Source organism: Oncorhynchus mykiss, chromosome 6 (genome assembly GCF_057628025.1).
Source record: "Oncorhynchus mykiss isolate SJ-2025 chromosome 6, ASM5762802v1, whole genome shotgun sequence".
Taxonomy (NCBI): Eukaryota; Metazoa; Chordata; class Actinopteri; order Salmoniformes; family Salmonidae; genus Oncorhynchus; species Oncorhynchus mykiss.
This window is the reverse complement of record NC_143027.1, coordinates 69,008,407-69,080,495: the sequence shown is the minus strand read 5'-3', so window position 1 is coordinate 69,080,495 and position 72,089 is coordinate 69,008,407. Positions and strand designations below refer to the sequence as shown.

At 42.9% G+C, this 72,089-nt stretch overlaps 1 protein-coding gene and 2 long non-coding RNA genes across 4 annotated transcripts; 1 reads left to right on the top strand and 2 right to left on the bottom strand.

Annotated features, from left to right (window-relative positions):
- Positions 1-1,621: 1,621 nt before the first annotated feature.
- On the top strand, positions 1,622-18,535 carry LOC110526462 (uncharacterized). 2 transcript variants are annotated; one of them, XR_016496962.1, is made up of 4 exons: positions 1,622-2,106; positions 6,028-6,116; positions 7,469-7,810; positions 16,481-18,535. It is a non-coding gene; the product is annotated as an uncharacterized LOC110526462 (long non-coding RNA). The 2 variants fall into 2 exon arrangements; XR_016496961.1 differs by lacking the exon at positions 1,622-2,106 and adding an exon at positions 4,025-4,140.
- On the bottom strand, positions 5,947-9,908 carry LOC118964925 (uncharacterized). Its single transcript, XR_005052224.2, has 2 exons — positions 9,612-9,908; positions 5,947-6,448 (listed from the first exon to the last, which is right to left on the bottom strand). It is a non-coding gene; the product is annotated as an uncharacterized LOC118964925 (long non-coding RNA).
- A 44,013-nt stretch (positions 18,536-62,548) lies between the features above and the next one.
- On the bottom strand, positions 62,549-68,796 carry rhcg (Rhesus blood group, C glycoprotein). Its single transcript, NM_001124523.1, is given in 11 exon segments — positions 62,549-63,621; positions 63,850-63,935; positions 64,186-64,259; positions 64,378-64,502; positions 64,820-64,956; positions 65,207-65,344; positions 65,625-65,791; positions 65,978-66,125; positions 66,318-66,468; positions 67,586-67,778; positions 68,536-68,796. Coding segments are annotated over 11 exon segments (1,485 nt in total). The 5' UTR covers positions 68,762-68,796; the 3' UTR covers positions 62,549-63,581.
- Positions 68,797-72,089: the final 3,293 nt, after the last annotated feature.

Genomic DNA, 72,089 nt, shown 5'->3' with positions numbered 1-72,089 from the left:
AGCCTGGGGAAAATTGTATACCCACAAACATAGTCCAAATAGCTTTTTGAGTTACTTTAAAATGTATTTGTTGGTTGTGATATTGCAAACTTAATCGAAACTTCAATCGGTTTGATAGTTTAGAGAAATTAGATCACGACATTTCATGAAGCATAAAAAATCGTTTACCTTCCATAAAGTATTTGTATTTTCTCTATTCTCATTGCCTATTGGCTACATACACTGCTGGACTGGATCTATTCTCATTGCCTATTGGATTAAAGTAGCCTACATACACTGCTGGACTGGATCTATTCTCATTGCCTATTGGATTAAAGTAGCCTACATACACTGCTGGACTGGATCTATTGTCATTGCCTATTGGATTAAAGTAGCCTACATACACTGCTGGACTGGATCTTTGTGGTGTAGAATATCTGCTTTCAAACATGAAACATGGAGAGTGCCAAGCACTGAAGGTAAAAAGGGGGATTAGCGAGAAGAAAATGCTCATGCTAAAAGTGTAAACTGCAGGTCTAAATAACTCAGCTGATAAATGAAGATATAGCAAGCTGCATTGATTACGTCTCATCACATAGCACGCACTAACCCATAGCCCACCTGGACAGTTTGCTAAAACGGTGGGAGAAAAAAAATGCCATAATAAAAAACTAGGATAATATAGCCAAATAAATATGATAAAGACATAGAAATTACATTAACAGACGTATTGTTAATGTATTATGAAAAGCTACACAGCATCTTTACTGAGCACATCTACCACAGAGCACATCTTAGACTGAGCACCAATAGTATCAAAGTACAGAACTACAAGGCAAAATCCAGTTTCAATAGATTCCCTCTCTCTCTCCTTCGGTGATAGGCCTATTCTAGCACCATATTTCATCCGAATTAGCTTAATTTAAATCTGCCACACCAAAACCCGAAGGTGGATTGTGCAATACTAGGCCTAGCTCAGTATGTCGTCATCCAATAACATTCATATAGAGTTAATGGGGGGAAATGCATCTAATAAACACATGTAATACTGTTGTAATAACATTGTCATAATGCTTGCTTCTATAAGGTGTTTTTAAGGGCTAAATGGTTTGGGTAAGAGGTGTTTAGCAATTTCTGTTACCTAATTTTGCATAAAGCACACACACACACACACACACACACACACACACACACACACACACACACACACACAGAGAGAGAGGTATAAACCTGCGTAAAAGTCACCAAACGTACTTAAAGCCCATGCAAACAAATTGTAGCCTACCCGTTGCCCTAAATTTGGGGTAATCTTTCGATATTTTTCTTATATAGTGTAATAACCAGGCGGTAATATTATCTCAAGTAGCCTATAGCCTAAAAATGAATAGAAAAAGCGCTTACTCACATAATGGCATACGCGCAAAGCATGCTTAACTCACACGTGCATACTCACTCTTGTACCAGACACACACCCGCTCGCGCGCGCGCGCGCGCACACACACACACACACTCACTCACACACACACACACACACACGTCCCCTCTAGCCTGTCTGTGATTGGTCACTCGGCCGTTTGCTGCTGGAGTGACGTCACTGCAGAAGAGAACTGTCAGAGGAAGAAGCATTTAGAGAAAAAACTCTATGCTCTCAGGGTAGTGAGAGCAACGGCGGCACGGAGGAGCGCTACAATGGATAAACTAACGGGCCACGGGAGGACCGCGCTTTGATTTATAATCCGTAGAGAGATACCATCTCTTATGCCATTCACGAGAGACAAGTGAAATAATGGTTAAGGGATCTCACAACCTCGGAAATAAACCACCAATTCGACATGGATCGTTCCAAAACAGAGGTTTGAGCATCGACAGCGCCTTTTAGAAACCGTATGCCTCCGCCTGCTTCGAACGGCGAATTTGGGATGAGAAGCATTTATCGTTTTCTGTACAGACACATGTCCTCTCTTCATAGGTAAATAATCTGATTTCATTTCCTCGGTAAAACCTATTCTATATGCTAGCCATATGCTTCTCATCCTTTACCGGAACCCTTACTGTTGACTTCCACGCGGATACGCAGCCCTCCATTGGATGGCAAAAGAACCAGGACAAATTTCCTCGCATTGAAAAGTAAGGATTCCTTATTCAATAGACGTCGATGTGAGTTTATTTCAGGCTTAATAACATACCGCTAGCTGCAGACACTCATCTTTGTTAATCATATCGCAGCCATCAATTCTGACCATCTATTATATATATATACAGTGTTAAGGAGTTTGAATTGATCTAGTCTACATAAAGTTGTGTAATTATGGGACAAATTCACCTGCGTTTGATCTGATCAACTGTAGCCCAGGCCTATATAGTCGAAAGAGCGGATAGATCTACATCGCCCTGTATAGCCTCTATGACATGTATAGGCCTATTTGTGAAATAAACGCAGTTCTTTTGGTCGTGCAGATACTGCTAGGGGTTTAATTTATATGGTATATTGGTTATATTATTTTCTACATTCATTTAGTAAGATAGTCGGTGTGATGAAATTGAGCAGTTTCAAATGTAGCCTATAGCCCGGTAACCTAACTGCTTTGTAGGAATATCCTCATCCATACATTAGGATGTGTAATGTCACCCACACCTTTTCACATACAAAGAAATGTACATAGAATATGCAATTATTTTGGCTATTCTCTAAAATAGCAATACAGTGGTATACATTTCTGTAAATCTTTTCATTGTTACATTATATTAATAACAAATAACATTGCGTTGTGTTAAATTATTGATGTGTTAAATCATAATGATTTGGAAATGGCTTACAAGCACACTATTATTCGTGACTTTTTCAATTAAAAGCTATGACGTCAGACGCACTGATAAAGGGAGACGTGGGTTCATCACGAGGTTAGTCTGTCTTTAAACATGTGCAGAAGGCTCATTATAGATAGACTAGCTACAATACTAAAGCCGGTAAAATAATGATGGTCTACAGGCCTACACGCTTTCATCTTGATGACATGATTTAGCTAGTTTTTTTTGCACTCTCTTGTGAGAAATTAATGAATTAGTGAATGAAGAGCCTACATGTGTGTTATTGTGGGTGTCCTCTATGATCTTTTGAAATAGATACATTTTTCCAGGAGGGGAAAGAAACTAAAATATATCCAGATATAAATAGCCTATAGACTAAGGATTCCAATAATAATATGACATTAATAATAATACAAATAATTTCATTATAGTGATCACATAGTGCCATGCAGTCCTTACCATAATAGACACAGGCTATTTTTCTGGAAAAGTCACTAAGCCTATAATATACTGCCTGCAAATACGATGTCAATCGATGCAATTAAATCGCCTGTGATATGTTTTTACATTAATTGATCCTCATTATTGTCACAAGATATGTAGTGGGAGTGGAATGTTAAGTGGTGAAGATGGTGATGTTGTATGGGAGCAGAGCTATAGGTCTGTAAATAGAACATTTCAATGTTAGCCAAGTCCTCCACTGGTTGAGAGTCTATTGATCGATTTACTCTAAAGTGATTTAGGATTTAATATGACGATGATTTAAGTTATGCAGAATAGAAGGATCTTTCACAAAAGGCGGGAAGCTGGTTGCACGTCCAGGCCAGGCTTGTAGCCCTGTAGGCCTATATGCTAGCGATGTCATCATGCATGGGTCTATATCAGCGAGAGTAGTTAGAGATGGAGACAGATTAAAACCTTTCACAGAGTCTTATTCATCGACCCCATGGCCTGCACATCAACTAATAATAGGATATATTTCTATTGATGTCTATTGATGTAGGCCTATTTGTTATTATTATTATCTTATTTTGGGAAGGGGGCAGATTTATGGATACAAATTGGTAGTAGCAATATCAATATTAGGCTAGTTATTGCATTAACAAAATGTTTATTTTTCATGTTAGGTGGAACCCATACGATACTCTGGCAGTATGTACGAGGAGGAGTCGGTTGCTATCTTTGGTTATCTAGCTGTATGAGTGTTACTCGGCCGTCATAAAGCTAGCTAACCGAATGTAGGAATGTCCTCCAAACCTGCGACTCGGACAGGAATAAATGGTGTCTAGGAGTAAAGACACAAAATAACATAATTGATATGCAATTACAGGCCAATACCTCATTGCCTTTCCGGTAAGTTATAACAATTTTCCCTAATCATTTATTATAAACATCTGTTGAAACACTTCTGAATTCCTCAAAACCTGATACAACCCGAAATGAATGCTTTTTCTTATTTCATTTAGAGAATATATTCTCTAAATATAAGTAGGGTAATCTTTATAGCATGCCTTTAAATGATAAATCAACATTTTCCACAATGGATTCAAAATCATGTTGTGAATTGAAGTGTATATTTGTCCCACTTTTGTTTAGTATGCTTAGAGCAAGAATACTCTTTATACATTTATTTATTCCATCACGCAAGGCATCTAGAGTGATTTTGCCGAAAACATATTCTAAAAGGAAAAATACTTAATAAAAAGCCTTTATTCCGGTCAGAGGAATAGATAACTTTATCCAGTCATATGAGTGAACTGTAACAATTGATATTCGGGCATGAATATGAATAAAGCTTTGTCGCATCAAAGTATCCGTAGTTGACCAGTATTCCTTATAGTTCTCACTGCATAAATCAGGTTTACGCACACGCAAACACATATTGAATTAAGGTTTAATCAGATGGATTAAGATTTGTGACTCATATTGATATCATTCTTGTCTCAGGTGGAAACGTTTTGATTTCCCAGAATATGGCCGATATTAGCCTTTATGACGTATTTAGGCATACTATAGGCCAACGCCTATAAAAAAGACGGTCCTGATTAAGATGAGCTATGTCAGTCGATATTTCAGTCGATATTAAGTCAAGCGATCCATGTCATTACATAAACGCATACTTTCAGTTGTGTTCTCACATAGAGTTGTGTTGTCTAGAAAGGAAGAACACTTAAGATATTCATGGTTTTTCTAGATTTAAATGCATTATACCTCCCATGTGAGTCTCACAATACCTTTACGCATTGTGCGCACACCTAATCGGCACAAATTATTCAAGTGTCTCAATTTGGACTTTCTGCCTGGCCCTTCACGGTGCTATAGCTATCCCTCAAAAGGCAACTTCTATAGCTTCTCTTGGAGAACCAAATCCGGGGATGCATTTTCATTCAACCAACAACTCCTCTCAGAGCCTACAGTGGCGCTCAATGGCTGGAGCGCGCTCCTGGCTAATTGGTTTGATTCAGTAAAGGAGGCTGGCTATACGCTGGATTTGTGAAACGTCCGAGCGAGCTTTTCCCACGACTGGCCGGATCTCTCCATTCTAGTGTGTCACCAGACAATTTAGAATTTCCACTGGTCAACCCAGTGACATAGGGCCTACCAGTCGCTACTCTGATAATATCGTCCTTAACCAAAACCGCGTCCTCTTGATGTCTATTGTGAGCTTTACATTATCCAAGTGTAGGCCGATATCCTCCTCAGGTCTTTTAATACTGAGAGTAGGCTAGTTGTTGACTACTACTATTAACTCACTTGATTTGAACATTTCGTATTCTGATCAATCTCAATTTATGCTTAAAATATCCATCTATTATTATTTATTGTTACTTCACCTTTATTCACTAACTGCATTCTGATTGTACCTCTACTATCCTCAAAACAAAAGCCTTGTGTCGACCTCCTCCAACCTGCCTATCTGAATCTCCTCATCAATAACTGTAATGCAGGCTCTGATCCATACAAGTCCCAACAAAGAAGAATGGAGACATTATCTAATTCAACCACACCTATCTCACCACTCTATTCTTCTCTAGGCCTAATCCATATAAACGTGTCCTTTGCCTGTTGTAGAAGAACCCTTGGCATGACTATTCTATTACCCGACAATGATCAAATTAATTGTTGCTGAATGTTAGTGATGAGAATTCAAGCATATTGTTTTAATGGATACGTTTAGTTTTATTTTTTTTGAACTATTGCATTAGATTGTATTTGTAAATGTCTTTGTTATTGTCAAAGGTTGATCCAGTGCCCTTGTCACTGCAGTGGCTGCCTGAGATACACCCACAAACTCTGCAGTATGAACAGCACAAACTGTCTACTAAATGGTAAGTAAGGTATACAGTACATGTGCATATTATATGGTAGAGTAACAGCTAATGGCAGATATAGAGAGGCATGATGAGAGGAGAGAATATGAGAGAGAGGTTGAAAACAGAACATGAACATGAACCAATCGGGGTGTGAATGACAGGTGCTAGGATGCAGCTCCGTGCCTCTTGGCTTCAGGTTTCTCTATGCCTCCATGGGAGCCTTGGTGGAGATGAAGATGTGTAAAAGCTCCAGTATGTTTCTGGTTTGTGCTGGTGGCAGCATGACCCAGATCTGAGCTGGCTCCCTGTAGTCGTCAGGTTCTGACTCTGCTGCCTTCAGCTTTGTACTACAGAAAGGAGGAAAGAGCAGAGGAGGAGTAAAGGAGGAAAAACGCTGAAACTTCAGCATCTGCTTCAGCCACTTCTTTCCTCTGAATCCATTCTGTTTACAAAGAGGCTGTCTGCCTGTTTCATCTCATCTGGGTTTTGTTTTCCGACCCGCCACCCACCCACCACCCACGTTCCTCACTGATCTTCAAAAATGCATTCTCCCTGAAGATGGAGGAACTATAGTCTCCATCTCCCACTCCCTCTCTCATTCTCTGCTTTTATAGGCTAATAATAGAATAACCTCCTTTATGGACTCTAAATTCATTTGACCTGACACAGTAGCAAGCAGATTGCTATTCTGAGTACATTTTACAGCCTGAAACTATATTTCCTCCTTTTATTCATGAAGGCATAGATTAGAACGCTAAAATAGAAATTAGTATTATGAGTTTCTTTTACATCAATTTAATCATTAATCTTTTTGTGAAATAAATAACTAATGATGAACAAGTACACTCTTTACATTAGACCATCTGCTAAACGGAACAACGCACCACAACAAAGAATTTTGTGCTGGCAAGATGTAGGGTGGCTGGCGGGTAATGTTTTTTTCTCCCCGGCATCTAACCACTCTCTGACGAGCTGGCAACCCCTTTAATTAATTAACGATGTTGAGAGCGGCTCGTTCTCTATTGTCTCTAATGCACTGACCCCCTCCCACGGTCTGAAACGACAGCAGGCTCACATACACACTAAAGCAACATTGCAGCCACTATGGGTAGCACAAAGCCAGTACAATATATGCCATACAGTCTACTGTACACCATTGCTTGTGTCAAATAACCAGACAGTTTTAATTCTGCACAAGATTACTATCAAAAGCTTCACCCAGAGTCTAGTACCTTGTAGTGGTGTGACTGTCGGATACAAAGGAATTACAGTTATTCTGTCCTTTTATTTCCCTAAAGACAGATTATGTGGTAGTTGCCATGGCAGTGGTAAAAGGGGGTCTGTTTTGTGCTTTATTTCCTCCACAGTGACTGCCAGCCATTCACACCATGTCTGGATTGAGCAAGGGGAAAGTGGCACAGTCGTCACAAAAAAACAGAAAGCAGGAGGGGAAGAAAAAGGCCAACCCCCTTGTCCCTCTTCCCTTAAATCTCCATCACCGGAAGCCTTTGGTGCCATCTGTGACCCTGGAGAAAAGGACGGGCGAGATGCCTCCACCCTGTGCCAACGGGGACAAAGGAGCTGCCAGTTAGAGCGGCCCCCCTCGCAGGCAGCCAGAGGACTCTGTGTGACTGACTGGGGCTGAGCTACGGAAGCCATCTTGATGGAGAGTCTTGCTGCTGCTCCTAAAATGGCTGTGTTGGCATGAGGTAGGGCTGGCAGGACCATTATTTCTATCAGGCTTTTATCCATCACTCCCCTCATCAGTAGGCTAGCCTCTGTCAGCTCTCTTATCTTACCCTCTCCAGTCTGAACTGGCTAACGAGTGTGGCAGGGTTTAGGAGATATTAGATAAATTAACGCTTGTAGGCTAGAGAAAAAGCAGCCCCATCCATTACTGTTTAGATGTTAACGAGGCATTGCATTAACAAACTGACAATAGCCTTGTATGATTTTTTGATTGTAATGTGCATTCATCACACATTGCGACAGACAATCAGTTTTTTTAAACAATACACCACATTAAATACACGTATTTCTATATGAATAAATATTAATCTCTTAACTAATCCTAATTTTGAACATGTATCTTTCTCTCACACACACGCACATTCACACGGCACACACACACAATCCTTGCACTCTCAGGTTACATAAATCTGGTCATGTGAGATGATGATGATGCCCTTGTGGCCTTCAGCCACAGAGCAGAACTAGCACACTCTTTAGTCATGACACCTTCAATCAGTCTCAAACCTACAATCAACCCTCACGTCTCAAACCGCTGTTTGTCTCATACATACAACGTACATATGTGTCTCACATCTAAACCCACTGTTTTCTAATACTTAGCCTACAACTTCTCTCACTCATGATACGTCTATCGTGTATGCATTCATGCCTCATACTATAATGTGTCTCCTACCTACATACATCTTCTATGTTTCACAACTATTGTCCATAATATGCACATTCATATGCACCCTGCCACATGTCTTAGAGCTACATTTATTCCTGTATATACTGTCATTTCAAAGATGTGGATATTGCTTACGTTGCACATGGAATTACAAAATACAAGGCCTTTTTCATTTTCCATCATTGTACCTCATTGTTTACTTCCACTCTTGGTCACTTTGGCTATTTGATATTAAGCTATAAACTATTCAAAAAGGACAAATGTGCACAGGGGGTGACTCATTTAGCCCAAATTAGTTTCAGTCATTTCAGATGTTGTCTTTATGTATAACAGAGATTAACTACAATTGATATATCCTTATTATCAGCACTTTTTATTTTCATCTGTCATGAAAAATGTGCATATTCACAAAATAAGACAACAGCAACTATGGTTGTATCTGTGTGTTTATCATAGAGAGGGAAACACGATTTACAGTACTGTAGGCTAGGCCTATGTGTCAGTCATGTTGGATGGTGTACTGTACAACATGTTCTGTTTATATTATCATCTGGGTTATGGTGAAGAGTATAATTGGAGTATGATTTTTCATAGCTTTAAATTATCAGTCAATGTAACATGGCAAATGTATTTCTACAGAAAATATTTATATACATTATAGATGTTTCTATAATAGTTTGAGAGGACATAGGTATTGAAGTTGACCTTTTAGGCTCCTTGATTTGAACTAAAAATATGTCTCTTGGTCACAGTACAGGATGAAATGATTATAATGATCAGAGCAGGTCATTGCTTTCACTGCACATACTGCTGTTGCTATGCAATTTAGAAATTACACGTTGAGACAATTAGCTGGACAATTATGTTAACAAGCTAGGAATATGAATATGGCATGATAAATGGAAAAAAGGTAGGCTAATGTAGGTTATGTGGTTGATATAACGTTAGTATAAAACGGAATTTCACAGTCTAATATTACAGAGACTGCATGGCAATATCAAATGTATTTAATCTCACAATGTACTGAAAATATTTTATATCGAAAATAAATAATCATATTATCCTGAACAAGAAATTATTCGCATACTCACTGAAGGTAGGACCTTGTCTGCCTATTTAGAAACCGATGTCCAACACAAACCGGATGCAAATCACGACCTTGAGATAGGATCATATGTTGCAATAGAAAACCCACAAATAAACGCAAATATGTATAAAACGGCTTTACATACGGCCTACTTCATCCATCACTATTAAAGACCACATATTTGTAAGGAAGAAAACACCAAAATATAGCCTGTTACTGAATCATTGGCTTTACAGAGATGACAAATAAAGGAAACAATGATGCAACTGCAGCCGTTAATGAAGAGCACCAGACAAGCTCTGCATATTAACATAATTGCATAGAAACGAGGAGAGAAAGCAGAGCCGTCTTTAAAGGCACAGCAGCACATTAGAGTCGCGCGCTGCAGCCTTGTATGCACGTGGGGTTTAGCTGCACGAGACATGCGACAGCAAAGTGGAAAATGTGGGATTAATTTTTGCCAAATGTAAAAATATCCAGTTTAACCGAATATCCCCTAAATCCTGAAGTCCCTTTACTGTAACTAATGAAATGTAAAAGCCAGTGTAGATCATCCCTTACAGTAGGGTATCTTTTTATGAAACCTTTATGGCAGCCAAACAAAACCACACCAGATACAAAGAGAGAGTGACTTATAATACATACAGCCTAATGCCTCCTATATTGTAAATATAATGTCAATTGTTAAATTATGATTTCATTTAATTACAAAAAACAGGCCTATAGACACATTCCACCTGACATCATATGGTATATTATGTTTCTATGAGATTTTGATTAAGGGATAATACCCCACTAAATCATGTAGGGAAATAGCATTCATTTGGAGAAACATTTATTTGTATTCCAAAAAATGTATGCTTAATTGTTTGCACAAACAAGAATAAAATCACAATGCTTGTTGAGTGATTATACATCTTACATGAATTGGATGAAAGATCTACGCTAGCCTAGCCTACCCATGCTTGCATATATTCATCATCATGTACAGTACATGGGATGATAAATGAATAACCACAATGTATTTTAGTACTATCAAAGATTACTGTAGCTTTAACATAACAAATAAAAAAAATGTGCCTTTAATATGATGAAGGAAATCCGCTATGCCTTTAATACAACAAAGGGTAACTGTGCCTTTAATGCCCAAGCAAGCTTTAATTAGACTAGCAGTCTCTCCATAGGGGGGAGGGGCCTCCTCATACCTGATTTGCATATTTTCAAGGCCTCCATCTCAGATGTGTCACTGCGTAGAATACAGGGATGGGCAGACATAAAAAAGCTTAATGGATGAAGCAAAGGACTAGCTCTACACACAATGTGTAAATTAAACCTACGATCAATTGTAGGGAATCTTATAATTAATAGCACTTGATGTAAATATGATGATAAGTGTGTGTGTGTGTGTGTGTGTGTGTGTGTGTGTGTGTGTGTGTGTGTGTGTGCGTCCAAGGTAAATGCCTATGACATTGAATATGCTTTGTTAAGTCTATTCCTGTGTTCAAATGCTATCACATCTGCCTTGTATTAATTAATGAATCATTTCCACTATGTGGATTAGGTGCCATAGCAACTATTCTACGCAGAGCACAGATGTGAGTCATTTTGCATTCATGTGAGAGAAAGTTCTTACAGTGATCCTTTTCCACCATATATCTGTCATAACATTCTCATTTACTGTATATTCTACTTTCAACACATGAACGCAGATAAAAAGTCTGTTCCGTTTCAGACTGACTGTGGGACTAAAATAGACGTATTTTGATCCTGATGCTTCATGTCCCATTTACTCAGAGACCGTGGGCTTGTATTTGGATGATTCTTACTACTAATTGGGGGGTGATATAGAGAATGCTCTGTCTATAATCCTCCTGGTTGACAGGTTTAAAGGTTATGAAATCTGTAAACATGACTGATCTCTTTGTTTTCATTGGGTGGATTGATTTCATATGGCCTAGTTCCCAGTTAATGAAGAAGACTATTGCTGTTACAGAGGTCTACGTGCATATCTCCCCATTGTCTTCAACCCTGATTGTTAATGCTGGACACAGTGAATTATTTGGTGGTGATGTGGTGGGAGCCAGTTGTACGGTATGTAATCAGTGGTTTGTCAGTGAATGCAGTAGCATTGCAATCTAATTCAGCACATAGGACAGCATCAGATCAAGACAGATGTTTTTACTGTAATGGCTGGTGATGTTGCATTCTGCATGCACATGTGCCGAGTCGATGCACGTTTTAATTAGACATTGGCTGTGTGAACCAAAACACGTTGATTTGAACAACTAGCTCTCACAGTCTCACGTCAGAATTAGACTTTCATCCATGTTTCTCAAATGTCAAATTTCAAAGTTATTCCAAACGTCAAATTTCAAAGTGTTTAAGCTTAAGTTTAGGCATTAACTCCAAAATCTTAAGGTTAGGCATTAACTCAGAATGGTTAAGGTAAGGTTTAAGGTTTGGGATCGGTTTAAAACAAAAATCTCAAAAACAACTTTCTATCGCTGGATTAGAACATGCAACATTAAGCCCATCCGCCATCCCCTTCCACAACGGCCTAGCAAACCCAAACCTACTTGATGGTAAAAGCACTCAGTGTTGCCCCTGGTGGCCGGTTTCCACATCATCTCCCGATGTCCTCAGACATGGATGTACGTCTAATATTGACTTGTGTCACAGGTGAACTGGCTGGATTTAAATGTGTTCTATAAGAGCATGGGACAATGCTATCTTTCCGCAATGTGACTAATGTCACATTGTAGGGTGCCCATAGACACGGAAGTCTGAAATGCACACGTGAACAGAAAGACACACACACACACACACACACACACACACATACACACACACACACATACAAAATAACCATACAGATTCCTGTTAAATGTTACTTTTAGCCCCTGGCACAAGGGAGAGCAGAGAGCAACAGTGAGCTGGGATCTCTGAGCCCGGGCTGCAGGGCTGCAGGTCGGTGTAATGCACTGTGTACTGCAGCTGTCTGTCTGTAGCTAGTCTGCCTGTTGGTAAACAGTAGATGGATACCACATTATCATTCTGCTCCTGGCTCCCCTCCACAATGACTGCTTTGTGAGGAGAGCTCTTGACGGAGGTCCACCACCCCTCTTTCCCACCATTGTGTGGGTGGGTGCTGCAGGAGACACAGGGGGTAATGGGGTGGGAAAGACGCTCCATACCAGACACTGCCAGATGCCTGCATTAGTGCCAAAACCATGAGAGTGCCCCCTGGAAAAGCAGCCCCTCTCCCCCCGTTTTTCTATGTATTTATGTCGGTGTGTGTTAGTGAATGTGTCTCAGTGTGTGTGTGTGTGTGTGTGTGTGTGTGTGTGTGTGTGTGTGTGTGTGCGTGTGTGTGTGTGCGTGTGTGTGTGTTTGCACAAATTATCAAATTAGTTTAAAGCCTTAAATTAGCTGTTTTTGAAATTATGCTGCGCTCTTAAAATAATAACTTAAAGGATAATCAGATGCATGTGTTAAAAACATAATACATAGTTACCATGTTGGAAAACCTAAACGTATCTTAACTCACTGAGTACGCTGGGGGTTACTGCCCCTCATAAAAGCTTCAACTACCTGGTGTCTAAAACAGCCAGCATATTAATGGTTGTTTATGGGAGAACAATTTTCAATAATTCCCAGACGTAATGTCTTTACAGAATCTTAGGATTTAAAAAAAGCATCATTTGTTAGATTTTCCAATAAGTATGGATTAACAAATTGGCATTGAGTATGTCGTGTTACATTTCAGCTGGGTGGCAGACTGTATTCTTGATTCCACTTCTACCACAGACAGGCTATTAATTAAACGGCAATCACAATATATTACCCTGTAAAAGGAGGCAGGCAGAGGGAAAATGAGAGAGAAAGGAGAAGAAGGAGAGGAGAGAAGTTGTTGTTTTTACCAAGGGGCAGACAACAATATTTCACAGCAAAGCATACAGACAATGAAGAAAGTAGGTGATAATGTATGCAGGAACTAAGAATGTGAGAGGGATAGCACAGAAGAGCTCACTTAAATATCCTGTTTTAAACAGTTGTAATGAGAGAGAAATTATGTTTGAGCGTTAACAGGTTTATCCATTCAGAATGTAAGGTGGTGGGGAGTGTGTGCGTGTTGGGAAAGTGTGTGTGTGCGTGTGCATGTGTGTATTTATGCATAGTATATGTGTGTTTTTATGCACTTATTAACACATCTGTGTGTTTATATGTGTGTGTGGACAGTCAGTGTGTGTGTTGGGGGAGGGACTGTACTGTCTGCCTCTGTGTGTCTGTCTGTGTTTCCATGTGGCAGAGGCTGCAGCTGGCATATTAATAGACAGGGTGAACAGGGGTCTGGGAGCTGTCTGGAACCACCTTGTATTATCCCACTAAGGAGCTCAATCTGAATCAAATGCAAGATACCGATCATACTTGGGTTATGACTATAAAATGAGTTCTTTCTTTTCAGAGTGTTACCTTAGCTCTATTCTGCCATTTCTCATGAGGTCAAGTGGGCTGTTAGAGAATGGGTTAACAATAAGAATAGAATGATGGCTGTGAATGCTTCTGTTACACCTCCACTGAACTGTGGTTCCCACATCCCGCATTGTACTGTGACAGACTGTTGCTGAAGCCTTGTGGATTTTATCAAGATCCCCCTGCTAAACACAACCAATGTATCAAGACATTTTTTCACCATGATCCAGGCAGAATTAACAATTGACTGGTGGGTTCAGACAAACACAATTAAATTGCATAGTAATCTTCCATCACATTCAATGTTATAACCTGTCAATAAAAGGGACTAAATCACACACCCTGCTCTGAGCTTTGTCTAAAGATTGTATGTTTTACGCTCCCTCTCCTCTCCTCTCCCCCTGTGAGGATACCTCAGCTGCGATCTCGTCTTAATCTGGGGATAAATGCGATTATCCCACCAAGAGTTGTTCTCAGCTTTGTAACGGCGACAGGGGACCTTTCACATCTCTTTTCTTCCCACGGCCCAGTAGCCATAAACAGCCTGGACCCCCAGACATGGGCCTGCCTCAGCTTACAGGCATTAGTCTGGAGACAACGTCAATAACAGCCCTAGCTAAAGGCTATGGTGTATTCACCAAATAAGGGCAACCAATTGGTCAACCAAACAAGTTTTAATGACCACTTCAACAGGCATGTTGTATCCATTTATTGTGGAATCATTTAGAAAATGTTAAGGAAATGTATCACTAGATAGTCTGCACCTCCATTGTACTGCTTGTATCTCTATCTTTCCATCACTCACACGACCTGTGAACATTTCAGGCTGTCTGTCAAGTTCAAGTTCACAGCGGTGGGAATGTCTAGACTCTGATTCACATTCAGTACTTCTTCATCTACTTTTGTCAACTCCCCCTCCCATCCTCTCCCCTCATGGTCATGTCCAAGGCAGGCTGGGGGAGCCCAGTGTTCTGTGGTGTTTCCGTGGCGTTGCTATGACAGAGGGGCTGCGGCGTTGTTATGGTAGCAGGCCTGGCGGGCCCAGCTATGTGCTGGTGAAAGGGACAGCCTGTCAGAAAGTGTGTGAGAAGTCCCTTAGGTCCCCCTTACAGCTGGGCAAAGGCACCCTGTCCCCCCACTCTGGTCCCCTCTTGTCCCCCTCCCGTCCCCCTCCTGTCCCCTAGCACACAGCTCAGAGCCTGGGAACACAGAAACACAGAGAACATTTTATATTCATCAGACTCCCCTCTCCCCCTCCCTCCATCACTCACTCCTTACCTCCCTGTCTCCTTCACTCTCCCTCCATCTTTCTCCCATCCTGTCTCTCCTATGCATCCCTCTCTCCCTCCCTCTCTGGGACAGTAGAAGCAGGACCCTCTCATCTGTCTGCCTCTTCCTACCCTACTAACTGGGAGCTCATCCAGTCAGGTTGGAGCTTTCAAATGGACTGGAATGGCGCTAAAGACTTTGAGTGAGAACACTGGGGGCTATGTGTATTTGTACATTTTAAATGAACCTGAGTGTGTGTGTGTGTGTTTTGTTGAGGTCTCATTCAGGACTGAAGACGAGTATTGAGTATAAAAGGCTGATGATTTGCATAAGCTGCATGCTGTCTGAGGGTTTGGCGGGGGGGGGGGGGGGGGGGGGGGGGGGGGGCACAGAGAAAAAAATATATGAGAGAACATAAAAAAGAAAGAGGGTGAGATCCCCGCATTGTGGAGGCAGAGAAAAAAAGAGGGGGCTTGAATAAGGGAGAGGGTGAAAATTGACAGAGAAAGGGTCTGGCCAAGTCCCCCGGTGGGATTAAATTGTCCAGGAACTCTCTCTCTATATATAATTTGGTGAAATTGGTAATGGTGCGGGTAGACTGCCCCGTGTATATTCAAAACTTGATGAGAGGCTGCTAGATTTGTCTTAGTTGTTAAGTTGATGACAGTTAAGGATGAAGCAATAAACACAGTTATCAGAAAACTTTAATATCCCACATGAATTCACAATGATTCTTTGTATTGGTAAAATCTGTCACTTTTCTGCTTCTATCCACTCTGGAATTGCTTTGCACATACTGTAACACAATTGTCCTTATTATTCATAACATTTCTATTGGCGTACTCCAAGTACCGAAACTGGTGTTAATGTGTTTTGAATAACCCAGTAGAAATAGATGGAAGACTGTATTTATTTTTTAACCAATCATTTTCTGACTGACACATTCTCTGCTTCCAAACTAGATTCCATCAAGCGTCAAGCCCAAGATCATTGTCATCACTCCATCTTACTGTGACCTAAAACAATACTAGTCACTGTTTACAGTTAGCCAATCCGCTGTGTTCTGGGTTCCTGTGTTAAGCAATGTGACATGGGTGACTTACATGTTGTTTCTGATCTCTGTGTCTCCAGGTCCTGCAGGTGTTGACAACCTCTAGGGGAAGACTCTTCCATCAGCCCTGAGCCCTGAGCCCTGGGCCTTGAACCCTGAGCCCTGGGCCCTTCCTCATTGGCATCCTCTCCAGTCAAACACTGAGAAATGAGGGCACTGAAGAATCCCCCCTAAAGTTAACAGACAATGCTTGTAGAAATTTACTGTAAGGACAATGTTTGGAGATATTTACTATAGGACAATGTTTGGAGATATTTACTGTAAGGACAATGTATGGAGATATTTACTGTAAGGACAATGTTTGGCGATATTTATTGTAAGGACAATGTTTGGAGATATTTACTGTAGGACAATGTTTGGAGATATTTATTGTAAGGACAATGTTTGGAGATATTTACTGTAAGGACAATGTTTGGAGATATTTACTGTAAGGACAATGTTTGGAGATATTTACTGTAAGGACAATGTATGGAGATATTTACTGTAAGGACAATGTTTGGAGATATTTACTGTAAGGACAATGTTTGGAGATATTTACTGTAAGGACAATGTTTGGAGAAATGTACTGTAAGGACAATGTTTGGAGATATTTACTCTAAGGACAATGTTTGGAGATATTTACTGTAAGGACAATGTTTGGAGATATTTACTGTAAGGACAATGTTTGGAGATATTTACTGTAAGGACAATGTTTGGAGATATTTACTGTAAGGACAATGTTTGGAGATATTTACTCTAAGGACAATGTTTGGAGATATTTACTGTAAGGACAATGTTTGGAGAAATGTACTGTAAGGACAATGTTTGGAGATATTTACTGTAAGGACAATGTTTGGAGAAATGTACTGTAAGGACAATGTTTGGAGATATTTACTGTAAGGACAATGTTTGGAGAAATGTACTGTAAGGACAATGTTTGGAGATATTTACTGTAAGGACAATGTTTGGAGAAATGTACTGTAAGGACAATGTTTGGAGATATTTACTGTAAGGACAATGTTTGGAGAAATGTACTGTAAGGACAATGTTTGGAGATATTTACTCTAAGGACAATGTTTGGAGATATTTACTGTAAGGACAATGTTTGGAGAAATGTACTGTAAGGACAATGTTTGGAGATATTTACTGTAAGGACAATGTATGGAGATATTTACTGTAAGGACAATGTTTGGAGAAATGTACTGTAAGGACAATGTTTGGAGATATTTACTCTAAGGACAATGTATGGAGATATTTACTGTAAGGACAATGTTTGGAGAAATGTACTGTAAGGACAATGGACAACAGAGGACAACAGATTATCTGATGATATATTGCACGGCTGAGAGTGTATAGTTTCAACATAACTTTTAACATTACAGCAGAATGTAAGACAATGTGTGTATGATGTGAAATCAAAAGGGATGAGATCAACATGTGTGTGCGTGTGTGTGAGTGTGCGTGTGTGTGTGTGTGGGGGGGGGGGGGGGGGGGGGGGTTGGTCCCTACTGTACTCTTTAGAGTACTCTGGAGTGTACTGGGCTTCAGAGAAGCACTACAGTGCCCTAATGTGTGGGCTGTTTACAAGAGAAGCTCTCTGGATGTCTATCCTCTGTCATGTGCAATTAGTTACTTTATGAATAGAACTGACTACTCTATGCAAATAAATGTGAATGACTCACCCTCTGGCTGTATTGCAAATGTTGTTTAATGTTTGACTGTCACAGTGAAAAGAAAGACATTGTTTGGTGAAGATTCCATCCATTTACTGTATATCCATCAAATGCTGCATTTTTCCTATTACAAATATTATCTGCATGTGTTCATAGTGATCAGGGAATGTTCTACATGAAATGTGTTAGATACAGTGTTGAAGCAGTCAGATTAATAGCCGTCTCATTGCCTGATTTTTATTATTATCCTTATTCAGAGAGATAGACAGTTTTGAACATACCTGCAATAAAGAAAGGGACACATAGTTGTACACAAACGTCTTACAAAACATGTTGTTGTAATTGAGTTCTGACTTGTCATGACTTCTGTGCTGTTTGAATTGAATGTGTATACAGAATAAATAATACAACAGATGTCTAAAATATTCTAGTGTTTTTTTGATTGGAAATACAGAAATGATTGATATTGAAGTTTATATGTCTGCATTTAAACAGACAGCCCAATTCTGATTTTTTTTTAGACATCGAATCTTTTCACATCAGATCTTTTTCAGAGATTATCTGATTGGCCAAAAGACTAATAAGTGAAAAACAGATCAGAATTGAGCTGCCTGTCTAAATGCAGCCTAGAGACACAGACTCTGAGAACGACAGTATGTTGTTCTTAAAGACAGTATGTGTATCAGCACGTTGGAAGCACACCACAATAGAAAGCTGTTGGTAGATTGGTCTGGATCTTCTATTTACCAGATGAGTGTGAATATTATGCTTTATTTTGAAATGTGAATATAGGCCTTCAACCGTTTGGACATAAACATACCATCCTCATGAAGTCTTCTGAAGTAGCCTAAAATACATTTTAAAAAGTAGCCTACCAAGGATTCTAAGCTCTCAGGTTTGTTGGTCTTTGATCGGTAACTGTTTTCAAATACATTTTTTGTCTATGCATTTTGAGTGACAGGTGACACGTAATTGCTGAGAAACATTGAACATAACCTAAAATTATTCTGCAAAAACTGAGATAAATAAAATCAGGCTAATGGATTGGACGAAATCTAAAGTGCAAAGGCATAATAACATGCAAAGAAAATAGACGTGAATCAAAAAAGAGAGAAACACTGAAAGTGTAGAAGTTGAGCGAGCCGGTTGAGACACAGTGGTGCAGAATACAGACATGCTCCTGCAGAAGTCTCCCTCCTTGAGCTAACTCCCTCTCGCTCAGAAGGCGTTGTTGTTTTGAACATTTAATTGTTAATTGCTCTTTAAATTCTATAGAGTATCGCCAATCATTCGCCATTTGACTTCAGACTGGATAGCACAGACTCGTCGACTCAAAACAAGCAACTCATCGTTCCCCTCAAAGATGCTTCATCGTGAATTGACCGCAGAAAAAAAGAATCTGAAAATCAAATACATTCTACCCAAATTAATAGGCTAGGCCTACATCTGAATTTTAGATTTTTAAAAATCACGAATCATTGCTTTCACAAAGCCTGTGATTAAGGTAAGCAGCGAATTATTTAATTTTGTGTTGTGCTTAACCAGTCTGTAAAGCAATGATATTGATCATGGGTCTGACAACTAATTTACGGCTATGTTGTCTCTGCATTATTAGTCGCGTCCACGTTGGGAATAATTTGCATTGGTCACTGACATTTGGTCATAGATTGGCCCGAAACACACTCCAATCGAACGTTTAGTTGATGCCAAAATACCTCAAGTGATTTCTTATTCTAAATATATCCAATACGGTTATCAAAAGTTATATTTTATTTTCGACCCTTCCAACTGAAGTCGCTTTCGTTTGCCCATAGACGGGCTGGCTACTTAGTATATTTGACTCTCTCACAGATTGTTTTACGACGAGTTTTATGTCATCTCTGACACCTTTTTAATGAAACATCTAGCCTATACAAATGAACGGTATAAGAATATAATATCGATACATCTTTATTAATCGTTTATTAGCTTAGATTTCTAGAGTGCCTACAGTAGAACATCTCAAAATAATACGTACTTGTAACATTTTGCCTCCATATATTAGCGCTTCAGATACCCTATACGTGAACACTACACTAGCTTTACATTCTAGTCAGTTGAGTTTACTTCCTTAAAGGAGGTTTAATTGCAAATACAATAGCCTACAATAAAACGTTTCTGGATTGCTTTACATAAAATAAAATGAGGGTTAGTGTTCAAATAGAATATTGTTTATTGCACGTTCTTTTGTCGGAAAAGCTGCATTACTTTCCGCCAAAATGCAGACATTTTGCTATCCCAAATAGCCACAGCATTCAGAAGAGACTCTGAATGTAATTTGGTGAAATTAAAACACAATGACAGAAATTATCATAAATGTGCACTTTATTGTGTTTTAGTGTCAGGAGGGGATCAAGCAGTAAGCTGAGTGTGAGTCTATATTGCTGACAATCCCATATCCAAGTCCAGTGCCAAACAGGGCTGGATGGATGCGCCAGCCAGAGAGGGTTATGACCTGTCCTTGTAAAGGGACAGCTTGACCCGGGAAAGACCAATAAAGTGACACGTGCTTATCAACATGTCCTGCTCACAACAAACCTGGGGTGTTTTAAGACATAGTAATTTCCTAAACGTATAGATAACAGGCAAGTAAGAAAACAAATAACTATGTTAAAAGGTTTATAAATACAGTAGTTGATGAAGTGTTTACATAGTTTATAGACAATTAACTAGTTTGTAGATAGTTTATAAAATTAACATTGTTATTCCTTATACTTCTCTATTTATTCCCATACAATTTATCCAGTGAATCTATAACTAGCCATCTATTATAAACAATTTAACCTTTCATAATATGTATTTTTATGAAAATAGTTTTTTAAATTCTACATTTCATTCTATGATACCGGACAGTTCATGGGGCACTAATGGGCAATGTTATGTTGAAATGCAGGTACTTAAAAAAATGGCTGCACTTCATATTCAGAAATGATGTCAAATATAGCTTTCATCAATGCAATATAACAATACAGTGTATAGAAAATATGAGTTTTGATGATGGGGTGAAGGGTTTCGATGCTTGGAATGTGATTCAGAGAGGGACCTGTTAGAATCCTAGATGTCAGTGCTATTAAGTGTCTCCCCAGGGCCCTCTAGAGCAGCTAGGGGTCAGAGGGGATGACCGCAGTTTAAGTGGCTTGTCCGTCTATTCCCCAATGGCCAATGGAATGAACTCCATTGACAGGAGCTGACATGAATTTCTTTCACAGTGACACTGAAAGTGTGATCATTTGATTACAGACACTGAAACATGCTTATAATCATATCCCCTACTAGGTAATAAAGGATTACATATATGTGTTTTAATTACAGTATATTCAAAACCGTACTCTGTAACCTTGACCTTGCAGTTTTTCAATGCACAATAGACTTAAAATTCCAATAATATACCTAATTTCCCTTGCATTTTAAGGGTTTTTAACTATCAAAAGTAACAATGTATCCCTGACTAAAAGTCAGTAACAATGTATCCCATCTCTTACAGAATCCCCACTACTCTTGCTTGGGGTAAAACGTTTATGATAATGTCAATACATTCTGTATGTGTGCAGTGTAAACTGAAGCCACTCCCACGATGCTCCCAGCCTAGCCTAAACTAGACTAGTTGTGTGAATGTGAAAAATACTTGAGAAACAGCCCAGGCTCCCAGACGAGCTGACTAGACCGTGTCTCAGCCACAGGAACTTGACTGCAGGTGTTCTGTCACATGGCACTCCAAGATCATTTGTATTCATTCGTTTATTCTTCTCAGATTTTCTGCTTGTCATAAGGAGATAGATAGGGCCTATTGTAGCGGGAGGCATTGAGGGTCCTCATACTTACCATCACTGAGAAATTAATCTTCAGGCTTGCCGTAGGAGAACAAAACAACCTTTTATGTGCCGTGTAACAATATGTAAATGAATGAAATACTCGTCATCATAATTTAATCTATTTACATTGCTACACTCTAAGAGGCGTTCTTGGATGGAGGAACAACTAAACCATCCTGGGGAGTAGGGAGGTGACTAAACATGGCATCTATAGTCTAACAGCTCAAACTCTATCATTCCTAAAACGGTTTATGGGACTGTAAAATAGACATATTTTCTGTGGCTATCATTATGAGATGTGGAGGGAAAAACATCTAGCCAACTTCAGAATGGACTGTAAGCAGTCATTGTCAACAGAACACAGCATCTCACTGTATGTAGCCATAAACTCAATAGAACCAAGAACCTCCTGTACAAGACTAGCACTCAGAAACGCCTGAGCCCCCGTGCACTGATATCAAAACACAATCGTGTACCTCTCTTAACTGCAAGTGGGGAAAGAGGAGAGCAGAGAAAACGGCCAGTCTTTCATTGACATCATTATGGCCGTCTCCTGAATGGAGAGCAGGCAGAGCGCAATTAGCTATAGACCAGCTCCCCCTGCAACGGAGGGCCGTGGATTATTGCCCAATCATTTATATCTTCCAAGCCAGTGAGCATTACGGCCTGTATTCTGTGTTAGCATAAGAATAGAAACAGGTCCTGTGAACTTCACCGACCTATTGACCCTGCTCCCCAGACATGAATAGCACCACTTTCAGGCTCCCCAGCCTCTCAAACAGGCTTGAACCATGCCTAAAGTCCTAATCATGGTAATTTAATATATCTTAAGCCCCTGGCTGCTTTAGTGGAGCTCCTCTATAGTTTGTTTTAGGCATTCACTCCTTCTCACCTCATCATTACCACTCCTTATTTGGCAAATTTAAAGGGGTGCTATGACACTACAAGTCCCTTTTCATCACCTAAATAAGCTGTGCTGCCATATAATTAGAACGGTTTTCTCAACTATTCAGTCTTTTCAGATCAAGACAACAAAAAGAGGAAACCTCACTGAGGCAAGATACTGTACTCTGGCATGAAGAACCATGCCAGAGAATGACCCTGTCTTGGATATAATTCTACACTATTTACATATGTTGCAAATTGTGGCCCACCATAACCACTGGCACACACACACTCATGCGTATATCTCTCTGAAAATACACGCATACACATGCACACACACACACCTCATTGAGTTGTGCACTGAGGATGCATGATAATACGATGCGGGAGGAAGAGGAAGAGGAGGAAGGGCAGGGTAATTTAACGCTGGGGATAGGCCTAATAGACAGTAGATGAAGATGCATTTAAATATATTTCTCAATGATGATCCTCCTCGTTGTCAGTATTATTGGTCACTAAACCTGCTGAACAGTCCCAAACTGTACAAACGTAATTGTATAACTGAGAGATTGTATAACTAGACTTTTACACATAGGATTATTTTATATCAGTGTTCATGTAAATGCGAATGAAAAGATGACAAAATGCCTGAAAATCTCAAAGCACAATGACCAACTGGGGAGTGACTTAGCGATGCACGTCTCTCCCTCCCTCCCTCCTCCGCTCTTGTGTGTGTGTGTGTGTGTGTGTGAATGTGTATGTGTATGTGCGCGCGCGCGTGCGTGCGTGAGAGAGAGAGAGACATTTTTAACAATTTCATCCATATTTTTATTCACTCTTTATATTACAATCCTATTCGGTAGGAACAATATATCTGTGTCAACATAAAAGCACAAACAACATCTTTACGACAAAGTATCTACGCAAGCATCCTTAACACACATGCGCATTTCAGTGGAGAGGTGCAAAAGCGACCTCCTCAGGAGAGAGAATGCATTTCTACAGACTGCAGCAGTTTGTAGTCCAATTATACACAGGGGTTTGTGGTAGTGGACCCAGAACATGAAGGAAGGCAAGCATCTCGGCAATGACTTTTGAGGCATATAGCTCTGTATACTATAGAGCTGAAAGGAGAGCGTTCTGTTTGAAGAAGAAGTACTGGCCCTGTTTGAACTTTGGCAACGGCCTTTGGCAAAGTAGAAAATTATGCACGTGTAGGCAAAACATTACTTTTAAAAGATAACCTTATCATTTTCTATTAAATAATGTTCTCGAGAAATATCTCAATAAATCATTTTTGATAGGGTGCCCGTGCGTATTATAGCCAATCATATATCAGTTATGAACATGAAGTGCTCACGTGAAGCATAGCAAAAATGTGCCCCATATCAGAATGTCTTAAAACAATAAACTAAATAAGCCTAAAAAGAGTTGGCAATGTGTTCATACTTCATTGAAAATTGAGTTCAACTTTAGCCACATTAAGTAGGTTAAAGTTTTTACAGAGTATGTGTCGCTGAGATAGAATAGGCCTACATTAGATATGAAACATTATTTTATACGGATATGACACTGCCCCTGTGTCCGCGTAAAGCAATGTGCCCAACATCAATTAATCTTTAAAAAGCTTTATTAAAATACATGTTCTTTTATGTAATTTAATTTTATAAATGCTCTCACTGCCGCTGCTACAGCGTTAACTACACAGTGTTAAACATAATTAAACATAATTACTCCTTCACCACTGCCAGCTATACTGTTAATGCACCCTGGGCAGGCGGGAAGGTGTGACGTTTGGAAAGTGTCCAGGTTTAAAAGCCTTCTCTTTGTCAAGAGGGATAGACACATGGCCATTATGCTCCCAACAAGCCTTTTGATCAGTACAACAGCATAAAGTCATTTAAAAAATAGCAGCCAGTTTGCAAATAGCAGTCATTAACACCTCCACAAAGTATTTTATTCTGTTGTTTTATGACGCATGTTCGTCTTTTTAGTATTCGATTCTTATTACTAGGATAGGCCACTGTTTCTGTTTTCAAGATGCTGAGAAAAATACAACTGTATTTTTATCAGCAATAAAATCTCACTTGTCTAACTAGATCATTTACTACATATTGTACTTGCATGATATATGTGTGATAAGCTATATTAAATAACATCAATATAATTTTGAACAGAGAGAGAGAGCGAGAGAGAGACCTGCTGTGCAGAGAAAGTCTAGTTGGGCGCTGTCCAGGGTACAAGGTGCTGAACAATGTGACTACACGCATGTATGAGCATGTCGTGGCTGAGTAATTACCACTCTTTTCTAACAACCACCATTTCTACAACTATAGACCTAGTTACAGCGAAGGCAGAAACATATTTAACTCCTTAAAGCACGATTGTGGCCTGATTAGACTCAAGACATGAAACACTTTTCAACAAAAACTGAAAAGGTTAAAGACCAAGGAGAGCGACCCATTTTTGCACGCGTGAAACAAAGACGAATTCGATCATTCCATTGATGATACATAGCTTGTAAGTGTTTTCTGAATGTGCCCTTCGTCGTGGTCGTACTAACGTGTGGTCGGCCTCAAACATGATGCCAAGTAGGCCTACTCTGACAAACGAGCGTAGAGTGGCACTAATGTAAAGTGTAGACCTAATGAAGAAGAGCAGTACTCGTGCTCTCTAATTTCATGATGTCTGAATTATTCGTGGGCATAGCCCTGTTAACAATAGGTGTTATCGTGTTGTAAAATAAGTGCTCCTCATCAATGTAGCTAAATTGATTTTCCAAGTCCAAGTATGGGATGAATAACGTCCCATAACCTTAACATATCCCCAAGTGCTCCAGTAGGGCTACTGAAGGCTACATTCGATAAGATATCTAATGTATTTTGAACTTATTTGTTGGGCAATTAATAACCAGCACATTAATGCACACTGCTGTATTAGGTCTATAGCTTTATGCATGCATTAGAAAACCTTGGTATGCTCGATAATAAATAGCCTACAGATCAGGTGAAAATGTATCCGCTTATAGAGAGGCCACATATTGTAGGCTTATTGAATAGAGTTTAGAGAACAGAGCAAATCGGTAGGCTAGGCAGGGCATGTTGAGTGGGCTAACTCACAGAGCCCGTGGCGGACAGAGAAATATTCTAATCTCCAAATGAAATGAACTCAACTGTGTCAATATGACAAAACCCAACTGCTTCCAATACAATGCTATAAAGACCAACGACATCTGATAAAGAGCTTCAAAGTTTGAGCTATTATGGAAAATCATGATTTAAATGTTTAAATAGATGGCGTCTAAATGGTGTCTCTATTCTTGGCTCGCTTTAATTAGGCTCTCGTCCAGAGGGCTGCTTATTTTTTCAGCATTGATACATTTCGATACGTTTCAGAGCTTCATAGTTTCAGCGTTTCTAGTTGTGATATCAGAAATCTCATACTATAAACTCTTATCTTATTTATCATTTTAAACATGTGTTATTGTAGCAGTTGTAGTTGCAGAACTTATTCAAACACTAAATTAAAGTTACTGTAATGAAAAACGTTTTAATACGTTTTCAAAAGAATGTGCTGACCATACTTCAGGGGTGTGGTTGCCAGCTACAGTAGTCTGTAGCCTACCTGATCTGGTCCATGGAAAAAATTAAGACATTATTTTAACTATGTGATGCATTTGACATGCTACTACAATGCTTATAGCTTTTCAATTGTATAGTTTTAAGTCCTCTTGCACAAAGACCTCAACCAACGAATTGACAATAAAACATTTCGATCAAGCACATTTCTATGCTGCGGATAAAAGGGACTTCAACTGTTCATGTCAGCCCCTTTGAAACAAAAGGGATTGACATAGCATCATAGCAGGAAATATGTTTTTATAGTTCAATCGTTATGCATTTCTCTATTATATCTCAGCTACATATCTGATCTCATCAGAACGGAATTTATTATATTTTATAGGCCCATTTTTTATTTGAGATTAATCGGGATAGTCCCTCAAAAATATTTAAAATTATATTTTAGAGGAGTGGAAATTATATTCAACTTTTCTTTTCAGAGTTGTATAATTATCGATCTTTAATCGTTTAATTGGCATCAGGCGAGTCTCGTAGGAGAAACAAATATATAAACCACACTATCATAAAATCACACTTACTGTAACCTTTGTTTCTCTATTTTTCATTTTTTTTTATGAATTACATTTTCTTCTAGGCATATTTGCATGCCACTGTAGCCTAATAGGCTATATTACAACTTATATGGTGTTTGTGAGCATTTCTAAATGTGTGCTGATTGCCTTTGTGTTAATAGTAGCCTATACATTTTAAAGACTATATTGTACTTATGGTAAATACTATTTGACTTCTCCTCGTAATCTTTTATTGTCACCATCCTTTCAGATGTTTTCATCAAATAGCCCATTGAGATTATTTTCATAATGTGTTGGTATGACGTATATCTAGTTCAACTAAATCTCTACTATTATTTAGATCTATTAAGTGACATATATCCATTTGTAGAAAACGTTTGGTCCTTATAAATGCAACATTTGATGTATTTGATTTATTTCATATTTTCTTCTCAAAGGGTATTTTTCTAAGACACTGAAATAAATCGAAATAAATGTAGCTTTACTAATACCATTTTCAAAAAAAACAGGGACTATGTTTTAGGCAATTTTATCACAATGACTGTCCTAAATGAAATTACTGTACTACATCCCATAAAGGAAAAGGAGCTGCTAAGAGTGCGGCATCTAGTGGCATCCTGTAATCAATGCTCATTAGTAAGTAGGCACGGAAGCGGATGGGAATTCCGTGATTTCTCCATGAAAGCATAGAGCCCATGTTTTTAGATGATCTAACTCATGTGTATTATGTCATCTGAACGCGAGACTCTGCTCTAGAATGGACATACACCAGTGTATTAAACACATTCATTAAGCCCCAAAAAGTATAACAAAATAACACAGAGGCCTATATTTAATCATGGCCACTCACTGTAGGGTTAGTTAACAGTGGGGTCCATTCATGGCGTTGGTGCAGTGTGTATATTTGTAGGGGGAGGTTGAATATATAGAGAGTAGGAAGTCACACAGTAGAGTTATTGTCCTAGCTGTCTCCTAGTCAGAGAGAGAGAGAGTCTAAGCGTTCTCTTTCAGAGCCTGGTGCTCCAAGTGGCACAGCCTCAGAATGTTAATGGAGACAGAACAGACCATGGGGGAAGTAGCCAAGACCAACACCACCATTACTGCCGGCCCTACTTGAGACCTGGATCTGTGCACTGGTTCTGGTTCTATCCCCCTTTTGTTTATTGTGAAAAGTGGAAAAGAAAGAGGGAGAAATGTGTTAAGCTCTTCCGTTTGGGTCTCTCTGAGTGATTGATACAGTTCCTGTGTAGTAGGAAGGACTCAATAATGTTGCCCACTCACTGCCATCTTGGTGACTGGCCAGTAAAGCCTATGTGTGGGTTATGTCCAAGTGAAGTGATGCGTTTTTTTTATTCATCACATCTCAGTCAAACATATATAATTATATATGTCAACCACAACTCAAACAAGACATTGCCATTTCTCTTGAAACAAATATTCTGTATGTTACCTATTTGTAACTTCTTTCACTCTATTGTAATGGCATTGTTACGTTGAAATCTCTGTTGATCCTGTGGAGTTCCAATGTGGTATCAATTTTCTTTAAACTCTTGACCTTTTCAAATGATTGCAACAATGTACAAACATATTCATTATAGCAGCTTGTAATGCCTCAGCATCAACTCATGCAAAGTGCCATTCCAAATCCATTTCAAGTCTGCCGCTCAAAACAACTTAGAAATATTGTGATCATTTCCAAATGAACATGAATTCAATTATGTATGTACAATCTATATGTGGATGCACACTGTTAACTATATGGGCCATTAAACAGGAGAGCACATTACAAACCAGATTTTTCCAGGCCTACCCCCCACATACAGACCATGCCTGCAGAAAGTCAATGTAAGTGTAATATAGATGACTACATAAGGTATTGTGTTTCACACAGAGAGCAGAGGCTGCATGGTAAACCCAGTGGGTGAAGATCAGATGCCCAAATCGCTGCCAGGCTTCTCTGTGCCAGTCTATGCCACTTTGGCACCATCTGCTGGTAACGCGGGCCTCTGTCTCAGCCTTGCACTGGAGAACTCAGCATGTCAACTGTACTATAACTATACTTCTTGTATGGAGAACTCTATTGTTCAGCAGTCTATTCTAGGTCAAAAAGGCTCCTTAACAGCTTCTACCCCCAAGTTATAAGACTGCTGAACAATTAATCAAATGGCCACCCCCTTGTACAAATTACCTCGACTAACCTGTACCCCCACGCATACCTCCTGTATATAGCCTCATTATTGTTATTTATTTTGCTTTAGTTTATTTAGTAAACACTTTATTTTCTCTATTTTCTTAAAACTGCATTGTGAGGAGTCTGTTTGAGAAACAGTCCTTGTCACGTTCGTTATAAGGATTGGACCAAGGCGCAGCATGGTATGCGTACATTCTTATTTATTAAAAGAATGAACACTGAACAAACTAACAAAATAACAAAACGAAACGCTATACAAACGAGTGCTGACAGGCAACTACACATAGACAAGAACCCACGAACACAAAAGGGAAAATGGCTACCTAAATATGATCCCAACGATAAACAGCTGTCTCTGATTGGGAACCATATCAGGCTAACATAGATATACAAAAACCCCTAGACCTACAAAAACCCTAGACATACGAAAACCCCTAGACATACAAAAACCCCTAGAGTACCCACCCTAGTCACACCCTGACCTAACCAAAATATATAGAAAACAGAGATATCTAAGGTCAGGGCGTGACAGTCCTCAACTGGCAGCTTCATTAAATAGTACCCGTAAAACACCAGTCTCAACATCAACAGTGAAGAGGCGACTCCAGGATGCTGGCCTTCTTTTGCCCATCTAAATCTTTTATTTTTATTGGCCAGTCTGAGATATGGCTTTTTCTTTGATAGTCTGCCTAGAAGGCCAGCATCCCGGAGTCATCTCTTCACTGTTGACGTTGAGACTGGTGTTTTGCGTGTGCTATTTAATGAAGCTGCCAGTTGAAGACTTGTGAGGCATCTGTTTCTTAAACTAGACACTCTAATGTACTTGTCCTCTTTCTCAGTTGTGCACCGGGGCCTCACACTCCTCTTTCTATTCTGGTTAGAGCAAGTTTGTGCTGTTTTGTTAAGGGAGTAGTAAACAGCGTTGTACGAGAGCGTTGTACGCCTTCATTTGTCAGAACAAGAATAGACTGACGAGTTTCAGGAGAAAGATCTTTGTTTCTGGCCATTTTGAGCCTGTAATCGAACCCACAAATGCTGATGCTCCAGATACTCAACTAGTCTAAAGATGGCCAGTTTTATTTCTTCTTTAATCAAAACAACAGTTTTCCGCTGTGCTAACATAATTGCAAAAGGATTTTCTAATTATCAATTAGCCTTTTAAAATGAAAAACTTGGATTAGTTAGTTATTAGTTTTATTCCATAAAAAATCTGCCGTTTCCAGCTACAATAGTAATTTACAACATTAACAATGTCTACACTGTATTTCTGATCAATTTGATGTCATTTTAATGGACATAAAGGACATTTCTAAGTGACCTCAAACTTTTGAAAGGTACTGTAAATATATAGCTGTGTCCAAACTTTTGACTGTTACTGTATATATATATATATATATATATATATATATATATATATATATATATATATATATATACATACATCAATTAAATGTTTCAAAGATAATAAGCTGTCAAGAAGACATGTTATCCATTACAACTGTAATCGCAGGAGGTTTAACATTAGTTGAAACAGTGCCTTTAGATTCATTTTCAAACTATGATAAGTAAGATCTTGGTCCGTATCCACAAAGCGTCTCAGAGTAGAAGTGCTGATCTAGGATCTGTATTATTAATTTTGATCTAAAAAGCAAAACTGACTCTAAATCAGCACTCCTACTCTGAGATGCTTTGTGGATATTGACCCTGGTGTAGGAAATATAATTAAACTCAGCATTCTGATCTCCATGACATGTTCTGAATAATTGGCAAAACCTTGATATAAGGGCGCAAGGCGAGACCCAGATGCAGACACAGGAGGCAGGTGGTTAGAGTCATAGTTGTTTATTTATATCCAAAAGGAGTAGGCAAGAGAATGGTCGTGGACAGGCAAAAGGTCAAAACCAGATTCTGAGTCTGAGGTACAGAGTGGCAGACAGGCTCGGTGTCAGGGCAGGCAGAAGGGTCAGGCAGGCGGGTACAGAGTCCAGAAATAAACAGGCAAGGGTCAAAACCAGGAAGATTAGAAAAAGAGAATAGAAAACAGGAAAAACATGCTGGTTGACTTGAAAACATACAAGACGAAAAGAGGGCGATGACGGCCGGGTCCAGGATGTCTTTAGCAGGAACCCAGCACCTCTCCTCCGGACCATAACCCTCCCAGTCAACCAAGTACTGGAGACCCCTGCCCCGTGGCCGAACCCTCGGGAGGCATCTCACCTTATATGCAGGCTGGCCATCAATGACCCAGGGGGAGGGATAGGCCTAGAAACGGAAGACAGTGGACTGTGAGACAAGGGCTTAATCCTGGACACATGAAAAGTAGGATGAACACGGAGGGTACGGGGCAACAGCAGACAGACAGCAGTGGGACTAATGACTACATAAATGGGGAAAGGACCAATGAAACAGGGGGAAAGTTTACGGGATTCTACCCGGAGGGGTAGGTCCCGAGTGGATAGCCATACCCTCTGCCAGACCCGTTAGCAAGGTGTCAGAGTTCGGTGACGGTCTGCTTGTCGATGATACCTGGAGGTTGTCTTGGGACGAGCCGCCCGAGCTCTTTTCCAGGTACGCTGACAGCGGCGGATGAACATTTGGGCTGAAAGTATGTTGACCTCCTCTTCTTTCTCTGGGAAGAACGGGAGCTGATATCTCATGGAGCATTCGAAGGGGGATAGTTAAGTTACCAAGCAGGGGAGAGTGTTCTTGGCACATTCCACCCAGACCAGTTGCTGACTCCAGGTGGTGGGGTTACTGGCAACAAGACACCGGACGTGCCGTCTCCATATCTTGATTAGCTCGCTCCGACTGGCCGTTGGACTGGGGATGAAACCCGGGGAACAGGCTGGCCGACGACCCGATAAGGGTGCAGAACTCCTTCCAGAATCGGGACAAAAACTGAGGACCCCGATCTGAGACAATGTCGACCGGGAGTCCATGGATTCGGAAGACATGCTGCACCATGAGCTGGGCCTTCTCCTTGGTGGAAGGTAATTTAGGAAGAGGGATGAAATGGGCGGCCTTGGAGAACCTGTCAACCACCATCAGCATGGTGGTGTTGCCATCTGACGGAGGAAGCCCAGTGACAAAATCCAGGGAAATAAGGGACCAGAGCCGATGAGGAACAGGAAGTGGCTGAAGGAGACCAGACGGAGCTTGCCGCGGAGTCTTGCTTTGAGCACACACCATGCATGCGGCAACGAAGGCCGAGACATCAGGAGCCATGGTCGGCCACCAGAAGCGCTGTCGGAGGAAAGCCAGGGTACGACAAGCACCAGGATGACAGGTAAGCCTGGAGGAGTGAGCCCATTCCAGGACTTGGGACTGGACTGAATCAGGAACGAACATCTGGGTAGCCGGGCCTTCCCCAGGGTCTGGCTGGGAACATCAATACCCCAGACAACCGCAGCGGCCAAACATCAGGCAGGGAGGATGGTTTCTGATTCCGAGGGTGTGGCAGCGGATCTGTACAGGCGGGAAAGGGCATCCGGCTTCGCATTTTTGGACCCTGGGCGGTAGGAGCTGGTGAAATTAAACCCAGTGAATAACAGAGCCCACCGGGCCTGCCTAGAGTTAAGGCAGTTGTCTGTGCGGAGATATTCCAAATTCTTGTGGTCGGTCCAAACTAAAAATGGATGTTCCTCCCCTTCCAGCCAATGCCTCCACTCCTCCAGGGCCATCTTTACTGCTAGGAGTTCCCGGTTGCCAATGTCATAGTTCTCCTCCGTCGAGTTGAGACATGAAGGCACAGGGATGAAGCTTTTGGTCCTTGACGGATCGCTTGGAAAGAACGGCCCCTACTCCCATGTCGGAAGCGTCAACCTCCACCACAAACTGATGGGTCGGATCCGGATGGATGAGGATGGGGGCAGTGGTGAATCTTTGCTTCAAATCCACAAAAGCCTTGTTTGCTGCTGGGGACCATGTGAACGGTACCTTGGGAGAGGTGAGTGCAGAGAGGGAAGCTGGCAGGTTTCTGTAGCCCCGAATGAAACGGCGGTAACAATTTGCAAACCCCAGAAACCACTGTAGCTGCACCCTGGACGTGAGTTGGCGCCAATCCACCACCGCTCTCACTTTTTCCGGATCCATCTGAACATTCCCTTCAGAGATGATGTATCCCAGAAAAGTGATTGTGTAGAGGTGGAACTCGCACTTCTCCGCTTTAACAAACAATTGGTTCTCCAGAAGGTGCTGAAGAACTTGTCAAACATGGAGAACGTGTTCCTGGGCAGAACGGGAGAAAACCAGGATGTCATCGAGGTATACAAAACAAACCGATTCAATGTGTCCCGGAGCACATCGTTAACCAGAGCCTGGAAGACTGCAGGATCGTTAGTGAGTCCAAATGGCATGACTAGGTACTCATAGTGTCTACTTTCTGTATTGAAAGCAGTCTTCCACTCGTCTCCTTCACGTATCCGGACAAGGTGGTAGGCATTCCGGAGGTCCAGTTTAGAAAATATGTTTTCCCCCTGGAGAGGTTTGAAAGCCGAGGCAAGGAGTGGTAGCGCGTACCGGTTCTTGATGTCATTGAGTCCCCGGTAATCAATACATGTATGCAGGGTCTTGTCCTTCTTTCCTACAAAGAAGAACCCTGCACCGGCAGGAGAGGCCGAAGGGCGAATGCTTCCAGCCGCCAGAGAGTTATCAATGTACTCCTCCATGTCCATCAGGGCCAGACAGGGAATAAATCCGGCCTCGAGGCGGTGTGGTGCCTAGGAGGTGGTCAATCTCACAATTGTAAGGACAATGTTGAGGAAGGGAGGTAGCACGAGCTTTACTGAAAACCTCCCGGAGGTCATGATACTCTGTGGGAACGGCAGAGAGATCTGAGGCCAAACTTAACCCAGCAGGCAGAGGTTTAGGGGAAGGCTGCGCCGCCTTCAGGCAGTGTGAGTGAGAATGGGCTCCAACCCAGGATTGAACCCATGGTCCAGTCAATATTGGGATTGTGCTTCTGGAGCCAAGAAAATCCCAAAACAATAGGGATGTAAAGAGACTCAATGAGAAGCAGTTGTATTGACTCACTGTGATTACCAGAAATAGTCCTGGGAACTGTGCTGTGTGTGACTCTGCCAATTGAACGGCCTTCCAGTGCTCTGGCATCCATGGGAACGGAAAGGGGTTGAGTGGGAATAACTAGTTCAGAAACCAGGGTAGCCTCCATGAAACTCTCATCAGCCCCAGAGTCAATGAGCACCCGAAAAGACTGACTGGTCTCCCCACAGCAGAATAATAGCAAAAGGGGTACGGGTAATAGGAATTAGGGAATTCCCAATCTGACTCACCAGAGTACTTGTACCTACTAATGATCTAGGTCTCCTCACTGGACAGGTAGCAATGAAATGCCCCACAATACAGACAACTGTTGGAGCTTAGCCTATGTGAACGTTCCCTAGGTGAAAATCTAGCTCTTTCCAGTTGCATAGGTTCTGGTGTATCTGATTCACCCCTTGTCAATGATTCTCGAGGGAGCTCGTGTGGCTTCAGTCTCTCACTCTCTTCACTCTCGGCGGCCAACGTGCGAAAATCAACTGCGTAGTCTGCCACACTACGGGAGTTTTGACGTAATTCCAGAGGTTTACTGGCCGCCTCTCTCCTGGATACCGGAGAATCGAATACCTTCCTCACTTCTGCCATGAAATCCTCCAGATGACAACAAATGGCAGATTGTGGCTCCAAACTGCCGTAGCCCAGGAGAGCGCCCTTCCCGACATTAGCGTAATAACATACGCTATCTTAGATGGGTCTGAAGGAAACAAAGATGGCTGTAGCTCAAAGACAAGAGATCACTGAGAAAGAAAACCCCGGCAGGTGCCAGGATCCCCAGAATATCGCTTCGGAAGAGCTAAATGGGGTTCTCAGGGAGCCAAGGTAGGCTGTACAAGCTCACCACTAATAGGAAAAAATTACTGGGTGGTTGGGGTTTCTCAGAGGTGGCAGGCAGCCTCTGAGCTAATTCCCTGATTTGCTCCATAATCTCCTTAAATCCTTGGTCGTGGCGCTCCGTCAAGGAACGGAGCCCTTCCCGAAGGTCCTGTACAGCTCCTCATGTCTCCTAATAGTGGCTCCCTGCAGGGAGACAGTGTGGCAGAGCTGGTCCAAGTCTGTCATGGCCAGTTTGTACAATAAGGGCACAAGGCGAGACCCAGATGCAGACACAAGAGGCAGATGGTTAGAGACTTAGTTGTTTATTTATATCCAAAAGGAGTAGGCAAGAAAATGGTCGTGGACAGGCAAGGTCAAGGTCAAAACCAGATTCTGAGTCCAAGAGGTATAGAGTGGCAGACAGGCTCGATGTTATGCCAGGCAGAAGGGTCAGGCAGGCGGGTACAGAGTCCAGAGAAAACAGGCAAGGGTCAAAACCGGGAAGACTAGAAAAAAAGAATAGAAAACAGGAGAATGGGAGAAACACGCTGGTTGACTTGAAAACATACAAGACGAACTGTCACAGAGAGACAGGAAACACAGGGATAAATACACTGGGGAAAATAAGCTACACCTGGAGGAGGTGGAGACAAACACATGAACAGGTAAAACAGATCAGGGTGTGACACTAGATTTTGTAAGTGGAAAAAATGTATCCACAAATTGGATGCTTTTCCATTGACTCAGTCCCATGCCAATACATTGTGTATGTACTGTATATTGAACTTAAAAGTGATATTAAAGTGATATTAATGTTAGATTATTTTGTTGCATTAATTATTACATGTACTTTAATGCAAGTCGGCATGCACATACACATGCTAATTTATGGTCCTCCTCTTTGGCGCACGCACGCACACACACACACACACACACGCACGCACACGCACACACGCACACGCACACACACACACACACACACACACACACACACACACACACACACACACACGTACACGCACACACAAGCAGACATGCATAAACACACACAAGTGCACACACAGACACACAAAAACACATAAAACCCAATTAAAATATCTGGCTTCCCATCCAAAGGATCCAAAGGTAGCATGCCTGGCTGCCATGATGAGTTTAACAACAAGGGGTATGTGAAGATGTTTCCTGTGGCCCCAACACTAGCAATCATAGGAAAGGGCATTCATTTGTCCATCTCTTCCCCTCAATGCAGCTTATTGTTTCAGCTCATTGGGATGCCTTGATGAGCTTGGTGGATGAGGGGCAGATGAGAAGCATTCTCCCAGAGACAGAGACGGGCCTGGTCCTGGAAACAAGGAGCCACACAGGGTCTAGGACCTCCGTCCACCTCGACCCAGCAGAGCAGGGTAAACCCAGAGAAGAGAGCTTTGTGCTGGACAACAAAGCACAAACATTCCCCTCATTTCTCGCCTCATTCTGCCCCAATCAGAGCTCCTAATTAACACTGAATGTCCTTCGAGAGAGTGGAGATCAAATAGTAGCAATTATCTGTGTGGACTTTGATGAGGTGGACTCCCATGCATTCATGTGGCTGCAAATTTGATCAACAATAATCTGGTTCCCCTGCTCATGGCACAAAGAGGGAGGGCAGCATGTTTGTGTGTCTTCCTCGGCTAAACAACACGATGCGACTAAAATAACTCGCAAAGGTTTGGGTTATGTGACATCGCACACATTCTAGAACACTGCAGCATTTAAGCTACCATATATGTCCAATACAAATGACATTTTTCTGAAGGAAGGGAAACAGGACATATACTCCATCCATTTTCACAAAGCATTTCTCTCCAACTGTGTATACTGTATATATGGTAATGAGTAGAGATCCTAGCACAGAGGAAGAGGCTAATGGCCAGGCAGCTGTGTTATTACTGTATGTTCAGACCGTGTTCATACACCCGCCAATACACACATTATGAAGAAACAAATGCATACAAGCACACACACAAATACTGTGTCTCTGTCTCTGTCACACACACACACTCACAAGCACAAACACACACACACACACACACACACGGCCGTTCATAAAAAAATAAGATCACTCCCTCTGTTTCGAGACATTGGAGGTAAAACTGAGTTACATCAGGAGTACACACAGTCTCCCACAGTCACCGGGGCACAGTGTCTCTCAGTGGTCAGGCAGGGCAGTGTGTGGAGATCAGGTTTTGTGAGGCTCTGACATGATGTGACAGGCCAACTCTCACTCACAGAACTCTGTATTTTTGTCAATATTTCTGCCTTCCTTGTTAACAATGGTTCAGTGGAGATTTCTTTATTCCAGAGCAGACAATGGCCTCTTTCTTTCTCATCCCCACACCCACCTCCACACACACACACACACGCACACACACTGGCAGACACATGCACGCTTGCTGTCACACTAATTTTGATGGTAATTAATGACATCACCTCGGAGTTCGAGGGTTGGACTGGGGGAAGATGGGGAAGGGGAGGTGGGTTGCATTTGTTTGCCGAGCGGACCGTGGGAACAGGGGGCTCTCCAGGGTGGCGAGTCAGAGGCTCCAACAATACACACTCTGTCGCCTTTCACCCAAACACACAGCCTTCCCCAGAGAATACACCCCTCCCTCCCTGTCCCATGCTCTCTCGCTCCCTCCCTCCCTTTTTGTGAGTCTGTCCTTCCTTCCCTCTCTCTGACTCTCTCTCTCTTCCTCCACTGCACTTGTCCTGTGCTGTATGAGTCGGCTGCCCCCTGTCTGCCTGTCTGTGTGTCAGTAGCAGCAGCCTCCTCTCACCACAGCCACACAGGACAAGGTGATGCATCAAAATGCATCAAAGTAGAAAGAGTAAAGTGTGCACACCATTGGCTTCATGCTATATGTCACAAATTTCCCCCGGTACTGCTGCTCATTCTGTTCACCAGTTCTGGAGGTCTACATCACCGGTTTTCTAGGCTTCACTGAACGGATTCATTATCATCAAACTGGACTGTCTTGTCTGATTACACACACCAGGTTCCCATTTCCTCTGAATAGTATGTTATTTATGTGCCCTCTGTTCCCTTCGTCTTTGCCGGTTATTGTTCTCATGTCCGTTGGTCGTGTGAGTACCTATGCGTTGGTGCAGCTGTTATGTTGCATGCTTTATATATTGTGTATTACGGGTATCGTCCTGTGTCCTTCAACGAGGTTTACCCTCGCTCTTTTGTTTGGGTACAGCCCAGTGTTTTGTATACGTGTTTGTTTTGGGTGTATTAAAAATGCCTATTGTGTATTCCTGCGCCTGACTCCAAATCCTTTTTACCAGCGTGACAGAATAACCGACAGCAAAATGGAGACAGCTGGCGAGCTGGCGAACATTGTAGGGACAGTACAGTACCATGAGGACTGTCTCTCCAGACTCGGTATCGCCATGGACAGTGTGCTGGAAACCATCCTGCACTTGGAGCGGAGTGTGCAGTCTCTCCAGCTCCCACACCACAATCTACCTCCATTCCATCGAAGCCGGTCCGTGGAATACCCCTGTCCCTCCCAGAGCGCTTTGACCACGCACCAGCAAGATGCAAGGGGTTCCTTCTACAATGCAACCTGTACCTCGCTTGCTACGCCAGGGCTGTTTCCGGAAGAGACAAGGTTGCCACCGTCATCTCGGCACTGACCGGACGGGCTTTGGACTGGGGTGCCGCGGTCTGGGAGACGGGCGGACCCGAGGCCGAGTCCTACAAGCGCTTCACCCAGGGTGAGCATCTACTTTGACTATGCCAGGGATCTAGGACCGCCTCGGAGTTCGCCCTGAAGTTCCGGACCATCACAGCCTCCACCGGATGGAACGAGTTGGCTCTGGTCAACGTTTTCCGCAGTGGACTGCAGGAGGAGGTACAGCTGGAGTTAGCCTGCCGTGATGGCAACCTGTCATTCGACCAGCTCATCAGCATGGGGATCCGGTTGGACAACCTCCTCCGGTCCTGAAGAAGACCTGTGAGAAATTCGGAGCCCATGGCTACACCTGCTAAGTGGCCAGAGCCGATGGAGGTGGGCTCGGCACATTTGCCTGAGGCAGAGCATAGGAGAAGGATGAATCTGGGCCTCTGCTTCTATTGTGGAGAAAGGGGTCATTTCTCCCGACCTGCTCTCTATCCACTGAGAGGCGAGGAGGTGACAAGCCAGGGAATTCCCCCGCACCAACCATGTAGGAGGCAAGGTCTCCTCTCCTTGTCTGTCAAATCAACCAGTGTCTTTTCCCGTTAAATTCCCTGAGTACCCTTCACTACCGTTTGCTCTGATTGATTCCAGAGCTGCCGGGAATCTCTTAGATGGCCACTGCATTACGCATTCCTTTGGTTCCCCTACAGTCACCAATTCCAGTTCGAGCCCTGGATAATCATCCAATAGGAACAGGGCTCGTACATCACATTACTGTTCCTGTTTCTTTGCTGACCCATGACACTCATTCAGAACAGATCACTTTCTTGATTATAGACACCTCCACGCACCCCATTGTTTTATGTCTCCCCTGATTGAGTTTGCATAACCCAGTTATTTCCTGGTCCGAGAGGAGACTGCTGGGTTGGCAGGAGTGTCAGGGGAGGTGTCTCGCGGTGTCTGTCACGTCACTACGGTGGAAAGTCTGTACTGTGCTCCTCAAGTGGACTTACCGGAGGAGTACCAGGATCTGCACAGGGTTTTCTCAAAGACGCAGGCTACACGCCTGCCTCCCCATCGCCTCTGGGACTGTGCCATTGACCTATTGTCTGACGCAGCCCTCCCGAGAGGACATGTCTATCCCCTCTCCTATGCGGAGACCGAGGCCATGGAGACCTATGTACAGGAGAGTCTCCAGCAGAGTTTTATCCGCCCCTCTAAGTCACCATCCTCCTCAAGCTTATTTTTTGTCAAGAAGAAACATGGGGGGACTGCACCCCTGCATTGATTATTGAACACTGAACAAGGCCACCATCATGTTCAGCTATCCTTTACCCCTCGCCCTAACCATCGTCGAACAAATGCACGGGGCGCAGTACTTCATGAAGCTGGGCTTGAGGAGCGCCTACAATCTGGAGCGCATTCGTGCAGGCAATGAATGGAAGACTGCTTTTTTCATGAACACAGGTCATTTTACGAGTGTCTCATAATGCCCTTTGGAATGTCGAATGCTCCTTCAGTCTTCCAGACCTTCATCAACAAAGTGTTTCGGGACATGCTGGGATGGGGCGTAGTGGTCTATATAGACAACGTTTTGGTCTATTCTTCTGACCATGTCCAGCATGTCTCGTTAGTCAGGTCTGTGCTGAGAAGACTGTTGGAGCATGATCTATATGTTAAACAGGAGAAAAGTTTGTTTTTCCATCGGTCCGTGTCTCAACGCCACGGAAGGAGTGGAGATGGAGGAGCAACAAGTCAGCGCAGTCAGGTCATGGCCCATCCCCAATTCCGTAAAAGCAATTCAGCGATTCCTGGGGTTCGCCACCTATTTCCAGAGGTTCATCCGGGGCTTCAGCACGGTGGTCGCGCCTCTTACCTCCCTGCTGAGAGGAGGTCCCCAGCGGCTTCTTTGGATGGCGGAGGCGGAGAGGGCGTTCGAGACGCTGAAGGCACTTTTCACCACTGCTCCCGTGTTGGCACATCCCGACCCCTCACTCCCCTTCATCGTAGAGGTGGATGCCTCTGAAGTAAGATATATGGCGCAGTGCTGTCCCAGTGTACCGGGGACCCCTCCAAAGCTGCGGTCCTGTGCTTTCTCCTTTAAGCTGCTGAGCCCCGCCCAGTAGAACTACGACGTAGGAAACGGGAACTTTTGGTAGTCAAGAAGGCTCCGAAGGCATGGAGGCACTGGCTGGAGGGGTCCAAACAGCTTTCCCGGTGTGGACAGACCACCGCAACCTGGAGTACATTAGGGTAGCGAAGAGGCTAAACACGAGACAAGCCAGGTGGGCTCTATTCTTCGCCAGGTTCCAATTCACAATTTCCTATAGGCCAGGCTCGAAGAATGTGAAGGCGGACGCCCTGTCTCGCCTCTATGACGTAGAGGAGAGGCAGGGAGAGGAGATCCCCATCATCGCGCCAATGGTATGGGATGTGAACGCCGACATACGGAAGGCCCTGCATACGGAACCCGCACCTGCACAGTGCCCGGAGAACCGCGCCTACGTGCCCACAGGTGTGCGGAAGCGCCTCCTTTCCTGGGCACTGTGTCGGGTCATGCTGGGATAGGCCATACCATCGCCTGCCTAACGGAAAAGTACTGGTGGCCCACCTTGGCTAGGGACATCCTGGTTTATGTCTCTTCCTGCTCCATCTCTGTTCAGTCAAAGACACCCAGACACCTCCCTTATGGAAAGCTCCTTCCCCTGCCGGTTCCTCAACGACCCTCGGTGGACTTTGTCACTGACCTTCCCCCCTCCCAGGGGAACACCACCATTCTCATCGTTGTGGACCGGTTTTCCAAAGCTTGTCGCCTCCTTCCTCTGCTTGGGATTCCGTTGGCCATGCAATCTGCTGAGGCTCTTTTTATGCACATCTTTCGGCACTACGGGATCCCGGAGGATATTGTGTCAGATCGTGGCCCTCAGTTCACCTCACAGTTATGGAAGGCGTTCATGGAACGCCTGGGGGTCATGGTCAGTCTCACCTCCGGGTATCGGCCTCAAGCTAATGGGCAGGTGGAGAGGGTCAACCAGGAGTTGGGCAGGTTCCTGCGCTGTTACTGTCAGGATCGGCCGGGGGAGTGGGCAGATTTTCTACCTTGGACGGAGTAGTGCAGAATTCCCTCCGCCACTCCTCCACTAACCTCACTCCTTTCCAGTGTGTGTTGGGGTATCAGCCGGCCCTGGCACCTTGGCATCCGAGCCAGATCGAGGCTCTTGTGGGGGATCAGTGGTTTCAGCGAGCTGAGGAGATCTGCAACGCTGCGTATCCTCGTCTCCAGCCCTCGTCTCCAGTGTGTTGGCACAATGAACAAGCCGACTGCCACCGCAGTGAGGTGCCTGTTTCCTCCCCAGGTGACCGGGTCTGGCTCTCCACCCGGAACCTACTACTCCACCTGCCCTGCAGGAAGCTGACCCCACGGTTTTTTGGCCGTTTAAAACCTCTTCGGGCTAGGGGCAGTATTTTCACTTCCGGATGAAAGCGTGCCCAAAGTAAACTGCCTGCTACTCAGGCCCAGAAGCTAGGATATGCATATAATTGGTACACTTAGATAGAAAACATTCTAAAGTTTCTGAAACTGTTCGAATAATGTCTGTGAGTATAACAGAACTGATATGTCAGGCAAAAACGTGAGAAAAATCCATCTAGGAAAGAAAAATTGAGGTCACTCTCTTTTCAATGGATTTTCGATGGGGATCTAGATTTCTAAGGCACTTGCTTGCAGTTCCTATCGCTTCCACTAGATGTCAACAGTCTTTAGAAATTGGTTGATGTTTATCTTTTGAGAAATGAAGAAGGATGGCTGTTCAGAACGAGGGTCGACTCTAGTGTACTGTTTGTTAGGGGAGCGCGACCTGAAAGCTCGCTCCACTTTGTTTTTGTCCGGTATTGAACACAGTTTATCCCGTCTTAAATTTGATCTATTATTTACGTTAAAAAATACATAAAGTTGTATTAGGAAAGTTGTTTGAAATGTTCGGAACAAGTTTACAGATGACTTATTAGATATTTTGTACTCATGTTGCGCGAGTTGGAACCAGTATTTTTCTGGATCAAACGCACCAAAGAAATTGACATTTTGAAGATATAACGACAGAATTTATCAAACAAAAGGACCGTTTGTGATGTTTATGGGACATATTGGAGTGCCAACAAAAGAAGATCTTCAAAGGTAAGGCATGAATTATATTGTTATTTTTGCGTTTTGTGTCTCGCCTGGCAGGTTGAAATATGAATGTCATGTATCTGACACGTTGGCTGGATTAACAACAAGTGTAGCTTTAATTTGGTGCATTGCATGTGTGATTTCATGAAAGTTTAGTATTTATAGTAATTTAATTTGAATTTGGCTCTCTGCATTTCACCGGATGTTGTCGAGCGGTTCCGCTAGTGGAACGTCTAGCCGTAACAGGTTTTAAAGTCCTGAGGAGGCTTAATGAGGTAACGTAACATTTACAACTCCTAGTTGATTAACGCATTAACCCAAGCTTTCACGTGTCTCTCCTCAGGCCAGTGGTGCCTGGTTCCCTTGCTGAGGCTGGTCCCAGTGATGGCTCGTCTCCTCCTCTGGACATCGAGGGAGCTCCGGCGAACTCGGTCCGGGAGGTCCTGGATTTCGAGGCGTCGGGAGGGTCGTCTCCAGTACCTCATCGACTGGGAGAGGTACGGCCCAGAGGAGCAGTGCTGCGTTCCTGTGGTGGACATCCTTCGCTGACCAGGGATTTTCACCGTTGGCGCCCAGATCAACCCCGCCCCCCCGCGCCCCTATGGTCGTCCCCGAGGCCAGTGTCGCATCGGAGGGGGGAGGGGAGGGGGGTACTGTCACGGATCCCCTCGGTACTGCTGCTCATTCTGTTCACCAGTTCCGGAGGTCAACGTCACCAGCTTTCTAGGCTTCACTGAACGGGTTTCATTATCATCAACCCCAGACGGTCTTGTCTGATTACACACACCTGGTTCCCATTTCCCCTGATTTGTATGTTATATAAATTATATGCCCTCTGTTCCCTCTGTCTTTGTCGGTTATTTTTCCCATGTCTGTTGGTCGTGTGAGTACCTATGCGTTGGTGCAGCTATTATGCTGCGTGCTTTATATATTGTGTATTATCGTCCCGTGTCCTCTTTTGTTTGGGTACAAACAAGTGTTTTGTATACGTGTTTGTTTTGGGTGTATTAAAAAACCCTATTGTGTATTCCTGCGCCTGTCTCCAAATCCTTTATACCACACTATAAAAGTAATGTGATGGACCTGACTCCCAATGGGCAAGATTTACAACAGATTTTCTCCTGAAGTTTGTTTCTATTACTTTCTACTTTGAAAACGTATACAGTACCAGTCAAAAGTTTGGACACACCTACTCATTCAAGGGTTTTTCTATATTTGGACTATTTTCTACATTGTAGAATAATAGTGAAGACATCAAAACTATGAAATGACACATATGGGAACATGTGGTAACCAAAAAAGTGTTAAACAAATATTATATTTGAGATTTTCAAAGTAGCCACCCTTCGTATTGACAGCTTTGCACACTCTTGGAATTCTCTCAACCAGCTTCATAAGGAAGCAGTCACATGGAATGCATTTCAATTAACAGATGTGCCTTCTTAAAAGTTAATTTGTGGAATTTCTTTCCTTCTTAATGCGTTTCAGCCAATCAGTTGTGTTTTGACAAGATAGGGTTGGTATACAGAATACAGCCCTATTTGGTAAAATACCAAGTCCATATTATGGCAAGGAGAGATCAAATAAGCAAAGAGAAATGACAGTCCGTTACTTTAAGACATGAAGGTCAGTCAATACGGAACATTTCTAAAACTTTGAAAGTTTCTTCAAATGCAGGTGCAAAAACCATCAAGCGCTATGATGAAACTGGCTCTCGTGAGGACTGCCACAGGAAAGGAAGACCTAGAGTTATCTCTGCTGCAGAGGATAATTTCATTTGAGTTACCAGCCTCAGAAATTGCAACCCCCCCCAAATTTTGCGGGGTTTTTCAACAGGACAATGACCCAAAACACCTCCAGGCTGTGTAAGGGATATTTGACCAAGAAGGAGAGTGATAGAGTGCTGCATCAGATGACATGGCCTCCACCATCACCCAACCTCAACCCAATTGAGATGGTTTGGGATGAGTTGGACTGCAGAGTGAAGGAAAAGCAGCCAACAAGTGCTCATGTGGGAACTCCTTCAAGACTATTTTAAAAAAGCATTCCCGGCGAAGCTGGTTGAGAGATTGCTAAGAGTGTGCAAAGCTGTCAAGGCAAAGGGTGACAACTTTGAGGAATATCAAATATAAAATATATTTTGATTTTTTTTAACCCTTTTTTGGTTTCTAGATGATTCCATATGTGTTATTTCATAGTTTTGATGTCTTCACTATTATTCTACAATGTAGAAAATAGTAAAAATAAAGAAAAACCCTGAAAATAGTAGGTGTGTCCAAACTTTTGACTGGTACTGTAAGTACAACAGGAATGCAAAATACGAATACGATTTCAGTTGGTTTACAGCATTTCCATCGACATTCTGACAGTAAGCATGGTGACACCTTCGAAGATGCTCTGTCATTCACCTAAGCTCAAAACAACACTGCAAGAAGCCATAGTGGAAGGGCTTAGTGAAGGACAATACACACAGAAGGTCCTAAACCAATCAGAATTGGACAAAACAACAACTCAGGATTTCCCAAAACAAGAGGAAAAAAAGCATGTGACATAACTTGGAGGTGTTGAATTGTACATTTCACCATGTTTAACACCAAGACCAACAGCCAAGCAGGAGCTGTGTTTACTTTCCATCCGCCTCTTCTCTCACCCTAAATGTACTGTAGTTTAACCCTTTTCAAATCAGAATACAAATACAATCCATCGCAGTGCTAGCTGTGCCACCAGAGACTCTGGGTTCGAGCCAAGGCTCTGTCGCAGCCGGCCGCGACCGAGAGGTCCATGCTGACCAGGTCGCTAGGTGTACGGTGTTTCCTCCGACACATTGGTGCGGCTGGCTTCTGGGTTGGATGCGCGCTGTATTAAGAAGCAGTGCGGCTTGGTTGGGTTGTGTTTCGGAGGACGCAGGGCTCTCGACCTTCGTCTCTCCCGAGTCCGTACGGGGGTTGTAGCGATGAGACATGACAGTAACTACTAATAATTGAATACCACGAAATTGGGGAGAAAAGGGGGTAACAAAAACAAAAAGAATACAAATACAATCAAGGAAAGGGTGGGGGATGTTCTTCTCAGCAATGAAAATTCCTGAGTTTACAGTTGCTTGTGAAAGTATTCACCCTCATTTTTCCTATTTTGTTGCCTTACAACCTGTAATTAAAATAGATTTTGGGGGGGTTGTATCATTTGACTTACACAAAATGCCTACCACTTTGAAGATGCAAAATATTTTTTGTGAAACAAACAAGAAATAAGACAAAAAATGGATAACTTGAGCGTGCATAACTATTCACCCCCCAAAGCCAAAACTTTGTAGAGCCACCTTTTGCAGCAATTACAGCTGCAAGTCTCTTGGGGTATGTCTCTATAAGCTTGGTACATCTAGCCACTGGGATTTTTGCCCATTCTAAAAGGCAAAACTGCTCCAGCTCCTTCAAGTTGGATGGATTCCGCTGGTGTACAGCAATCTTTTAGTCATACCACAGATTCTCAATTGGATTGAGGTCTGGGCTTTGACTAGGCCATTCCAAGACATTTAAATGTTTCCCCTTAAACCACTTGAGTGTTGTTTTAGCAGTATGCTTAGGGTCATTGTCAAATGTTTCCCCTTAAACCACTTGAGTGTTGTTTTAGCAGTATGCTTAGGGTCATTGTCATTGTTCACCTGGAAGGTGAACCTCCAAAAAGCTCAAGCTGACCAGAGTATCTTCTTCCATATGTTTGGGGAGTCTCCCACATGCCTTTTGGCAAACACCACACGTGTTTGCTTATTTTTTTCTTTAAGCAATGGCTTTTTTTCTGGACACTCTTCCGTAAAGCCCAGCTCTGTGGAGTGTACAGCTTAAAGTGGTCCTATGGACAGATACTCCAATCTCTGCTGTGGAGCTTTTCAGCTCCTTCAGGGTTATCTTTGGTCTCTTTGTTGCCTCTGATTAATTCCCTTCTTTCATCGTCGGTTAGTTTTGGTGGGCGGCCCTCTCTTGGCAGGTTTGTTGTGGTGCCATATTCTTTCCATATTTTAATAATGGATTAAATGGTGCTCTGTGGGATGTACAAAGTTTCAGATATATTTTATAACACAACCCTGGTCTGTACTTCTCCACAACTTTCTCCCTGACCTGTTTGGAGAGGTCTTCATAGTGGTCTTCCTTGGTCTTCATAGTACCGCTTGCTTGGTTGTGCCCCTTGCTTAGTGGTGTTGCAGACTCTGGAGCCTTTCAGAACACGTGTATACAGTGCCTTGCGAAAGTATTCGGCCCCCTTGAACTTTGCGACCTTTTTCCACATTTCAGGCTTCAAACATAAAGATATAAAACTGTATTTTTTGTGAAGAATCAACAACAAGTGGGACACAATCATGAAGTGGAACGACATTTATTGGATATTTCAAACTTTTTTAACAAATCAAAAACTGAAAAATTGGGCGTGCAAAATTATTCAGCCCCTTTACTTTCAGTGCAGCAAACTCTCTCCAGAAGTTCAGTGAGGATCTCTGAATGATCCAATGTTGACCTAAATGACTAATGATGATAAATACAATCCACCTGTGTGTAATCTCCGTATAAATGCACCTGTATAAAGTCTCCGTATAAATGCACCTGCACTGTGATAGTCTCAGAGGTCCGTTAAAAGCGCAGAGAGCATCATGAAGAACAAGGAACACACCAGGCAGGTCCGAGATACTGTTGTGAAGAAGTTTAAAGCCGGATTTGGATACAAAAATATTTCCCAAGCTTTAAACATCCCAAGGAGCACTGTGCAAGCGATAATATTGAAATGGAAGGAGTTTCAGACCACTGCAAATCTACCAAGACCTGGCCGTCCCTCTAAACTTTCAGCTCATATAAGGAGAAGACTGATCAGAGATGCAGCCAAGAGGCCCATGATCACTCTGGATGAACTGCAGAGATCTACAGCTGAGGTGGGAGACTCTGTCCATAGGACAACAATCAGTCGTATATTGCACAAATCTGGCCTTTATGGAAGAGTGGCAAGAAGAAAGCCATTTCTTAAAGATATCCATAAAAAGTGTCGTTTAAAGTTTGCCACAAGCCACCTGGGAGACACACCAAACATGTGGAAGAAGGTGCTCTGGTCAGATGAAACCAAAATGGAACTTTTTGGCAACAATGCAAAACGTTATGTTTGGCGTAAAAGCAACACAGCTGAACACACCATCCCCACTGTCAAACATGGTGGTGGCAGCATCATGGTTTGGGCCTGCTTTTCTTCAGCAGGGACAGGGAAGATGGTTAAAATTGATGGGAAGATTGATGGAGCCAAATACAGGACCCTTCTGGAAGAAAACCTGATGGAGTCTGCAAAAGACCTGAGACTGGGACAGAGATTTGTCTTCCAACAAGACAATGATCCAAAACATAAAGCAAAATCTACAATGGAATGGTTCAAAAATAAACATATCCAGGTGTTAGAATGGCCAAGTCAAAGGCTGAATAATTTTGCACGCCCAATTTTTTAGTTTTTGATTTGTTAAAAAAGTTTGAAATATCCAATAAATGTCGTTCCACTTCATGATTGTGTCCCACTTGTTGTTGATTCTTCACAAAAAAATACAGTTTTATATATTTATGTTTGATGCCTGAAATGTGGCAAAAGGTCGCAAAGTTCAAGGGGGCCGAATACTTTCGCAAGGCACTGTATATACTGAGATCATGTGACACTTTAGATTGCACACAGGTGGACTTTATTGAACTAATTATGTGACTTCTGGAGGTAATTGGCTGCACCAGATCTTATTTAGGGGCTTCATAGCAAAGGGGATGAATACATATGTACGCACCACTTTTCCCTTTTTTATTATTTAGAATTTGAAACAAGTACTTTTTTAAATTTCACTTCACCAATTTGGACTATTTTGTGTATGCCCATTACATGAAATTCAAATAAAAATCCATTTAAATACCAGGTTGTAATGAAACACAATAGGAAAAACGCCAAGGGGGTGAATACTTTTGCAAGGCACTGTATTCCCATGCATGCTAACTATCATAATCAAATATGCATCATCAATGGAGGCCACATAACAGCAGCACCTGCAGCCTGCTGCATCTAGATTCCTATTGTAGCTGTGGTCTCTCAGCCCGCCCCATCTCTCACGGTGAGCATAGTAGTAGCCTATACTGTAGTGAGCGCAATGGAAGGGGCTCCAGACCCAGACCACGACCAGACAAGGCCTCTGGGGGCTGGGTGAGGGGAACAATGTTGCTTTCACCTCCCCTTTCTGATTTCCAACCCTGTCTGTCTGTGTGGCTGCTGTGATGTGCTGTGCTCTGTAGCTGGGGCTGTGGTTGGGGCTGGGGCTTAGGCTGGGGCAATGCCTGGGGTGGTCTCACCCAGACAGGGCTAGAGAGAGGGGTATTCAGCCCCCCATCCTCAATTGAAGCCCTGTGACAGCAAGGTCAGTACTCTGATTTCTCCCTTGTCTCTCTCACTGCAGAGTCAGACACAGACACATCTACAGCCTCCCACAGCCCTCAATTTGCATACATCTGCATGTGGGCATAAATATGCATGTGTTGCAAATGCAGCCACTTGGGACAACTTCTGGGCTGCCAAACCCTACAGGGACACAATGGGCAGCCACTCTGCTTCTCTGTTTCATCTCCCCACCAGTCACCATGGGACAGTCTGACAACACATGGACATGTCACTCTCAGCTCCTTGATTTACATGCATGGGAATGTCTACGTGAGGGCATACCAGCGCTGTATTGGACAATGTGTGTTCTGAGAACCAGGATAATAGTTTTGGAAATAAGATTGGAAATAGCATTGAAGACTCCATCCATTTACCTCAATTCAGTTTTTTCACACATCTTTTGAGATAGTCCTTCATAGAAAACCAAACACACTTGCAAAAAGATTACTCAAATTCAACTGCAGTTATGAAACATAGCTTGGTTGTGGCTAAGTCCAGAGCCTGAATGGATGACCATCGGGGCTAGCGACAATTACTCTGTCCCTCCCCTGGGTGTGGAGGAATGTGTGGAGTGCTTCACTGCCGAGAGGAGTCAGACCTGCCTTCAATCAGCCCGACTCATTCACAAGACTGTGTGAGTGTGAGTGTGTGTGTGTGTGTGTATGTGTGTGTGTGTGTGTGTGTGTGCCACCCAGCAGCCTCAGGGTTCAGAGTCCAGACCAGGCCAACATGAGGCAGGTAGGGACGCGTCAATCACGGCTCCCGTTGGACAGAGATGTCTCGCCAGGCAGAACAATACCGCCAGACCGGGCCGCGTGCACTCTCTAGCACTCTGCCTTGCCTAGCAACCAGCCTCAAGTGAGAGAGAAGCGCCATCCCTAGCAACAGGAGCCGAGCAATGAAAAGGCCTTGTACCTTAGCAACGGCGCCCTGCAGTAGAGAGAGGGCCTTCTCTGTGACCGACTGAAAAGGCCTCTTTATTTATCCAGTGTGAAGTTCAACTGATGGTTCAGAGAAGAGACCCCTCCCTCTCTCCATCACTTGTCACACAGAGAATGAAGAGCGGCAGAAACTTGGAGAGGAAGAAAAGAAAGGGGCAGATACTTGGAGGATAAGATCATGACTAATGGTTGTTCTTTGCGGTGGAGGTCTGACAGAGACTCTAAAACAACTGCAGTGAGCTGCAGGCCACTGGTACAGAATGATGATGACGGGCTGGGGGGTTGGAGCACAGGCTCTCCTTTGCATATGAAAGAAAAGAGCGGGAACGTAGAATGAGGAAGGAATAGGGATATGGGAAAAGTTACTCGGGAGCAACTTGCTTGAATGCTAAAGGAACAGATATGTGTTACCGGAGAGAGATTCATTTGAGAGCTCACCGATGTGACTGGCATTTAGGCAAATAAACCAAAAGTCAATCCATTCTCAAAGTTTTGGCTTAAAAAGAGAGAGAGGTGTAGATGGTGGAACAGAAGGGTCGTGAAGAGGTGTAGATGGTGGAACAGAAGGGTCGTGGAGAGGTGTAGATGGTGGAAGAGAAGGGCCGTGGAGAGGTGTAGATGGTGGAACAGAAGGGCCGTGGAGAGGTGTAGATGGTGGAACAGAAGGGCCGTGGAGAGGTGTAGATGGTGGAACAGAAGGGTCGTGAAGAGGTGTAGATGGTGGAACAGAAGGGCCGTGGAGAGGTGTAGATGGTGGAACAGAAGGGCCGTGGAGAGGTGTAGATGGTGGAACAGAAGGGCCGTGGAGAGGTGTAGATGGTGGAACAGAAGGGCCGTGGAGAGGTGTAGATGGTGGAACAGAAGGGTCGTGGAGAGGTGTAGATGGTGGAACAGAAGGGCCGTGGAGAGGTGTAGATGGTGGAACAGAAGGGCCGTGGAGAGGTGTAGATGGTGGAACAGAAGGGCCGTGGAGAGGTGTAGATGGTGGAACAGAAGGGCCGTGGAGAGGTGTAGATGGTGGAACAGAAGGGTCGTGGAGAGGTGTAGATGGTGGAACAGAAGGGCCGTGGAGAGGTGTAGATGGTGGAACAGAAGGGCCGTGGAGAGGTGTAGATGGTGGAACAGAAGGGCCGTGGAGATGTGTAGATGGTGGAACAGAAGGGTCGTGGAGAGGTGTAGATGGTGGAACAGAAGGGCCGTGGAGAGGTGTAGATGGTGGAACAGAGGGGTCGTGGAGAGGTGTAGATGGTGGAACAGAAGGGTCGTGGAGAGGTGTAGATGGTGGAACAGAAGGGCCGTGGAGAGGTGTAGATGGTGGAACAGAAGGGCCGTGGAGAGGTGTAGATGGTGGAACAGAAGGGCCGTGGAGAGGTGTAGATGGTGGAACAGAAGGGTCGTGGAGAGGTGTAGATGGTGGAACAGAAGGGCCGTGGAGAGGTGTAGATGGTGGAACAGAAGGGCCGTGGAGAGGTGTAGATGGTGGAACAGAAGGGCCGTGGAGAGGTGTAGATGGTGGAACAGAAGGGCCGTGGAGAGGTGTAGATGGTGGAACAGAAGGGCCGTGGAGAGGTGTAGATGGTGGAACAGAAGGGTCGTGGAGAGGTGTAGATGGTGGAACAGAAGGGCCGTGGAGAGGTGTAGATGGTGGAACAGAAGGGCCGTGGAGAGGTGTAGATGGTGGAACAAAAGGGCCGTAGAGAGGTGTAGTTGTCCTAAGTACTTTCTTGGTGCTTCCTTTTTGTGATTGTGGGTTAAATTTAGGGGCCTGTTGTATTTCCCTCTTTCTTTCTCTCTCTCTTTATCTTTTCCTTCACTCTGTCAGGTAGCCATCCTTTTTTCCCGGGCCAGTGAAGGAGGATCAGTTAAGTTCTCCTGTCTGGTAACAGAGGGATTGATTAAAGGTCCAATGTAGCCATTTAATCTCAATATCAAATAATTTATGGGTAGCAATTTAGTACTTTACTGTGATTGTTTTCAATTAAAATCCTCAAAAAGAAACAAAGACCAATTTTTCAAGCAAGAGTTTTTCTAGAACTGAGAGGTCTGAGTTAGGGGCTTAATTGGATGAGCCTAATGGGAGGGATATTTAACCTGAAAACTATCTGTTATCGGCAGAGAGGTTTGAAACACTCTTTGTTATTGGTCTATTAACTTATATCTGTCACACCCTGACCATAGTTTGCTTTGTATGTTCTATGTTTTGTTTGGTCAGGGTGTGATCTGAGTGGGAATTCTATGTTGGATGTCTTGTTTGTCTGTTTCTGTGTTTGGGACTGATATGGTTCTCAATCAGAGGCAGGTGTTAGTCATTGTCTCTGATTGGGAGCCATATTTAGGTAGCCTGTTTTGTGGGTGATTGTTCCTGTCTTTGTGTTTGTTACACCAGATAGGGCTGTTTTCGGTTTTTCATGGTTCTGAATATTGTTCTATTTTCATCTTTATTAAAGATGTATCGAAATAACCACGCTGCGTTTTGGTCCGCCTCTCCTTCAACAGAAGAATCCCGTGACAATATCGCCTGGTGATGTCGCCTGGCAGGCCAAAACTACATCCCATTAAAACAGGCTGAAATTTCATGTGGTCTTTTCAAACAGCTCTTACACTAAAAGGGCATTATAATAATTTTCACAGTATAATTCCAACCTCGTAATGTGTATATATATATATATATATATATATATATATATATAAAACACAGGAAAATAATGTTTTCGGCTGCACTGGGCCTTTATAGAATGCTGTTGATCAGTTTTTTCTGATCCATTAGTCTCTATCATGGCTGGGGAAGGTCAGTAGGCCTGTATTCAGGGACTAAACCCTGTCATTATCAGTAACTCTATTCCTCCAGCAGCATCCTGACGCAAGAAAGGACATTGTCCCCACTCAGAGACCGCTCTGGGCGTGGGGATGAGCACCCAGGCTGCCCCAACAACTGCTTTACGGAAGCTTAATTTGCAGCTCTGTTTTAGAATACCATCTTGCAATCACTATCACATCTTAACTTATTCTCAGGACCAGAAATATAATAGCTTTATTTTACAGTCAATGGTCTGCCATTGATAGTATCTGAACTGTCTAACAATATTTAAAATATGTCTGTCTGTTTCACCCTTTGACTTTATGTCCTCCAGCTATTTCTCCACCTACAATTCCAGAAAATGATTAGCAACTAAGAACACTAAAAAAACAAATTAATGTCTGTGATGTTCTACTTGCATTTTCAATGAACCTTTAAGTCCTGAATAGTCACATTTCTAGTTAACGCTCTGAGGGCATTGGTGTGCAATAAAACAACTGAGTGACAGTAAGAAAATACAACCTAGTGGGGTGAGTCATCCTCCCGATTTGACAACATGTCAACTAACGAGTGAACCCAGCTACAAAACTTTGTTGACAATGTCTAGACCAGGGGTGTTCCTGGAGAGACAGGTACTGCAGGATTTTGTTCCAACTAGGCACCACACCAGACCAACAGAGCTAATTGATCAGTTCAGTGATTGACTAAATTCAACACACCTCGTCTTCCAGGTTGGTTAAATCAAACAGGACCAGGGTTGCCTACCCCTGGTCGAGACTTACAGTCCTGACTAGTTAATTATCCAGCAGCATTGCCAAGGGAGGGATTTCAGATCCCAGAGATGATACCAGCAATAATCACAACATATAATATGCATTTCAACTTACTGTTGGGTTCATGATGAGCACCACAATGAGCATTGTAGCAGCTACACAGAACCTTCACTCACATTATACCCTTTCCATCTCCTATTCACTCTCTGATTCTACCTGCCAATCAAACCAAGCTATTGGTTTATAAAAGGCTAATGATCACCTCTCGATTAGACGGCACTATAAGACATTTCCCCACCAGCCTACTCCCACTCTAATTGGTGGTTTGATGCAGGTGGAGCAACTAATTGGATCCATTTAATCCAGCCCCGCTCGCCACCCCTTTCACACCATCACTGATCCTGCTGCTTTTGTGTCCTGATCAAAGCCCAGTCCATCTATGAATTTATGTTTCTCTGGTTCTCCCTCCTCAGTGACTCCTCTACAGAGTCATTCCCTCCCAAGAACATCCCCTTTGACCCCAACAGATGGACTAATGTCAGATGGCAAAACAAATGTTTTACAAAGAACAGTGTTCTATCTGTGAATAGGTGACGATTGGGGATGGGAGAGGAGCGTGGAGCGTTTGTAGGGCAGTTCTCCATCAACATAAGCATCTACCTCTGTCAAAAAAATCCTGGTCTCTAGAATCTACCCATCTCACAGAGTGGAAAATAACCAATCTATGACTACAACAGTCTCAGGTAGCAGTATCTTTTTCTCAGTGACCTAAAAGAGCTTGATAGATAAAATCAACACACATCCAGTTATGTCACCTGACATGAAAGAATATGGGTCAGGAAAGAGTAGTGATATATGACTATATTTATTACCTGACACTCCCTCTCCCTCTCCAAGACATTCCCTCTCCAAGGCACTCCCTCTCCCTCTCCAAGGCACTCCCTCTCAATCTCCAAGGCACTCCTTCTCCCTCTCCAAGGCACTCATTCTCCCTCTCCAAGGCACTCCCTCTCCCTCTCCAAGGCACTCCCTCTCCCTCTCCAATGCACTCCCTCTCCCTCTCCAAGGCACTCCCTCTCCCTCTCCAAGGCACTCCCTCTCAATCTCCAAGGCACTCCCTCTCAATCTCCAAGGCACTCCTTCTCCCTCTCCAAGGCACTCATTCTCCCTCTCCAAGGCACTCCCTCTCCCTCTCCAAGGCACTCCCTCTCCCTCTCCAATGCACTCCCTCTCCCTCTCCAAGGCACTCCCTCTCCCTCTCCAAGGCACTCCCTCTCCCTCTCCAAGGCACTCATTCTCCCTCTCCAAGGCACTTCTTCTCCAGGTTCTCCCTCTCCCTCTCCAAGGCACTCCCTCTCCCTCTCCAAGGCACTCCCTCTCCCTCTCCAAGGCACTCCCTCTCCCTCTCCAAGGCACTCCTTCTCCCTCTCCAAGGCACTCCCTCTCCCTCTCCAAGGCACTCCCTCTCCAAGGCACTCCTTCTCCCTCTCCAAGGCACTCCCTCTCCCTCTCCAAGGCACTCCCTCTCCCTCTCCAAGGCACTCCCTCTCCCTCTCCAAGGCACTCTTTCTCCAGGTTCTCCTTCTCGTCTTTCTATGTCTCAGAGGTGCGTAGAGCCCTGAAAGCAATTGATGTCAACAAATCCCCTGGACCTGTTGATCTAGACCCCCGCCTACTACAGTTAGCTGCAGACATCATTGCTCCTCCTTTAACATACAACTTTAACCTCACCCTAGAATGTAATGAAATCCACAAGTTGTGAAAATCAGCATTTGTCCTACCTCTTTAGAAAGGAGGTGATCCTACTCTACTGAATAAGTATCGGCCCATATCTAAATGGTCTGTTTCTGGCAAAGGTATTGGAATCCCTAGTCATTAAGCATTTTAAAGCCTGCCTCCAGGAAAACAATATTTTCAGTGGTACGCAATCAGGTTTCAGGTCTAGCCTCAGCACTGTCACAGCAACTTTGAGGGTTCTGATTGATGTTCACTGTGCCCTGGATAAGAAGCTGCATTGTGTATCTGCAATCATAGACTTGTCAAAGGCATTCGACACTGTGGACTATACTGTCTTGGTGCAGAGATTGAAGGGTATTGGGATTACTCATGTCATGGAGTGATTTGTTAACTACCTGTCAATACAACCATCTGCCTTAACACACTGTTCTAACTCTTCTAAACATCTGCCTTAACACGGTTCTAAGTTGGACACCATAGAGCTGTGCTCAGATATGCCTCAAGGATCAATTTTAGGTCCCCTGTTGTTTATTATCTAGATCAACAACATTTGGAGACATATTGAGACAGCTGATGTACATTCTTATGTGGATGACACTGTTCTCTATTCAAATGGCAGCCGTTTGACTTTGGTATTTGAAAAAGCTCAGACAGCTTTTAACATCATTCAACATAATCTGTACGATTTGAGGCTTGTTGTTCCTTTGTCGCCAGAAAATAGTTGATTTGTTGTACTTTTAATCTGTGTTGGACTAAGGTGATCCTATTTATGTGTAAGCCTCAAGCTCTACACTGAAGGCTCTTGACTCTGTATATCATGCAGCCCCACATGAAAAAAATACTATAGTATACTATGGTATGAATACTATAGTATTCACTGTAGTGTTTTTGAAGACTTTATTGCAATATTTACTGTGTTACGAACATGACTGTAGTATACTCTACTATTCACAGTTTACTATAGTATAAATACTGTAGTAAAAAAAACTGTAATATACTATAGCAATTACTGTAGTGTTTTGTGGACTGTAGTACACTGTAGTATTTACTATAGTTTAAAAAAAAACTTTGTGATAGAAGTGGGGGCTTTGTCCTTGAGGAAATCTATGGGACAAAATCCTCAAAGAGCAAATTTTCCATGATCTGTAGTGTTGGTTTGTTGGTTGGTCAGAGGTCTGAATAGATAGTTCATAGCTTCTCCTCTTTTCTTTAATTAAAACCTCTTAAGGATCTGCTCCTTTTTTTTCAATTTTTCACCTAAAATGACATATCCAATTCTAACTGCCTGTAGCTCAGGACCTGAAGCAAGGATATGCATATTATTGATACCATTTGAAAGGAAGGTTTGTGGAAATGTGAAATTAATGTAGGAGAATATAACACAATCGATCTGGTAAAAGATAATACCAAGATTTTTTTTGTTGTTATTGTTTTTTTGTATTTTATTTGTACCATCATCTTTGTAATGCAAGAGAAAGGCCAACATGAATTATTTTAGCCTAGGCGCAATTTAGACGTTAGACAGCAGTGCATGTACAAAGTTTTAGACTGATCCAATGAACTATTGTATATATATTCAAAACGTTGTATCAAGACTGCCCAAATGTGCCTAATTGGTTTATTCATACATTTTCAAGTTCATAATTGTACACTCTCCTCAATCAATAACATGATATCTTTTCACTATAATAGCTACTGTAAATTGGACAGTGCAGTTAGATTAACAAGAATTTATGTTTTCTGCCCATATCAGAAAATTCCTGGGAATTTTTTTTGTTTCTTACAACCTCATGCTAATCACATTAGCCTATGTTAGCTCAACCATCCCGAGGTCAGGACACCGATCCTGTAGAGGATAACCTGTAGGGAACACAATATATGGTCTATACTTGGCATGTAGTTTTCTCACTTATGGGTGACGCAAATTGGGATATGGTAAGGGGAATGGGCAGGGTATGTGCAAACAATTAAATACTGTAGTATATACTATGGTAATTACTATTGTGTTTTTGCAGACTGTAGTGTTTTTGCAGACATTACTGTATCATTTAATATAGCGTTTTGTGGTCGGTTGTATAATGCAGTATTTACTATTATACTATTTATTCTACAGTTGTATTTTATTTATTTTTTTCACCTTTATTTAACCAGGTCGTCCAGTTGAGAACAAGTTCTCATTTACAACTGTGACCTGGCCAAGATAAAGCAAAGCAGTGCGACAACAACAACACAGAGTTACACATGGAATAAACAAACGTACAGTCAATAACACAATAGAGAAATCTGTATACAGTGTGTGCAAATGAAGTAAGGAGGTAAGACAATAAATAGGCCAATAGTGGCGAAGTAATTACAATTTAGCAATTAACACGGGAGTGATAGATGTGCAGATGAGGATGTGCAAGTAGAAATACTGGTGTGCAAAAGAGCAGAAAAACAAAAACAAATATCGGGATGAGGTAGGTAGGTGGTTGGATGGGCTGTTTACAGATGGGCTGTGTACAGCTGCAGTGATCGGTAAGCTGCTCTGACAGCTGACGCTTAAAGTTAGTGAGGGAGATATAAGTCCCCAACTTCAGTGATTTTTGCAATTCGTTCCAGTCAGTGGCTTCAGAGAACTGAAAGGAAAGGCGGCCAAAGTAGGTGTTGGCTTTGGGGATGACCAGTCAAATATACCTGCTGGAGCGTGTGCTACAGGTGGGTGTTGCTATATTGACCAGTGAGCTGAGATAAGGCGGAGCTTTACCTAGCAAAGACGTATAGATGACCTGGAGCCAGTGGGAATACTCCAACATTCTATAGTAAGTATACACATGATTGAGGTATACTATATTGCGTAGTATAGTTTTCTACAGTATACTACAGTTTACTACAGAATTCTATAATAAGTACCGTAGTATTCTATAGTAAACCGTATTATTTATTCACGTGGTACATTCTTATTTGGAAGGCCATTTTAGGGAAACTGCCATTTTATCTATCCTCTCTTCTAGCTCGAAATGAAAACAAGCTCAAATCTCAATGTTGTTTTATTATAACAATCCTGAAAATTAGAACCGAGCATGGAAAAAAGTCATTTCATTACTCAGTCCCCTGGTCTTGGAATTCCCTCCAAGCCAACCTAAAGCGATCTGGTAGTAGTTGTTTCTAATTGTCACCTGATGTCACTAGTTTGCGTTTCCTTACGTAAGGAAAAATGTTGTTTTACTTCACAAACACCACACACACATCCACTGTTTGTTTGCCGGTGTAAATGTGCGGTCGCCAGCGTCTTCTGTTTGTGTTGTCCATTTTGTCTTACATCGTTTTTCTTATCCCCCATCCTCACAGGCGGCATTTTGCGCCTTGCTAGGCCGTTATTGTAAATAAGAATTTGTTCTTAATTGACTTACCTGGTTAAATAAAGGTTAAATTAAAAAAATAAGGCAATTGGCCTAGTTCAGTGTGTGGAAACACGGAGATGAGAAGTTTCCTTTATGTATTATTCCACCCCTGATAATTCTCACTTTCCAGAATGTTTCAAGAGGGTGTCCTTCCCAACCAGAAACCTCTTTCACATTCATTCCTTCCACATCACATCCATTCAAGCACCTAAGCACAAAAGACCATCCACAGCCTCAGTGTTCAAATGAAATGGTGCGACTAGTTGAAGTTCTTTCTCCATTAATGCTCCACCTGGGACCTGGAGGGAAGCCTATTGTCTGTCATTAGGGAGCTGTGGTGTTGTGTGATGGCTGACTGACAGGGACAGACCTCTCAGGAAGCCTGATGATGATGAGTCTTATTAAGAGCAGAGGAGCCCCTGATAGTTCATTGAGTGGTGGGTTGGTGAGACCAGTGTGAGTCTGAGAATAGAGATCTATCAGCCCAGATGGACCCTGCAGCCTGCTCCAATCAGCTCACAAAAGTGATATAATTACCAGGGCGGGAGGGGAGAGGGCCGCCACCTTTTGAGTTCTCCCGGTCCCCCCTTTCCCACCCACCCATTCTACCACACTCCAAGCTTACTGATTGTGCCACTCCTCCTGGCCCAGCCGTTATTCCCCCCTCCAACAACAGGCCAATTTGTCCCCGCGGCCCAGTACCCCACACCCACCTGCTGCGTTATTTAGCCCCTCTCCTGCACTTCAATGGCAGGTATTGATTAGAGACCGACCTCCCCCCTTTCACGTTCCCCGAAAATCTGCCCCCCCCTCTTCCCAGCAACCTTTAATCTGATTACAGGCTTTCTGCAGCCTTTCACATGGTGCTGGCCCCAGGGGGACAATGGTGGGTAGAGTGGTTTCACACACACTCCCAGGGTCATGTGATCCAGGAGAGGAGCTCCCTCCACTCTCCTCCAGCACCCCGGGACTATAGCAGGGTCTGCCCACCTGCCTGTCCTCCTGCACTTTTCAAACACAAGATTAACAGGGACATCTCTGTTACAGTCCCACTGCCTCCTCCTCCTCATCCTGCATCCCGCCTCCATCCCCCTCTGTCGGCCCCCCAAACTCCCACAGCCTTGTTTGATTAGCCAGAAGAAGATATTTGAAGCCATTTCCCTCTCACTTTCTCCCCCTCAGTCTCATTCTTTACCTCTTCTGTCTAGCATTCTCTCTCCCTCCGTTTGAAGCTCCAATCCCTCCTCCCTCCTCCTCATGGGAAAGCTATGTGAATCAGGGAAATCGCTGCTCCACCCTCCCTGCTCTCCCCTGCTGTCCATCTAATTTATCCCATGTAATCCCCTAAACCTGGGCTGGAGTTGCTGCACACTGCCTTAGTGTCAGGGTTCCCCTGGTTGACTTTCCTCCCATCAGGATTAGAAGTGAGGAATTCCTCATGAAGTCACTTCAGGACTCAGGGGCCAAACCTAGGGACATGCGCTCACTGAACTTACTCCAGAGTAGATTCATTATGAGGAAGCTGTCCAATTCTCTCCAAATGCAGGTATATACAGTATATTTTGCCACTCATTCCTGTAGAAGACCATTTCCATTGTGAATAAATGGTCCCTGGTAAAATATTCAGCAAACTATTGTGTTCAAACTGATAGTTAAGATAAGTAACCTCATAATTAAGCTTAAATATATGAATCATAATTTATTGTGTCCTCTTCACTCATAAAACCAGCTGGTTTGTCAGGCAGGCACAAAGCTAGTGTCCACACTGAGTGTTTAGAGTTGATTAAACGCCATGGTGATGGATCAGGAAATGACCCTATTGACTGGTCGGTCCAGTGATCCGGGATCTCTGTTAGGCCTCATTACCATGAGAATCCTGGGATTGGAAAGGTTGCCCTTGAGGGTGACCAGTCTGGTATGACGAAAATGGACAGGCCACAGACCTCTATCGGGTCAGCTCATCCCCTCTCCTTAACCCACCACACCCACATATATGCTCAGCGAACAATGATATGGTTTGCTTTCTGTCTGTGTTTATGGTGCTACTAATAACTTGGTACAATGATGGCGATAATCATGTCTGTCAGACCTATAATGAACATACCATAGAGAGTCTCAGACAGACACAGGACGTATTCCACATCAGTGGGGTATTTAACCTTTATTTTGACAGGGAGTCAATGCTGAGACCAAGGTCTCTTTTCCAGATCTGTTTAGCACAACAATACACATCAAAATACAATATACACATGAAACTACACATCCATATACGCATTCAAATACACAACAATACATTCAAATAATACCTGTTCACAGAAAACACAGAGCGAGAGATGAGGGGAGGGACTTGGCTGAGAGTAACAGATGGTAGGGCCAACACCAGGCCTCTGACAGTTAGCCAGAGGGGTGCTCTTCACTTCACAGAGTGTGACAGAGATTGATCTAACCTTTAACCTCTAACATGTTGCCGTATAAGGCTAAACATGTGTCTCTGGTTATGTAATACAGCCCCTTGGGCCTCTGGATTGACCTCTCTAAGCCCTCCAACTCCCAACTTTGACCGGAGGAAGTGGCCAGGCTAGGTCACAATGACATTGGGGTGTGCCTCGTGAGTCAGGACAGAGTCAGGACAGAGAACCCTGCAGGTTCTTTTTTTTTACTAGCTCAGATTTTAACACAGGGTGAGGTCAAAGGTGCTGGTCTAAGATCTCACTTAGTGTAGACAGGACAGAGCACCCTACATACATTGCAAAAGCTTTATGATAACTGTAGGGGCAATAGCATCACACAATAAAGGTCCAAAGCTGATTCCTGGTAGGTATGTTCAGAGTAATTGGACTAGAAAATAGTGATTTACAGCACTTCTATGAGGAAAACAGTTGAGCGCAACACACTTTTCAAACACACCTTTAAGTTACCACTGAAGCACTAGCCAAAAACCCCTTTCAAACTCTCCTTAGTTGTAATCTGTCCCAAAGCATCTTGTTACACCTACAGTCAATAACATTTACATGATTAATATATTCAAAACAATTCAGATAATATTACTGAACTGAAATAGAAGACTTACCATGACTTTCAAACAATCAACAAACAATTCATCATCCTCAAACAGACATGGTCACATGGTGCAGGCCCCATGGTACTAGTCTCTCCAAAATGGGGTACTTTTCACAGCACTTCCATAGAAAGTGATTTTTGTAGCAGGTTAGTTTTTGCTAGCTCTGACCCAAATCTTTTTTCTCAACCTTAACCTCAGTCTCCTAACGTGCTACGTTCATTTTCCTAATCTGCTGCAAAAAAGTAATTTTGCGTGCAGTGAAAAGCGGTTCCCCTCTCCGAAATTGCTGACTGCAGTTGCCTTTTAAAAGGATAGCAGGTCATTGATTTTAGCCCTTCATTACCTCACCATAGTGGTGGACATTCAAAAGGCCCCACCTGTTACAGTACATGTTGATCATGCTGGTCTGTATGTACATCTTGTGTACAGTATCTTCTCATTCACACTGAGCATGACATCAGATATACACATACTGACATTCATTTTGCATGACTGTGGAACTATCAAGGAGAAGAGGCAAACAGTATATCTAACCTCACATTTTATTTATTAAGTTATATGAGTAGCAACATTTAAATAAACATGATTTTAACAGTACAGTAAAAACGTAATTAAGAGGTGGAAGACATAGAGGGCATCTCAGAAGGCAGGGGATACATTGAATCATTAGCGATAGCGATGAAAATGTGTTGGCATGTACATAGCTTTAAAAGCTGTTTAAAGACATCATGTCACCAAAAACGTTCAAGTAAAGTTTAAATGTACTTCTACACCTCAACACTAACTCTTTGGTTAAATACTTTCAATCTTTATCCCAAACAAAGAAAATGATCATATTGGGGACTCAAAGGGTACTCCTGCATTGTGAAAATAGAGCAAAACCATTTTTTCCCCCAGAGCACTAGAGACAAAATATTCACTTTGAACTAAAAGTAAACTACTGTCCTCTTTACATATGCACCAGCTATATTAAAATACAATTTTCTCTGAAAAGAAAATGGGAAGAAAATGTACAACACACAAGGCCACAGAATGAGGATTGGTCAAAGTAATTTCCTGAAAAATCCTTTCCTCATCCTCATTCAATTCAGTGGTTTTGATCAAAGATTTCACAGTGTGTGATTGTTTTATATATATATATATATATATTACACAGTATACCAATGCTCAGGAAAAGCTCTATTGGCCATTTTGTGTGGTAGGTTATAGTTAGACACACATCATGTGGATTAAGTGCAGATCTTAGAGGTCCTTGCAATAGATCAGCATTCTACCAGAATTCAGGACACAGTGTTCCGTGCCAGTGGATATCCATATAGGAAGTGTATGTGATCTAATGGAGTGGGTGGTGGCTGGTGGGGGGAGGGGTGAAGGCACGTACAGTATCTAATGGCTTCAGATTTAGGTAATGACCTTAACATAAGATGCAAGAAAGCATGTTTTAATGTGCCTTGTATAGGTGCCTTCATTTAGGGGGAGTGCGGTTGTCTGTTGGATTTCCGTGGTAATTCCATGGTCCAGCAGGACATGTTTGGGTGGTGGTGTCCTCACACCTCTGTATTTAGCTTTCACAGTGTTCCACAGAGAAGTTGGACTCAGATCTGTTAGGAGCAAACCATGACAGAAAGTGAAACACACATTTTTTCCTACACTGTTCTATCCTGTGGAATGATTAGTCATTACAATCAACAGAGAACATAATGGTTTGAAAAAAGATTGGATTATCTATAAACAAGTACTGTATTCAAAACTAATCCTTGATTATAACTTCAACAAATCACAAACTAGTTTTGTGATATGGTCAAACAGAGCATGCTGAATGGACTTACAGGTCTTGCTGCTTGTGGATCATGTGGTTGTTGTACTCCAGAATGGGAGGGATGCTCTCCTGATGCTCCTCCTCTTCATCAGGGAGCTGTGAAGAAATCATAGGTGATTTAAGTTTTTTTTCATACTTGTGTGAAATGTCTTCAGTGTGGACAATGTCATGCAATAGTTTTATTGACTACTATAGTTCTTCTTCTTTTTCTCCATTTAGTCATAAAAATTCAGATGTAGATCTCAAAGGTGGTCTGTAGTTCATCACGTGAGACTAAATCAAAGACAATGGCACCACCCAGTGGTTGTATTGTGAACAGCAGGTGATGAGTGGCTTGTTCCCTTACCTCCCAGTACACCTCATCATCAAAACAGTTCTCATCAGCAGGATCTCCCCAGATGGGTAACTTCAGGATGGAACCTGTGACCAGAGGAGATAGTGTCAACTTCAGTCACTCTCCTTCAGGCACGTCACCCCCTATACGACCCACGTCACCTCTAGGTCACCCTATAAAATGCCCATGGCCGGCCAAACTCACCGACTATAGCTCCGCCTGCAACACCAAAGACGATGGACACACACATTCCAGCGGCCTGGTATCCACCCTGAGTTAACACGGTTCTGTCCTTAAAGTCTCCAGTGAAGTCAAACGTGTTGATCAACCTGGACGGAAAATAACAATGTACAGAATCAGATTGTGTCCCATATTTAGGCTTTATGTTGAGTCTTCTAATGACTCTGTATATTTCCAACTAACTGTCAGATTACAGGCTAAACTGTGACTGTGACATAATTTGGTTGGTGTAAAATGACATTAATCGTTTAAGATATGACCTGTGACATACAGTAACTGTGTGATATGATTGGTTGATGAGAGGTTGTGGGGGAATATGTGTTCTGATTGTCTGGTAACAAGGATGCATGTTCAGGTTCATGTGGTTTGGCTGTGTAGCCTTAGGCCCTCGGGTCTCCTGACTCACCCCTGCTTTCCGTAGACTGACTCGCTGGCAGCTGCAGCAGTGATGGCTCCAACTATCCCGCCAATCACCCCAGGCATGGCGTGCAGGTTGTGTATTCCACACGTGTCCTGAATCTTCAGTGTCTTCTCCAAGAAGGGCTGGGAGGAGACGGGCAAAGGTTTAACAACATACCCGCAACACACCCAAATAGTGTATTACCGTTTATGGCAAAGGAATCTGCCCAATAAAGATTAGGCAGCCATTTAGAGTGCTATACCTTTTTTTTGTGTGTGGCTCAACATCATTCATAAGAAGAAAATAAGAGTTGTAAGAGTTGTCATGACTTTCTTTGGACAGAACCTACTAAGCCTACAAAACAAGCTGTGAGAGACCAGGGGTGAGACTCACAGAAATGAAGATGTAGCCCATGGTAGAGATGATGCCGCATAAGAAGCCCACGATCAGTGCGCCGTAGGGAGAGATCATAAATTCAGCCGCTGTCCCCAAGGCAACACCCCCCGCCAGGGTGGAATTCTGGATATGCACCTGATAAGCAAGAGAGAGCACCAGTCATGACACTCGAAAACTTGTCAGTCAACAAGATGAGCGCAGAAGAAGATTGTGCAGACTGAGAGGTTGTCAGTTAGTGTCACAAATACACAGTTACAGAGAATGTACGTCCAAACGCACACACACACACGCACGCACGCACGCACACACACACACACACACACACACACACACACACACACACACACACACGCACACATACACACACACACACACACACGCGCACAGGCACACACACACACATACGGTTCCTTGCCATGTCGAGCTTGCCAGTCTTCTGGGAGAAGCTGGAGATGGCCACTGTGGTGAGGACAGTGGAGGCCAGGCACAGGTAGGTGTTGATGACTGCCCTGTGCTGACCGTCTCCATGGTCAGTAATGGCCGAGTTGAAACTGGGCCAGAACATCCACAGGAACAGTGTGCCTGAGGAGAGAGAAGGGACAACACAGTTGAAACACACCGATCATCACACACACTTCAGAACAGGTACAGTGCCATGGCAGAAAACTTCTATAAACTAAAGATAGGTCACCATCACCAGAGGGAGTGAAACCCACACAGAGCAAATCAGAACCATTCATATGTTTATGCAATGGACAACTAACTCACCGATCATGGCGAAGATATCGGAGTGGTACACAGAGCCCTGCATACGCTTGCTCTGGTGTAAATTAGGTCGGTAAAGGACCCAGGAGATGGTCAGACCATAATAACCTCCAAAGGTGTGAATAACCATGGAGCCACCGGCATCCCTAGCCTGTGGGGACAGAAACAGTCATTTGTTACCAGGTGTACCAAACCATGTGATTACGTGGCTGCAGGCCATTGAGGTTAGATAAATAAGTTACTATATCAGGGTTATAGGGTGAATTAAATGAATCCAACCATGGCTAATACACTGTGTTTAATTTAATAGTTGTACGCCCAGAGAGTGCTTGATGGGACTCACATGAAGTAAGTTCAGAATGATGTACTCTTCCACAGCGAACAGAGTGACACCAAACAGGGTCATAACCAACAGCTGGACCGGGCTGACTTTGCCCAGCACTGCCCCGTAGGCTATGAGACAGCCCGCCACACAGAAGTCAGCATTGATCAGACTGCAGATAGAAGACACAGGTGGGTGGGGTGGAGATTATTACTGGAGAGTCATGTGAGAGAGTCAGTCATGTATACAGTTGTAAAACCTGAATGACTAGATCAGTAAGTAATCCTCCTTCATGTAATCTTCAGGTCCTTCAGGTCTTTCTCTCAGCTATGCCCTTCAAGATGAATACCACGGGAGAGAAGTCTCAAGGATAATGATATTTGTGATGAAGTCAACCTAAATGGTTACAACCTCCCGCCTCTTGTTATTGAGATTCTCAGAACAAGAACCCATCCATCAGTTGAACCCAGGGATGGGCAACTTTGATGGGGGTGACCCCCCTCGTGACAGTGAAGAGAAGACATTTACATTTCAAAGTTCATTTCCTGCAATACAGCACATTTTGGCATGGGACATAAAGAAAATGTTGCTGTTCTAAAGCAAGTTTGCTGCAATTCTACACAATTTGCCATGGGGTGGAGGCAAATATTTGCATCAATGGGCCCCACACTGGTCGATAATACGATCATGCTTAGATAGCTGGCCACTAGACTAACACGCCAATCTAATAACAAATGTAGCTGACATGGGCTAATTGAGTGACTTCTGATGCACAACCACATTTTGAAATTGCACTTAGTTTATTCTATTATTCTAACTCTCAATAGTAAGTTGAGACCCCGAGTCCCCCCCAGTTTAAATAATAATAATAATATGATGCCCGCGGACCGCCAGTTTCCAGTACCTGTTTTAACCCATCACCACTTAACCCATGGTGACAGCTTGCTTAACCCTAAGAGAGTCTATGGTACAGTCTATTGCTCCAATAGGGGCAGGGTAGGGGAGGCAGGGTAGCCTAGTGGTTAGAGCGTTGGACTAGTAACCGAAACGTTGCAAGATCAAATCCCCGAGCTGACAAGGTACAAATCTGTCATTCTGCTCCTGAACAAGGCCGTTAACCCACTGTTCCTAGACCATCATTAAAAATACTAATTTGTTCTTAACTGACTTGCCTAGTTAAATAAAGATAAAATAAAAAATAACCATTCTGCCATTGTTTCAGTATGAGTAGCAAGTCACTGATTAAGCCTCCCCTCTCCTATGTGTGTGCACACCTCATCAGTGCATACCTTTCAACACCGATGAAGATCTTTCCTGTCTGGGGATCGAGAGAGTGGAACCAGCCTTGCATGAGCAGAGCCCACTGCAGGCCGAAGGAAGCAATGAGGAAGTTGAAGCCGACTGCGCCGAAGCTGTACCTCTTCAAGAAAGTCATGAGGAACCCGAAACCCACAAAGATCATCACATGGACATCCTGGAAGCCTGGAAAGAGGAGGGTTAGAAGGAGAATGAGAGAGAGAATTATTCAAAGTGTGAAATAAATCCTAATAGGTAATGCAACATGTTATTGCATCCAATGCAAGGGGCTCTCAGTAGTTGCATAGTTTTTTATAAAAAATCAGTCCTGATGTACCATTTGGTCAAAGTTTTATAGCTGTTAACTCGACATGTTCAACTGGATATGTCATCATCAGATTAGCACGTTTATGATACACACCCTATCAGTTTACACGCCAGAGCTACAGGTAGGATATAATCCCTGACAAATCAAAACACATCATATTACAAGAGGAAACAGATACCACATAACATCACAAGTAAACTTAACTTGCCACTCATTCAGCCTGGCTATCAGCAAAGATGCACCATCCGAAGCTGGCATAAACCAAGCTTGAATCAGACAAATTGGAAATAACCACTGACCTACATTTGGTAAAGAGGGTAGGTAGTTTTAACCCACGTTAGAGAGGCAAATTTGGACTGCCACTGCATTTGTCCACTAATGAATAGATGCTTTCAAAATAACTCAGACTGAGATCGTTGTCCAGGGGATTTCACAGGGGAAATCAAACATCCTAGAGATCAAAGGTTGTCATCTGATCAAACAGCAAGCATGCTTCTTATTAATAACCTGATTCTTTATCATTTCAATGAAGATGAAACCATGAATGATACATTTACTGTATATTGTCAACCTAAACGATGCACCAGGCAGTCCAGTGATTATGAATGTACTTACTGGGGTATCTGAAGTAGAAGTCATTCTCTATGTCGCTGGTGATGTTGTCATGGGCCTTGGTCTCTACCCAGTGTGTGTCCGACTCCTCGTCGTAGCGGATGAAGACTCCGAAGAGGATGATCATGGCAATCTGCCAGACGAAGCAGACTACCGGCAGTGTAAGACGGATGTTGGTGTTCTTTTGCTGAGAGAAGTAGTCTTTGCATCCCTGGATGAAATTCCCCATGGTGGAGGCTGAGTAAGTACTGAGACAGTGATGCTCTTTGACCTGCCCTGGGTGTGGCTGTGACCCTGAAACTACAGGCTGTATCAGCACAGGTATATATGGACCAAAGAGAGGTGTGTCCTCAGTGTGAGCCAGCTGTTTCCCTACCCAGCGCCAAACCCTCCCTCCCCCTTCCTGCCCTCTGGCACCTTGATAGATGACATCTGGCACGAGGCGGCAGAGAGTCCCGTGCATTTGATTGTTTGTCCCAAACAACATGTTGCATAAGAAGGGTTAGAGGAAAACCTGAAAAAAATTAATTTGGTTGCCATTTTTTGTTGTTAGAGGAGATCTCCTTTGTTGTTACTGGGCAACAAGCAACCTGGTCTCAGAGAAAGAAGTATAATACTATACATCCTCCAAGATGTATGATAAGTTAAGTCATCCAATTTGTATGCTATTGTACTGTACAACCGGGTAAGACACATGATTGTACACAGTACCAGTCAAAAGTTTGGACACACCTACTCATTCCAGGGTTTTTCTTTATTTTTACTATTTTCTGCATTGTAGAACAATAGTGAAGACATCAAAACTATGAAATAACACATATGGTCTAGTAACCAAAAAAGTGTTAAACAAATCCAAATATATTTTATATTTGAGATTCTTCAAAGTAGCCACCATTTGCCTTGATGACAGCTTGCATACTCAACTGGAATGCATTTCAATTAACAGGTGTGCTTTGTTAAAATGTCATTTGTGGAGTTTTTTCGTTTTTGAACAAATCAGTTGTGTTGTGACAAGGTAGGGGTGGTAGAAGACCAAGTCTATATTTTGGTGTTAGGTTCTCAAAGAACCGAGTAAAACACACGGACGACTAGTAAAGCTTAAACCAAGTTTATTCACACATTGGGTCATACAGCTGCATAAAACAAAAACATATGTCCACCAGTGGTAGTATATATACCCCAATTTGGGAGGAGTCTCCTCCTTCCCTTTAAATATTACACCTTTATTACTATTCAGGACATTAAGTGATGTGGGCAATAAACTCTTCCTTCTCCCTTAATGTGACCTGACCTCAACCCCATTCCTCACAAATCCACGGCTCTCCATTATCAGTGACCGCAATTATGTGATTGCCTCTCCTCTACTCAGCACCTCCCAAAGCCCCCTAGCTCCTCCTGACCCAACCATATACATTCCTCCAACAGATACCCATTAACTTCTGGTGTATAAACAAGACTAAGGCACTCCTCATGTCTCTAGTGTAAGTGATTATTAACAATATTTAAGTTTAGAAATCCGAACCCATCAATAGCAAGAACAGCTCAAATAGGCAAAGAGAAACGGCAGTCCTTCATTACTTTAAGACATGAAGGTCAGTCAATCCGGAAAATTTCAATAACTATAACTATGAAAATTGTGCAGTTGCAAAAACCATCAAGAGCTATGATGAAACTGTCTCTCATGAGGACCGCCACAGGAAAGGAAGACCCAGAGTTATCTCTGCTGCAGAGGATAAGTTCATTAGAGTTACCAGCCTCAGAAATTGCAGCCCAAATAAATGCTTCACAGAGTTCAAGTAACAGACACAACTGTTCAGAGGAGACTGTGTGAATCAGGCCTTCACGGTTGAATTGCTGCATAGAAACCACTACTAAAGGACATCAATAAGAAGAAGAGACTTGCTTGGGCCAAGAAATACGAGCAAATGACATTCAACCGGTGGAAATCTGTCCATTGGTCTGATTCCAAATTTGTTGGTTCCAAATGCCATGTCTTTGTGAGACGCAGAGTAGGTGAACAAATGATCTTCGGAAGTGTGGTTCCCACCGTTAAGCATGGAGGGGGATGTGAAATGGTGTGGAGGTGCTTTGATGGTGACACTGTCAATGATTTATTTAGAATTCAAGGCACACAACCAGCATGGCTACCACAGCATTCTACAGCGATACGCCATCCCATCTGCCCTGCGCTTAGTGGAACTATCATTTGTTTTTCAACAGGACAATGACACCTCCAGGCTGTGCAAGGGTTATTTGACCAAGAAAGAGAGTGATGGAGTGCTGCATCAGATCACCTAGCCTCCACAATCACCCAACCTCAACCCAATTGAGATGGTTTGGGATGAGTTGGACTGCAGAGTGAAGGAAAAGCAGCCAACAAGTCTTCAGCACATGTGGGAACTCCTTCAAGACTGTTGGGAAAATCCAAGTGAAGATAAAAAATCCAAGTGAAGCTGATTGAGAGAATGCCAAGAGTGTGCAAAGCTGTCATCAAGGCAATGGGTGGATACTTTGAAGAATCTCAAATATAAAATATATTTTGATTTGTTTAACACTTTGTTGTTACTACATGGTTCCATATGTGCAATTCCATCGTTTTGATGTCTTCACTATTATTCTACAATGTAGAAAATAGTCAAACTAAAGAAAACCCCTGAAATGAGTAGATGTGTGCAAAACGTTTGACTAGTACAGTACTTCCTATCATTTTTATTTCACCTTTATTAACTAGGTAGGCCAGTTGAGAACAAGTTCTCATTTAGAACTGCGACCTGGCCAAGATAAAGCAAAGCAGTGCGACAAAAACATCAACACATAGTTACACATGGAATAAACAAACGTACAGTCAAAAACACAATAGAAGAATCTATGTACAGTTTGTGCAAATGTAGTAAGGTTAGGGAGGTAAGGCAATAAATTGGCCATAGTGGCAAAAATAATGACAATTTAGCATTAACACTGGAGTGACAGATGTGCAGATGATGATGTGCAAGTAGACATAATGGGGTGCAAAAGAGCAAAAAAAACTAAAACAATATGGGGATGAGGTAGTTGGGTGGGCTGTGTACAGGTACGGTGATCGGTAAGCTGCTCTGACTGCTGATGCTTAAAGTTAGTGAGGGAGACATGTCTCCAGCTTCGTTCCAGTCATTGGCAGCAGAGAACTGGAAGGAAAGGCGGCCAAAGGGGGTGTTGGCTTTGGGGATGACCAGTGAAATATACCTGCTGTCCCAAAACTTTTTGGAATTAGTGCCACAGGATGCAGATTTCTGTTTGAAAAAGCTAGCTTTAGCTTTCCTAACTGACTGTGTATATTGGTTCCTGACTTCCCTGAAAAGTTGCATATCGCAGGGGCTATTCAATGCTAATGCAGTACGCCACAAGATGTTTTTGTGTTGGTCAAGGGCAGTCAAGTCTGGAGTGAACCAAGGGTTATATCTGTTCTTAGTTTTACATTTTTGAATGGGGCATGCTTGAGGAAAGCACTTTTAAAGAACAACCAGGCATCCTCGACTGACGGGATGAGGTCAATATCCTTCCAGGATACCCGGGACAGG